Raw genomic sequence first — 72,089 nt, forward strand, 5'->3', positions numbered from 1 at the left:
AAGAGCCTGCTGGATCAGGCCAGTGGCCCATCTAGTCCAGCATCCTGTTCTCACAGTGGCCAACCAGGTGCCTGGGGGAAGCCCGCAAGCAGGACCCGAGTGCAAGAACACTCTCCTGAGACTTCCGGCAACTGGTTTTCAGAAGCATGCTGCCTCTGACTAGGGTGGCACAGCACAGCCATCACAGCTAGTAGCCATTGATAGCCCTGTCCTCCATGAATTTGTCTAATCTTCTTTTAAAGCCATCCAAGCTGGTGGCCATTACTGCATCTTGTGGGAGCAAATTCCATAGTTTAACTATGCGTTGAGTAAAGAAGTACTTCCTTTTGTCTGTCCTGAATCTTCCAACATTCAGCTTCTTTGAATGTCCACGAGTTCTAGTATTATGAGAGAGGGAGAAGAACTTTTCTCTATCCACTTTCTCAATGCCATGCATAATTTGATACACTTCTATCATGTCTCCTCTGACCCGCCTTTTCTCTAAACTAAAAAGCCCCAAATGCTGCAACCTTTCCTCGTAAGGGAGTCGCTCCATCCCCTTGATCATTCTGGTTGCCCTCTTCTGAACCTTTTCCAACTCTAGAATATCCTTTTTGAGATGAGGCGACCAGAACTGTACACAGTATTCCAAATGTGGCCGCACCATAGATTTATACAACGGCATGATGATATCGGCTGTTTTATTTTCAATACCTTTCCTAATTATCGCTAGCATGGAATTTGCCTTTTTCACAGCTGCCGCACACTGGGTTGACATTTTCATCGTGCTGTCCACTACAACCCCGAGGTCTCTCTCCTGGTCGGTCACCGCCAGTTCAGACCCCATGAGCGTATATGTGAAATTAAGATTTTTTGCTCCAATATGCATAATTTTACACTTGTTTATATTGAATTGCATTTGCCATTTTTCTGCCCATTCACTCAGTTTGGAGAGGTCTTTTTGGAGCTCTTCGCAATCCCTTTTTGTTTTAACAACCCTGAACAATTTAGTGTCATCAGCAAACTTGGCCACTTCACTGCTCACTCCTAATTCTAGGTCATTAATGAACAAGTTGAAAAGTACAGGTCCCAATACCGATCCTTGAGGGACTCCACTTTCTACAGCCCTCCATTGGGAGAACTGTCCATTTATTCCTACTCTCTGCTTTCTGCTTCTTAACCAATTCCTTATCCACAAGAGGACCTCTCCTCTTATTCCATGACTGCTAAGCTTCCTCAGAAGCCTTTGGTGAGGTACCTTGTCAAACGCTTTTTGAAAGTCTAAGTACACTATGTCCACTGGATCACCTCTATCTATATGCTTGTTGACACTCTCAAAGAATTCTAATAGGTTACTGAGACAGGACTTTCCCTTGCAGAAGCCATGCTGGCTCTGCTTCAGCAAGGCTTGTTCTTCTATGTGCTTAGTTAATCTAGCTTTAATCATACTTTCTACCAGTGTTCCAGGGACAGAAGTTAAGCTAACTGGCCTGTAATTTCCGGGATCCCCTCTGGATCCCTTTTTGAAGATTGGCGTTACATTTGCCACTTTCCAGTCCTCAGGCACGGAGGAGGACCCAAGGGACAAGTTACATATTTTAGTTAGCAGATCAGCAATTTCACATTTGAGTTCTTTGAGAACTCTCGGGTGGATGCCATCCGGGCCCGGTGATTTGTCAGTTTTTATATTGTCCATTAAGCCTAGAACTTCCTCTCTCGTTACCACTATTTGTCTCAGTTCCTCAGAATCCCTTCCTGCAAATGTTAGTTCAGGTTCAGGGATCTGCCCTATATCTTCCACTGTGAAGACAGATGCAAAGAATTCATTTAGCTTCTCTGCAATCTCCTTATCGTTCTTTAGTACACCTTTGACTCCCTTATCATCCAAGGGTCCAATCGTCTCCCTAGATGGTCTCCTGCTTTGAATGTATTTATAGAATTTTTTGTTGTTGGTTTTTATGTTCTTAGCAATGTGCTCCTCAAATTCTTTTTTAGCATCCCTTATTGTCTTCTTGCATTTCTTTTGCCAGAGTTTGTGTTCTTTTTTATTTTCTTCATTCGGACAAGACTTCCATTTTTTGAAGGAAGACTTTTTGCCTCTAAGAGCTTCCTTGACTTTGCTTGTTAACCATGCTGGCATCTTCTTGGCCCTGGCGGTACCTTTTCTGATCTGCGGTATGCACTCCAGTTGAGCTTCTAATATAGTGTTTTTAAACAACTTCCAAGCATTTTCGAGTGATGTGACCCTCTGGACTTTGTTTTTCAGCTTTCTTTTTACCAATCCCCTCATTTTTGTGAAGTTTCCTCTTTTGAAGTCAAATGTGACCGTGTTGGATTTTCTTGGCAATTGGCCAGTTACATGTATGTTTAATTTAATAGCACTGTGGTCACTGCTCCCAATCGGTTCAACAACACTTACATCTCGCACCAGGTCCCGGTCCCCACTGAGGATTAAGTCCAGGGTTGCCGTCCCTCTGGTCGGTTCCATGACCAACTGGTCTAGGGAATAGTCATTTAGAATATCTAGAAACTTTGCTTCTTTGTCATGACTGGAACACATATGCAGCCAGTCTATGTCCGGGTAGTTGAAGTCACCCATTACTACCACATTTCCTAGTTTGGATGCTTCCTCAAATTCATATCTCATCTCCAGGTCTCCCTGAGCATTTTGATCAGGGGGACGATAGATCGTTCCCAGTATTAAGTCCCTCCTGGGGCATGGTATCACCACCCACAACGATTCTGTGGAGGAGTCTGCCTCTTTTGGGGTTTCGAGCTTGCTGGATTCAATGCCTTCTTTCACGTATAGAGCGACTCCGCCACCAATACGTCCTTCCCTGTCCTTCCGATATAGTTTATATCCAGGGATAACCGTATCCCACTGGTTTTCTCCATTCCACCAGGTCTCCGTTATGCTCACTATATCAATGCTCTCCTCTAAGACCAAGCACTCCAGTTCTCCCATCTTGGTTCGCAGGCTCCTAGCATTAGCGTACAGGCACTTGTAAGCAGTGTCTCTCTTCAAGTGTCTTTGGCACTTGTGGTTAGGCCTGTGGTAATTTTGCTCTTCTGAATTTATATCCTGTGCCCCTGCTCTCACAATGCCTACTTCTAGGCCTACCCCTTTTAAAATTTCATCATTTCTTTGGTTTTTATCCCAGGGGGAGGTTTATTCCGAACCGGACCTTTCTCAGCTCCTGTCGGGTTTCCCCCCTCAGTCAGTTTAAAGCTGCTCTGCCACCTTTTTAATTTTAAGTGCCAGCAGTCTGGTTCCATTCTGGTTCAAGTGGAGCCCGTCCCTTTTGTACAGGCCCGGCTTGTCCCAAAATGTTCCCCAGTGCCTAACAAATCCAAACCCTTCCACCCGACACCATCGTCTCATCCACGCATTGAGACTGCAAAGCTGGGCCTGTCTGGCTGGTCCTGCGAGTGGAACCGGTAGCATTTCAGAGAAAGCCACCTTGGAGGTCCTGGCTTTCAGCATCCTACCTAGCAACCTAAATTTTGCTTCCAGGACCTCACGGCTGCATTTCCCCATGTCGTTGGTGCCAACGTGCACCACGACCACTGACTCCTTCCCAGCACTGTCTACCAAACTATCTAAATGATGGGCGATATCCGCAACCTTCGCACCAGGTAGGCAAAACACCTTGTGGTCTACACGCCCATCACACACCCCACTGTCTATGTTCCTAATGATCGAATCACCCACTACAAGGATCCCTCCACCCCCTGGAGATATATCCTCGGCACGAGAGGATAGCTGCTCATCCCCCAAGGAATGGGTCCCTTCTAAGGGATCGTTTCCCTCTTCCTCAGCTGGATGCTCTCCTTCCCCGAGACCATCGTTGTCCATGATAGCAGGAGAGCTATCATCGTTGGAGTGGGACACAGCTATAACGTCCCTGAAGGCCTCCTCCACACACCTCTCTGCCTCTCTCAGCTTTTCCAGGTCCACCACCTTGGCCTCAAGGAAATGAAGTCGTTCCCGGAGAGCCAGGAGCTCATTGCACCGAGAGCACACCCACGACTTCTGTCCAACAGGCAGATAGTCGTACATGCTGCAGGCGGTGCAAAACACTGGAAAGCCCCCACACCCCTGCTGGCTTCTTACCTGCATAGTTTTGTTTAAGGTTTATTATGTCAATGGGTTGGAGACTGCAGTTTAGTTGAGGTCAGGGAACAGACGGGCAGAGTGGGGGGCCCTGGCCTCCTCGCCCTGCTGCCGAACTCGCTCTGCTGCTTAACTCGCCTTGACGCTTCGTCAGCTGGGGCTCCCTCTAGCTCGTGGAGCAGAGCTCTGCACCGAAGGGGGCCCGCGGGAGCGATCATGTCAATGGCCCGGGTCATCTCCGTATTCCAGAGATCGACCATGGCCTCGACAGGAGCGCCAGTGCTATCAGCCGGAAAAACTCCCAGAGCGTTCTGGAAAACAACAGGATCCATAAGCCTCCGGGAGCGGACCAACTTAATAGGTCCCCCACCTCTGCAGAGGGAAAGGGCTGTCGTGAGTCTAAAGCTCAGCAAGCGGTGATCTGTCCTTGACAACGAAGTAGATGAAAAATACCCCACCCTCAGATCACCATCTGCATGACCGGTGGCGAAGATCAAATCAAGAGTATGTCCTGATACATGCGTCGGGCCAGAAGCAATTTGAGACAGCCCCATGGTTGTCATGGCAGCCATGAAGCCCTGAGCCGCTCCAGACAAGACAGCCTCGGCATGAATGTTGATATCCCCCAGTACCACAAGTCTGGGGGACCTCAACAATACCTCCGAGACTATCTCCGTCAGCTCAGCTAGGGAAGCCGTTGAGCAGCAAGGTGGTCGGTACACCAACAGTATTCCCAGTCTGTCTCCTTGGCCCAGCACAAGATGAAAACACTCCAAACCAGTCACCACCTGGACAGGGTGCTTGGTGAGAGAGAAAGAACTCCTATCGACCACAGCAACCCCACCTTCCCGGCCCTCAGATCTACCACAGTGCTGCACCGAATACCCAGGTGGGCACAGCTGGGAAAGAGCAACTCCTCCCTGCTCACCCACCCAGGTCTCGGTAATACACGCAAGATCAGCGTCCTTCTCCACAATCAAATCGTGGATAAGGGGGTTTTTATTAAGGGCCGACCTGGCATTTAAAAGCAGCACCTGGAGATCTGAGAGCTGACTGACTGCACAACCAGCAATCCTGCGGATATGAGGAGAACTGGAACAAGGCACAGACACAACTTGTCTGGGACGAGTTCCCCTTACCTGGCACGTTCTCCTCCCAACACCATACCTCCCATTACCCATCACTACGTTGATTGGGGCCCCCGAAAATCCCCTTGCAAAACCCAAGGTATGTTCTCCCAGGCACATCCTAAAATAAATCTAGCACAATAAAACACTTAAAAACAACACAGACACAAACAGACATACACATCCACTCAATCTCATTCACACCACCACAGACAGACAGTAAACAGACAATTTAAAATACAGCCGACAACGACGACAGCCAGCAGTTAAAAACCCTTTTCCATAACAAGCCTCATCTACAGGGAATATAGCAACAGTACTTTGGAAAAATCCGTCGCAGCGTTCTCCTGCCTCCGCTGCCAGCCGGGCCACGACGACAACCTGGCCTCCTCCTGCGGTGCTCTCACCATTGCCGGGCCAGGATGTCCCCAACACAGCCCCACACTCAACCGTTCCGTGCGGCACCCTCTCGTCGTCGCCACTCCATGCCAAGCCGTCCCGGACCGCGCCCAGAGCCCAGCCAGCCTCGCCAGCGCTCTCACCACCGATGGGCCGCCACAAGGCCCCTGGGCGTCCACCCGGGCCTCCGCGCCGCTCTCGACACCCCAGCCGCCTCGCTCCTCCAGCGCCGCTCCACATGGCGTCCCAGCCGAGTCTCTCTCCGCCTCCCGCACTGCTCCACACGATGTCCTCACGTCGTGAGCCCAGACCTTCTCCGCGATGCTCTCGCTATCACAGGGTCCGGCACACCACGACGCCCCAAGCTCCGCGTGCAACGCACCGAGCTCAGCCGGTTCGTCGGCGCTCTCACCGCCGATGGCAGGCTGGTGCTCCCGCAGCCTACGACCAGCAGGCCCAGCCGCCACGACAGTATTCCAACGGCCCGTGGCGGTGGGGGGGGTCGACAAGAACACACGGGTTGAGAGCAGCACCAGCCGCAACAACGGACGATGGCACAGTCCGCAGCGGCAGGCAGGCAAGGCAGACAGGCAGCGAAGGGCAAGAGTCCAACCACAATGGCCGAAAAGCGGGTTGACCACAACGGCGGCGACAACAGCCTCAGGTATGCAATATCCCGTAGTAACAAACAGGCAGGCAAGCAAATGGAATGATGGTATTCAATGATATTTGATGGTATTTGATGGTATTTGATGGTATTAAAGTATATTTTAAAGATAGAACACGGAGCTCCCTGTTACGCATCCGCCTCAATCGCCATCTTGTTTTAAAATGTAGGTGTCCATCCCATCATGTAGGATATAGATTCTGGAAACACTATTTTATCTTATAGGCACCATGGGAACTTTGAAGAGTAGCTAAACCAGTAGGTCACATCATTCACCTGAGAATGGACATTGTTCCATCATCATCACTCTGAGTCTTCATAACTCCCTCTAAAATAGAATCATGGGTTTATTGGGTTGGATCTGGCAGCTTCCCGAGTCCTCCAAAAAGTGAGAGGACTCTTTAGAATAGGGAGATTAACTGGAAAGGACCAAAAATCAGTCACTCACTTTCAGTGAGTGAAGCGCCCATTCCTTGAAGGTGCCCCTACTCAATTTTTGGCAATTCCCTCATTCTCCCTCAACCCCATACAGCACAAACCAGTCCATACAGAAGGTGCATTACTCAAGGGCAAAGTTCTTTCCAGATTTGGATACAATAACAACACAGATGGAGCAAAAAGTCACAGGTTGATTAACTACTAAGAAAGTATATGAATACAGAAAGCAAGGTCATCTCACTTTCCACTATCAGGGGACCCTCCAGAATGACAGCGACCAAACCTGTCTAGGAGCACACCATCTTAGATCTATGCCGAGTGCCACATGGGATGGTTTTGAAGGGTTTTTTATACTCTTAGATGCTAATGAGCTACACCTGCTATTTTGATTATTATGACCATGGAAAATAGCGAAGATCTGTAGATAACTAGTGATTCTGTCCACTTTCAAACAGCAGGTGCAGAGCATGAGATGAGCTTACCTTTGAAAGAGTCAAGTGGTCAACATCAAAGGGAGACACTCCCTAGTTGCTTACTTCTCCCAGCTCTCACACTGCTGTAGTAATAACATGGCTGATAAGACAGCTGCTATCCAACAGTTTCTCACGCTGAGTGCTGAGTTTGCAGCTTACAATGTAGCACTGTGAAGAGCTGCAGGAAAGCTAATTTAGCTCCTTAAGGAAGGCATTCTACTTGCTAGCTCTGGTTAACAATATAAGCCTCATATAAGCCTCCTCCTTGTTGAGGAAGTCCTACATTGCAAGAGTTCTTTTTTCTGTCTCTATGTAATGCCTTACACAAAGTTCCTTTTACAATTTTTTGGGGTATCCCCATATATGTAGCTGTTCTGTAAGTATAGCTGCCTGCTTGCAAAAATCTCTTACATTACTACAGTTTTTATGTAGCCTCAGCATCTGTGAGTGTAGTAAACTGTATTTCATATGTGAAGGATGAAAACTGTTGAATTTCAAAAAAGAATTAACATCTATCTTTTGTCTATACAAATTGGTGTAAAGGAGCCCATTGGACATGCTGACCTCTACATCCAAGAAATTTAATCTAAATTTATAATGGCTTATATCAAATTTGATGGTGTCATGTCTGGTACTGATGTCCAGAAGGAACTCTTTATGGTATCCTTTGGACCCTTCCTTACCAAAAATATATTGTCCAGGTGTATAACATGTTATATAAATCTATAGTCTTACTATAATATGTGAGTTTGTTCAGATTTGTCCATTAATAGATTGTCAAGTTCAGGAGCAAACCTGAATCCCATTGCCATTCCTGAAGTCTGCCAAAAAATGCTTCCTAAAATTGGGGGGAAAAAATCTTCTTGAGGGTCGCCTCAGCTAAAGAACACAGAAAAGATGTTGGGGGACCACTTTCTCTTACCCTGTTGTCCAATATATGTTCAATTACCTCAATGGTTTCCTGTTGAGGAATGTTACAGTGAATTCACATCCATGGTGATCAACCAGGAGTTTTCCGTATCCACATTCAGATTATCTCAAAAAATGCACAGTGTCCTTTATATAGGATTTTATAGAATCCATGAATGGTCTGAGAAATTAATCAACATATGTAGATAATGGTTCTAAAATGGATCCACAGCCAGAAATAATAGGTCTCCCTGGTGGAGGAAAAACATTTTTATGAATTTTTGGAAGAAGGGAAAATTCTTTGCTGTGATTCCAAAAAAAAAAAATCATGTGCTGGCTTATCAATGTACCCTTCAAAAAATCCTTCATCCACTATTCTTACTGTCTCTTTTTAAATCTGGATAGTAGGATCGTTATGGTATCTCATATAGTGATTCGTATTATTCAGTTGACGGAGGGCTTCTTTAATATAGTCAGTTTCATTCATTATCGCTAAAGTCCCACCTTTGTCAGCTGGTTTGAAAATCTTTATATTTCTTAAGGTTTGTCAGTGCCACACTTCCTTCTCTGGTCATATTATACCAAGTGCACACTTCTGATTGTTCTATCTTTTTGACCTCATTAGTAACTAAATCTTCAAAAGCCTGGATTTTTTGTGGGTGGATTGAACCAGAATTTCAGTCTGAATAGCACAGATCTATTATGGAATGGTCCATTTGTCCCTTTAAAAAATCTGCAATCTTGATTTTCCTAAATTCATGGAATTGAATGAATTGTGTCTAGGTGTAGGCACAAATGACAATCCTTTCTTTGTTACTCTCACTTCACACTCACTAATTTTTCTGTTGGATAAATTCACTACTAACTGGTCTTTAAAATCTTTTTCCTGTGCATTTGTCTGTTGCTGTGGTCCTAAAACTCTCTTCCTTTCATCATAACCTGTATGTCTGTTTGGTCCCCAAAAAAGCCTGTCAAAAGGCAGACAAAAGGGTTGGGCCCAATATAGAGTAAACCTTGAGCCACTCTACATAGTGTTTGCTGGCTGACCTGTGAGAGAATTTGGAAAAGGCCCTGTAAGTAGGAATGGTGAGTGCCCGCTGGTAAGATACTTGGAGATATCATCTCATATAAAATCTGGACAATTTTGAACCAGCTAATACCTATTTTTCAGATTAGGCAAACCATAGGATAAATCCAGATCCATCAAAGGATATACACATATTCTCAGGAGTAGATAGGGTAGTAGTATAAAAACAAGTTTAAAACAGATTTAGGATCCCCCCCCCAAGTTCTGGTGGGTTTATTGATTTGTTTATTATCTTTTTGTCTCTATAAGTCATTATAAGCTTTCTTACAACAGCAAACTGCATGTAGTGACAAAATTGAATCATATATTGTATGTTTATTGCCCACTATTCAGGGTAGAAATGTGTTTGGTCCAGTAAGTATTGTATGCTACATTTGGTTTGTCACAACATTGCTGGCTACATTAGTTGACGTTATGATATATTCCATATGCGGGTCATTAACATTGAGTTTTTAGACATTTTATTTTATTTATTTATATTGTTTGAGATTAAAGTTATTTATTTTATTAACTTTGGTATCAATATTTCTTATTTCTGGATTTGTTGTTTGTTATTATATGCCTTCAAGTCAATTATGATTTATGGCGACCCTATGAATCAGCGACCTCCAATAGCATCTATCATAGACCACCCTGTTCAGATCTTGTAGGTTCAGGTCTGTGGCTTCCTTTATGGAATCAATCCATCTCTTTTTGACCTTCCTCTTTTTCTACTCCCTTCTGTTTTTCCCAGCATTGTTGTCTTTTCTAGTGAGTCATGTCTTCTCAGTGTGTGTCCAAAGTATGATAACCTCATTTTCATCATTTTAGCTTCTAGTGATAGTTCTGGTTTAATTTGTTCTAACACCCAATTATTTGTCTTTTTCACAGTCCATGGTACCCGCAAAGTTCTTCTCCAACACCACATTTCAAATGAGTTGATTTTTCTCTTATCCACTTTTTTCACCGTCCAATTTTCACATCCATACATAGAGATGGGGAATACCATGGTCTGAATGACCCTGACTTTAGTGTTCAGTGATACACCTTTGCATTTGAGGACTATTTCTAGTTCTCTCATAGCTGCCCTCCCCAGTCCTAGCCATCTTCTGATTTCTCGATTATTGTCTCCCTTTTGGTTAATGACTATGCCAAGGTATTGATAATCCTTGACAAATTCAATGTCCTTGTTGTCAACTTTAAAGTTACATAAATCTTCTGTTGTCATTACTTTAATCATCTTGATTCACCTTCACTTTCACCAGCTTTTGTGCTTTCCTCTTTAACTTTCAACAGCATTAATTTCAAATCATTACTGATTTCTGCTAGCAGTATGGTATCATCTTCATATCTTAAATTATTGACATTTCTCCCTCCAATTTTCATACCTCCTTCATCTTGGTCCAATCCCACTTTCCATATGATATGTTCTGCATATAGAATAAACAAATAGGGTGATAAAATACACCCGTCCCACACCCCTTCTGATTGGGAACCAATTGGTTTCTATAGGTTGCATATCAGGACAATCAGAAGCTGTGGCACCCCCATTTATTTTATTTTATTTTTTTTCAATTAATTTTTATTCTAATTTTCAAAACCAAAATAATACAAAAAGAAAACAACACAAATCAATAACTAATACAATACAAAAAAAATACATATATATAAAAATATTGACTTCCGATTTGTCATAGTTCAGCTATAAATCTATAATATATAATAAACCTATTTCTTAATAGATTATAAAATCACCTTCCTCCAGCGGTTATCTTAGTTGGTTTCAAATCTCATTAACATCATATCATTTTAATATTCCACAAAAAGTCAAAGAGAAGTTTCCAATCCTTGAGATATATATCAATCAATTTTTTTTCTAAATAAACATGCCAATTAATCCAGCTCATCAAATCTACTAAATCCAGTAATTTCAAAACACTATAATTCAACTATAAATCTATAATATATAACAGACCTATCTCTTAATAGATTATAAAATCACCTTCCTCCAGCAGTTATCTTAGTTGGTTTCAAATCTCATTAACATCATATCATTTTAATCTTCCACAAAAAGTCAAAGAGAAGTTTCCAATCCTTGAGATATATGTCAATCAATTTTTTTTTCTAAATAAACATGTCAATTAATCCAACTCATCAAATCTACTGAGTCCAGTAGTTTCAAATCGCTCTTCTGCATTATCCATATTGGGTCCATCTTCCATCTTTACGCACCCAAAAATCTTGCTGTCATAGTCATATAATAAAAGTCTGATAGGAATTTCCTCCATCACAGATATTTTCTTACCATCAAATCCAAACGTAACACTGAAGTATTGTTTCAAAGCCGCATCTCTGCTCCTCTTTTCCACATGATACACTAGTACATTTCTTGAAGGTTTTTCCATTGACACAAAACAGGGATTAATTCTATTAACTTTCTCCATTTCAAGTTCCATGAAATCCTTCCAGTCCAGGAATTTTTTTGAACCGATAATATCTTTATCTCCAATCTCTTCAATTCTTTCAGAGACAGCGCTGTATTCCAAACTGTAATATTTATCTCCAGGATCCGTCACAACCAGGAAATCCAAATCTTTTTTCATGTCCATATTTAAGCCAATCTCCATAGATTGAACCTTGCCTTTAATTTCTCTTTCATCCTTTTTTTGTTTTCCAGATCTATCTTTATTCTCCTTTCTCATAGAATCCTGAGTTTCTTTCAGCTCCTGTCTCATTTCATGAAATTCAGTTCTCCACACTTGTCTATTATTTCTCAGTTCTTGTTTCATTGAGTTAATCCCATCCATTATTTTCTGAAGCATGTCTAGAAATAAAGTCCCTTCTTGTACATCCATGATCTTCTTAATTGCCATTCTTAAAACCAAAAGAACAAAACTCCTTCAATTTTCAATGTCCCAAGCAAAGAGCAGTTTATTTCTTTATCCAGTTACAAAGGAGTTAATCTTTCCAACCAACTAACGTCACACGCTAGACAGTCCTTATCTCTTAAATGTCCAGAAGTGCAAAAACAGCTTTTAGTTCACAGCGTTCAAATAACTAGTAGCAGAGAGAATGAGCAGATTCGTCAACAACAACAAAAAAAAGTAGATCAGAAAAAATAGTCCCTTATATATATTACACAAAAGTCTTGTAAATCAAAAAGATTTCTTATCTCTCCCAATCAGAAAGCTCTCGTCCGTTGTAATCTTTAAAACGCAATTTTCCATGTCAGCTTTTCGCAATAAAAAAAAAAGATAAGCTATTTATATTTTCTTCCCCCTTAGTTCCGTAAATAAAGAAGGAAAGTCTTACCTCATCTAGGTTATCTTAATTGCTGTTACTTTGACAAATCTCTTTAGCTATATAGATAAGAAAATGATAAATGTAGACAGGAGGTTTGCCTGCTAGTCCGTTAAAAAAAAACGGGTCACTTATCCAGCTGAGCTAGCATAAAATCCTCGCTCTGTCTGAACTGCTGGAAGACAGACAATTCTGACGAATTCCAGGCTCCAACAATCAAAACAAAACTATGTGGCAGATCTCACGCTTCTTCCTTATCCGGAAGAAATCATCCCCAGTCAGAAAAAACCCTTCTGACTGAATTTAAAACTGGATAAATTTCATCCAAGACGGGAGCCCGTCTCAGAGGCAGCACAGGCGGAGGGATCCTCCTGGGAAGTCGGCACCCCCATTTCTTTTAAAGCATTCCATAGTTTTTCATGATCTACACAATCAAAGGCTTTGCTGTAATCTGCAAAGCGCAGGGTGATTTCCTTCTGAAATTCCTTGGTTCGTTCCACTATCCAACATATGTTTTTGATATGATCTCTGGTACCTCTTCCTTTTCTAAATCCAGCTTGGACATCTGGCATTTCTCGCTCCATATATGGTAAGAGCCTTTGTTGTAGAATCTTGAGCATTACTTTACTTGCATGGGATATTAAGACAATAGTTTGATAATTACTGCATTTCCTGGGATCCCCTTTCTTTGGAATTGGGATATATATTGAACACTTCCAGTCTGTGGGTCATCGTTTTCTTTTCCATATTTGTTGACAATTTTTATCAAAATTTGGACAGATTCAGTCTCAGTAGGTTGTAGTAACTCTATTGGCATGCCATCTGTTCCTGGTGATTTGTTTCTTCCAAGTATTTTAAGAGCAGCTTTCACCTCACATTCTAATACTTCTGGTTCTTCATCATACGGTTCCTCCATGAATAAATCTGTCATCCTTGCATCTCTTTTATAGAGTTCTTCAGTGTATTGGTTCGATCTTCCTTGTATTTGATCTTGGTCAGTCAGTGTGCTCCCCTGTTGATTATTTAACATCCCTACACTTGGTTTAAATTTACCTTTAATTTATCTAATCTTTTGAAATAGGACTCTTTTTCTACCTTTTTTGTTGTCCTCTTCTATTTCTATACAATTATTGTAATAGTTCTCTATGTCCCTATGTACTAGTTGCTGTATTGTTGCATTTAGGATTCTAATCATGTTTCTATCTCCTTTTGCTTTTGCTTTCCTTCTCTCTTTAACCATTTTAAGAGTTTCTTGAGTCATCCATTGCGTTGTTTCTCTCTTTTTAACTAGAGGTGCTGTCTTTTTGCATTCTTCTCTGATCATGTCTCTGACTTCACTCCACAGTTCTTCTGGTTCACTGTCAACTAAGTTTAAAGCCTCAAATCTGTTCCTTATTTGATCTTGATATTCTTCTGAGATGTTATTTAAATTGTATTTTGGCATTATGATTGCTGATATCACCTGATCTGATTTTTGATATTACCAGTTCATGATCTGTACCACAGTCTGCTCCTGTTCTTGTTTTTGCAGAAAGTATGGAAATTCTCCATCTTCTGCTACCAATTATATAATTAATTTGATTCCTGTTTTGACCATTTGGTGATGTCCACATATACAGTCATTTTTCGGTTGCTCCTGCTGGGAGGAGGGGTGGGATATAAATTAAATAATAAATAAATAAATATATTTGCAAGAAACAAAGTATTAGCTTCACAGAATTCAATAAGTCTTTCTCCTACTTCATTTCTATCTCCTAAGACCCATTTTCCCACAATTCCTAGTTCTTTTCTGTTCCCTGCTTTTGCATTCCAGTCCCCCATGATTATCAGAACATCTTGTTTTGGTGTGTGATCAATTTCTTCCTGTACTTCTGCGTAAAATCTTTCCAATTCCTCTTCTTCTGCGTTGGCCACTGGAGCATAGACTTGGATGATGGTTATGGCTGTGTTAATAGGTTTCCTGTTAAATTTCATTGATATCAATCGCTCAGACCTTGCGTTGTAGCTCCTAATTGCTTTTGCTACATCACTACATTGCCTTTCTCTGAGTTTGGATGCATCTTAGTCTCATGTCTCAGCTTTGACCATTCTGCCTTGGGTGCCCCTGCTAAGAGTCTGGCCTCTTGGTTTAGACTTCTGACGGCATTGGTCTCAGCTTCTTCAACACTCTCAAACTGCCTCACCATGTTAAGGTGTGCATCCTAGAGGGGGATACCTGGATACCCAAACCCAATTCTGTTTTGCTATCTATTAACCAATTATATGCCTTCTGGCCCAGAAAGGATCTCCAGGCATGAAAGGAACAATTGTGGTGCACCAACTTAAACCTCCTCTAAGTACAATGATCTTCTGGATTTATGGCATGACAGAAGAGTCCCCTGATCCTTGGGAGAGACTTTTTAGGGGGCAGCAGGGGAGATAAGGGTGCAGGAAAGTCACCTTCCACCCACCCCCTTCTGCTGGCATATCTCTGGATCTAAGCCTTCATGTATTAATATTCACTTATTGTCAGCCACAAAAAGGGATTGTCATGCATAAAGGGCTATATATATATGAAACAAACTATCATCCCATTGGTCTAAATTAACTGACACTCTTTTTATATACATGACTGTTTTAACTGTATATGTTGTGAAATTGCCTAGACATAGGAAGTAATTCATAAAGGAAAAATAAAAATATTATGCCAATAATATGACTATGCTAACATAAAGATCTTTGTGACTTCTTTGGATGTTCCTTTTTTTCTGAACATGGAATTATACTTAGCAATGAGTAACAATGTACCATTGGGTCACTGTTTTAGAAAGCACTGCAGTAGACAACTTCCTAAAACCCAACTGACCTTTACATGCTATGTCACTACTGTTGTTAATGTAGCACAGTTTGCCCTGGAAAGCCTTACTAATTATTTCAAAGGAAGACACTGGGAATCAAGGTCTAGATATGGTAATGGAACTCAGCCAGAATTGCAAGATGCATTATTGATTATGCATGCACCCAGGATCTTCCAGTCTACATTTCAGGTATTTGTACTAAGTAACCTAACAACAGCTTTGCATCTCTGCCAAATCCATTTAAGCAGAAGCTGCTTATTCCAGCCATTAAAAATTTAGGTCATAGGGTTACCAAGATGAAATGTATTTATTTAGTGCAGCCCTTTAAGGCCTCTATTAAATATGGCATTCTCACAGTAACCCCTAGATTTAACTCATTTGATAAGATCAGATCAGGACATTCTTACAGGATGATGTTTTCCCCACATATCAGTATGCTAGATAATATGAACAAAAAGAATGGGATAGCAAAAGAAATAAAGTGCTATTAGCAGCTTTTGAGCTGGGAAAAATGCCAGATTAGAGGGCACTAATGTCAATGGTTTATAAAAGAAAGAGGCCGTTACATTCATGTAAGCTATCTGTAACTTAATTTTATTAGAATTTCTTCCACTCAAGCTAAAGGATTCTCTGGCTAGGAAAGTGATGGCACTAAAAAGAATCTCTGTAGCTATTAAAAAATATCAGCAAGCTCTAGTTGCACCAGTGTTGATCCATCAGATTTTGAAACTCTTCCAAGAAATGTCACTTGTTTGGGAAGAAAGGTATTTCTAAGAAGCATCTACCTCTGCCAGTGAGTGAATGATTCTGCTGAAAAGGCTTTTCCTGTAAGATGCCACTCCTCTTCCCAAACTGCTTAGATTAATCATCACTTTGACTTCCTCAACTGGGCTTTCTTCATTCTGCCTTCCTATTATTGCCAATTATCTTTGACCACAATGCATTTTACTCAAGACAATTCACCTATGACTTTATTCTGTAAGCTAGCATAACCTGTACACAGAGCTTGGAAGTAACTAGTTACAAGTAACGAATTACTTGAAATTCATTACATTTTTGAGTAACAAGTGGGTAATTCCTTTACATTTTGATTGTAATAGAACTAGGAGTAATTTTACTACTTTTGTGAAGTAATTGTAATGTTTCCAGAATTACTTTTGGGCATTACTTGGGGGGGAGCAGGGGAAGTCTTCTGCTCCTCTGATTTGTGGATGAAAATCATGTGCCTCAAACTGGGCTTCTGTGGAGTGCCTCTCTTTCCTCGGTGGATGGGTAGGAGGTGATGAGGGAGGAGGCACAGAGTGAGATGGGGTGGAGTGGAGAGAACAATTATTTTAAAAAATGGATAGTGGTGGTGAAGAATGGAGTGGAGGGGGAAAGGATCCGAAGGTCAAGAACATGGATAAAGGAGGAGAAGGAGGCAGCAGCAGAATGGAGATAAAGAACTGTGGAGGTGAAAGATGACAGTGTGTGTGTGTGAATGGTGTGTGTGTGTGTGTGAATGGTGTGTGTGTGTGTGTGAATGGTGTGTGAATGGTGTGTGTGTGTGTGAATGGTGTGTGTGAATGGTGTGTGTGAATGGTGTGTGTGAATGGTGTGTGTGAATGGTGTGTGTGAATGGTGTGTGTGTGTGTGTGTGTGAATGGTGTGTGTGTGGGGGGGTGTGGGGGTGTGTGGGGGTGTGTGGGGGTGTGTGGGGGTGTGTGGGGGTGTGTGAGAATGGTGTGGGGGTGTGGGGGTGTGTGAGAATGGTGTGTGGGGGGTGTGTGAGAATGGTGTGTGGGGGTGTGTGTGAGAATGGTGGGTGTGGGGGTGGGGGTGTGTGTGTGAGAATGGTGGGTGTGGGTGTGGGTGTGTGAGAATGGTGGGTGTGGGTGTGTGAAAATGGTGGGTGTGGGTGTGTGAGAATGGTGGGTGTGGGTGTGGGTGTGGGTGTGTGAGAATGGTGGGTGTGGGTGTGGGTGTGGGTGTGTGAGAATGGTGGGTGTGGGTGTGGGTGTGTGAGAATGGTGTGTGTGAGAATGGTGTGTGTGGGTGTGGGTGTGGGTGTGGGTGTGTGAGAATGGTGTGTGTGGGTGTGGGTGTGGGTGTGTGAGAATGGTGTGTGTGGGTGTGGGTGTGGGTGTGTGAGAATGGTGTGTGTGAGAATGGTGTGTGAGAATGGTGGGTGTGAGAATGGTGGGTGTGAGAATGGTGGGTGTGGGTGTGGGTGTGTGAGAATGGTGTGTGTGGGTGTGGGTGTGTGTGTGTGAGAATGGTGGGTGTGGGTGTGGGTGTGGGTGTGTGAGAATGGTGGGTGTGGGTGTGGGTGTGTGAGAATGGTGGGTGTGGGTGTGGGTGTGTGAGAATGGTGGGTGTGAGAATGGTGGGTGTGGGTGTGGGTGTGGGTGTGGGTGTGGGTGTGTGAGAATGGTGTGTGTGGGTGTGGGTGTGGGTGTGTGAGAATGGTGTGTGTGGGTGTGGGTGTGGGTGTGTGAGAATGGTGTGTGTGAGAATGGTGTGTGAGAATGGTGGGTGTGAGAATGGTGGGTGTGAGAATGGTGGGTGTGGGTGTGGGTGTGTGAGAATGGTGTGTGTGTGTGTGGGTGTGGGTGTGTGAGAATGGTGGGTGTGGGTGTGGGTGTGGGTGTGTGAGAATGGTGGGTGTGGGTGTGGGTGTGTGAGAATGGTGGGTGTGGGTGTGGGTGTGTGAGAATGGTGGGTGTGAGAATGGTGTGTGTGGGTGTGGGTGTGGGTGTGGGTGTGTGAGAATGGTGGGTGTGGGTGTGGGTGTGGGTGTGTGAGAATGGTGTGTGTGAGAATGGTGTGTGTGAGAATGGTGGGTGTGGGTGTGGGTGTGTGAGAATGGTGTGTGTGGGTGTGGGTGTGGGTGTGTGAGAATGGTGGGTGTGAGAATGGTGGGTGTGAGAATGGTGGGTGTGGGTGTGGGTGTGTGAGAATGGTGTGTGTGGGTGTGGGTGTGTGAGAATGGTGTGTGTGAGAATGGTGTGTGTGAGAATGGTGTGTGTGAGAATGCTGTGTGTGTGTGTGTGTGTGTGTGTGAGAATGGTATGTGTGTGTGTGTGTGGGTGGGTGGGTGTGAGAATGGTGGGTGTGGGTGTGGGTGTGGGTGTGGGTGTGGGTGTGTGAGAATGGTGTGTGTGAGAATGGTGTGTGAGAATGGTGGGTGTGAGAATGGTGGGTGTGAGAATGGTGGGTGTGGGTGTGGGTGTGTGAGAATGGTGTGTGTGGGTGTGGGGGTGTGTGGGGGTGTGTGGGGGTGTGTGGGGGTGTGTGGGGGTGTGTGAGAATGGTGTGGGGGTGTGGGGGTGTGTGAGAATGGTGTGTGGGGGGTGTGTGAGAATGGTGTGTGGGGGTGTGTGTGAGAATGGTGGGTGTGGGTGTGTGTGTGTGTGAATGGTGTGTGTGTGGGGGGGTGTGGGGGTGTGTGGGGGTGTGTGGGGGTGTGTGGGGGTGTGTGGGGGTGTGTGAGAATGGTGTGGGGGTGTGGGGGTGTGTGAGAATGGTGTGTGGGGGGTGTGTGAGAATGGTGTGTGGGGGTGTGTGTGAGAATGGTGGGTGTGGGGGTGGGGGTGTGTGTGTGAGAATGGTGGGTGTGGGTGTGGGTGTGTGAGAATGGTGGGTGTGGGTGTGTGAAAATGGTGGGTGTGGGTGTGTGAGAATGGTGGGTGTGGGTGTGGGTGTGGGTGTGTGAGAATGGTGGGTGTGGGTGTGGGTGTGGGTGTGTGAGAATGGTGGGTGTGGGTGTGGGTGTGTGAGAATGGTGTGTGTGAGAATGGTGTGTGTGGGTGTGGGTGTGGGTGTGGGTGTGTGAGAATGGTGTGTGTGGGTGTGGGTGTGGGTGTGTGAGAATGGTGTGTGTGGGTGTGGGTGTGGGTGTGTGAGAATGGTGTGTGTGAGAATGGTGTGTGAGAATGGTGGGTGTGAGAATGGTGGGTGTGAGAATGGTGGGTGTGGGTGTGGGTGTGTGAGAATGGTGTGTGTGGGTGTGGGTGTGTGTGTGTGAGAATGGTGGGTGTGGGTGTGGGTGTGGGTGTGTGAGAATGGTGGGTGTGGGTGTGGGTGTGTGAGAATGGTGGGTGTGGGTGTGGGTGTGTGAGAATGGTGGGTGTGAGAATGGTGGGTGTGGGTGTGGGTGTGGGTGTGGGTGTGGGTGTGTGAGAATGGTGTGTGTGGGTGTGGGTGTGGGTGTGTGAGAATGGTGTGTGTGGGTGTGGGTGTGGGTGTGTGAGAATGGTGTGTGTGAGAATGGTGTGTGAGAATGGTGGGTGTGAGAATGGTGGGTGTGAGAATGGTGGGTGTGGGTGTGGGTGTGTGAGAATGGTGTGTGTGTGTGTGGGTGTGGGTGTGTGAGAATGGTGGGTGTGGGTGTGGGTGTGGGTGTGTGAGAATGGTGGGTGTGGGTGTGGGTGTGTGAGAATGGTGGGTGTGGGTGTGGGTGTGTGAGAATGGTGGGTGTGAGAATGGTGTGTGTGGGTGTGGGTGTGGGTGTGGGTGTGTGAGAATGGTGGGTGTGGGTGTGGGTGTGGGTGTGTGAGAATGGTGTGTGTGAGAATGGTGTGTGTGAGAATGGTGGGTGTGGGTGTGGGTGTGTGAGAATGGTGTGTGTGGGTGTGGGTGTGGGTGTGTGAGAATGGTGGGTGTGAGAATGGTGGGTGTGAGAATGGTGGGTGTGGGTGTGGGTGTGTGAGAATGGTGTGTGTGGGTGTGGGTGTGTGAGAATGGTGTGTGTGAGAATGGTGTGTGTGAGAATGGTGTGTGTGAGAATGCTGTGTGTGTGTGTGTGTGTGTGTGTGAGAATGGTATGTGTGTGTGTGTGTGGGTGGGTGGGTGTGAGAATGGTGGGTGTGGGTGTGGGTGTGGGTGTGTGAGAATGGTGGGTGTGGGTGTGGGTGTGGGTGTGTGAGAATGGTGGGTGTGTGTGAGAATGGTGTGTGTGTGTGTGTGTGTGTGTGTGTGAGAATGGTGTGTGTGTGTGTGTGGGTGGGTGGGTGGGTGTGAGAGAGAGAATGGTGTGTGTGTGTGTGTGTGTGTGTGTGTGTGTGTGTGTGTGTGTGTGTGTGAGAATGGTGTGTGTGTGTGTGTGTGTGTGTGTGTGAGGTGGTTAAGTGAGAGAGGTTATGCTGGCTGGCTGAGTGGGGGGGTTGCACTTGGTTTGACGTGCAAAGATCTGAGTAGTGGCCTCAGCCTCCCTCCCCACCACCCTTACCAGCGGAGAGACCACCATTGCTATCTTATGAATAAAAATAATTATTCTACTACCTCTGTATGTGTTTGTTTATTTTTAATGTTGTTTTAGGCTGCTTAGATGTGCAGCAACCAAGGCCAGCACCTTGTAGGTGTTTTTTTCTAAGTAACTGAAATGTAGTTGTAGTGATTACTTTGAAGGAAAAGTAATCAGTTACTTTCAGAGCAATTGTAATTGTAACGGTAATTACTACTTTTTGGGCCATGTAACTGTAACTGTAATTTATTACTTTTTAAAAGTAATCTTCCAAGCTCTGCCTGTACAGCACAAACTCTTTCCTTGAGACTTGTTTCCACCAGCATTTATTCCCCAGCTAAGACATTCTAGGACAAGCTAATGATCAAAGTTTAATCAATATTAGCATTACTTTGTAGCACTGCTGCTTCTTGCTTGCTCATGAGTAGGAATGGGCAAATCTGGCACTTTTGGTTTCTTGCCCTTTCTCATTTTTCCAATCTTAAGGTCAGTTCACCACTTGATTTTTTTTAAAAAAATGAACAGTTGTCATGAAGTGCACATTTCTCTTAATATACACGTTTGTATGCATTTTTGCAAAACCATTTTCCCTAGTAATGCTATTTTCATAAATATATGCATTTTTATGGACACTTTACCCTAGTATATATGCATTTTGTACACATTATTTGGCTGGAGAACTGCACTGAAAAATGTGGAGAAGTGTGGATGTGTAAGGATGGCGATGTTTTGGTTCTCAGATTGTTTCAGAAAAGGTGAATTAGGTAGATTCACCTTCAAAAGTGAGCTGAATTGGATTTCTCCCACATCCCTGCTGTTGAGTCACATGATGGTCACAATTTGTAGTAATACCACTACTTCTAGCCTTTTATTCCTGCATTTTTCAGTCTCATTTTACTGACTGTGTTGTCCATGCACTATTAATTGTCATGTGAAGCAACAAACTACTGTTATAACTACAGCATGTTTCTGTGAGTCAGAGTGAATCTGCGGGAAGAAAGTTTTACCCTCCATTTTATTGTCAATGATTGGATGGTCATGCATTTGGGGGATAGGCAATGCTACCCTTTCCCCTAAAACTTCACTTTTCATTGTTTGTGATTTTACTCTGTTTTCCTCCTCCTTTTGTCGGGAGGGGGTTCCTTTTCAATACACCCTGTTATGCGCTGTTTTCTGTGGTAAGAAATCAGACACTGAAAATATTACCTGTGCTGCAGATTATGGAGAGTGGTGGGTGTTGATTAACGTGCAGCACTATTTTACCATACGTTAAGTACCCAATTGGTGGTAGATATGTGCACGTCCTTTTTCCAGTAGCAAAAACTGAGCAAAGGAACATTCTAGTACACCACAGTCCTCCCATCGAACCCAAAAAACACTCCCCTACTATTAAGCACAAGACAGAGATTTTGATTAAGAACCATACACTTTTAAATGTGTGTTTAATATAATAGGAACATGTAGGTGCATGTATGTTCACCTTTAAGAAAAAAGGGGAAAGTACACCAAATTTATATGCAAATGACTGCACAGTTGCACATAAGTTCACCTGAGTAAAAAAGTGACATTTCAAACATCACCCACTTGCTACACAGTTATAACTAATTACAATGATGTAGACCTTCCCAGTTCATAAATGTTGTAGGACCTCACTGGAAACTGTTGGAAAAGTTCCATAGCTGACCTGGTAAAGAATGAGCTCATAACTATTTATTTCTAGCAAACCCTGAGCTGATTGTTACTATTTTAGTGGAGCATCTGAATCACAAATGTAAATACATTCAATATGAAATATATTGGAGCATGAGTAAATCATATTCTTGCTTATGAATCTGGGCCATCATCTGCTGTAATGTTATTCTGCTTTTCATAAGTTGCCCAAGACCCATCTTGAATTTACTGTAATACGTATGCAAAACCAGCAGAGCAAGCAAGACAGGAATCAGCATCAAAACAGATACATGCATTCCAGTATATTTTTGTAGGCTGGCTGGGGGTAAGGGCAAGAAAAACCAGAAAGTAAAACAGGCTTCGGAAACAACAGACATGATGTAACGCTGAAATTATAAAGATTTGAAGTAAGCTGTCAATAAATGCATCACGCAACACATGTGTGGCAACTGCTGTGGTTGACTTTGCCTACATTAAGGCTCCATGTGAAAAGATGAAACTCCTTAAGTAGGAAAGGGAACTGAATGAATGGAAGCCAAAAAACCAGTTTGCCATTTAAGCTCAGGAAGTGCAGTAAACTACAGCTTACATAATGTATTAGCAATCACTGTGATACATTAGCAAAAATGCACAGTGAGTGACTCTATGTTTCTGGGGGTGAAAGAGAGATATTTGCTGCTAAACATGCTGCTTAAATTTTAAATGCTAGATGTTTATTTATTCAGAGTGTTGCCATGTCAGCACTAATTTGTGCCAGCATCATCTTTCAACAAAGAACAAGTCCCATCTTTTGAGTCTGCTCCACCACCAATAAGGTTTCATTTAATAGCTGTTTTAAAGAAAACAAAATTCATTGTTACTTTTTGATACTGATTTTTCCCCATTGACAATAATACAGCCTTACAACTACACATTAATGTTCATATGGAAATTAAATTATAAACTGAATCCTGGGAACATCTGGGAACATATCCCACAAAATTAACTGCTGATTTGTTTTTTTAATGGTGACCAAACAATAACCCAATGATCTCTCCCGCCATGTAGTCCCAAGCATTTGCAACCCAAAGCTCTTTCACTTAGGGTGCATCAGTTCAAGGCTCTTAGAGCCCTTTCTCCTAGAAGCTCAGAAATATTTTTCACATGAGTTTTCTGCAAATAGCAGCAATTGAGGATGCTTCAACAAAAAAGGTAAGTGGATCCCGTCCAAGGGAAGGATTTGATAGCAGTGGATTTTCTACATCCCTAAAAGTGTTGACTCCTTGCATTACATGCAGAAGCATGGAACAGGAACTACCTTTTGTACAAACCAAAATAATATGGCATGAGAGAACTGAGATAATGATATTGCTCCTGCTAAGAAGATTACACCTTCTGTGCAGATTACACCTTCTGTACATGTGGCATGGTAGTTGCTTATATATATATATGGGGAACCTGTGGTCCTCCAGATGTTGCTGGACTCCAATGTCCATCAGTCCCATCCAGCATGGCAAGAACAAATAAGCATATGGAATTGTAGTCCAACAAGGTCTGGAGGGCTACAAGTTCCCCATCTCTGGCATAGTGCTATCTGCATTGGGCTATTTTATTTTGAGGATCAGAGTCACACTCAATATATGATTGCTTAAGGAAACTATTTCCCAACACTCTCTCCATATACTATTTTATGAAGGAACTATATATGACATTGCACACAAATCATGTCCTAAGACCTCTACAGAGCACAGGCATGCTGCCTTCTCATTGTGCTTACAATCTCATGGCAATTTGGTGGAGCTATTTTTTAAAAAGTAGGCAAATAAAAGTCTGATATCAATTAACCTACATTGCCTTATATCTCACTCATTTTGAGTCAGTGAACAACTGTTCCAGCTGGGTATTCAGAACAAGAGTTCTCATCTTGTTTGGTCTAATAGTTGTTCCTAATATATGAAAAGAAATGGCCCCATAGGAGATGCTCACAAAAGTGAAATTAAAATAGCAGCTGGGTTCATTCTTTTGGCAAAGCATGCCATCCTACACAATTAGTATTATTTCTATATAATACCTCTGATGTAAATCCTGTTAAACTGACAATAATCCATGTAGAAAGGAAGAGCTTACAAAATCAACAGAATCCTTCAACTTGCAATATTGTTGTGATACCTTTAATATGACTGCCTTAAGGACCAAGTGGTAGTGGAAGTGGTAGTTGCTAGGGCCAAGGAAAATGGTAGTGCCTAAAAGGGGTAACCAATGTGGTGACCTCCACTTGTTGTTGGACTACAATTCCCATCATCTCTGATGTTTGACTATGCTGGCTAGGACTGATGGCAGTTGTAGTTCCCAACATCTGGAGGGCATCAGGTTATCTACCCTAGCCTACAAACTGTATCACTTGGTACATTAAACCAACTCCTCCCCTGCAAAAATATTCAGAACATTTCCAGCCACCATGGTAAACCATGATGGCACAAATGATCTCTTGGCCACCTCATCTAGAATGCCTTGCTCTGAGGAAGGAACCCCTTGGTCCTTCCTAAAGTGGATGAGGAAGAAGCAAAGAGATTTGCTGGGTAGGTGGGCAGCAGTGACAACAGCAGCAGAACTAGATAGACAGTGAGGCATAAAAACATAAGAAGAGCATGATGGATCAGGCCAGTGGTCCATCTAGTCCAGCATCCTGTTCTCACAATGGCCAACCAGGATCTGTGCATTCTCCCTTCCCGAGATTTCTGGCAACTGTTATTCAGAAGTATACTGCCTCAGATTGTGGAGGCAGAGCATAACCATAGAGGCAAGCAAGTGGGAGGCCAGGAGGGACACCAATTCGCCACTCTCCCACACCCATGACCCAAGGTAATTGTTCCAGCTTGCTTCCAACCCTTATGGACAGCAAGACCATGGACAGTCGCCAAAATTCTTCATATGGAGGAGAGACAATTCTCAAGATGTGACACATATAATTATCAAGATATTTAGAGTAACAGATGAGATGTGCCAGGCAGGTTTGTAAGTGTGTGGGTGTGGGTGCCTGTATACCCACAGAGAAGTCTCATGCACACAAATGTACAGTTTTATCTTAAATAGAGGAACAGATGCATACATGCAGGCAAGCACTATTATGCTGTCAGTTTTTAAGTGATACATATTGAATTAATTTAATAGACAATAGCGTGTCCTAATGTTTGAAGCCAACAGAAGTCTTCCCTGGCTCCCAAATGTTTGATAAAAAACTTTTTTGTGGTTAATTTCTAGCTCTTGGCTGCATTTCCTGCTAATTTCCAACATATGTCATATACAAAATATGTTAATTTTCAAAGCTCAAATCTGGCAGGAGGTGATTGTAAAGCTGGCATAGAGAAAGCTGGGACAAACAAAGAGAAGAGCTGAAAGTTGGCAGGATTCATTAACATACTGTCTCTTTTTCAACAATTTCCATATACAGGAATGATGATAGGAAGGTAAATGGCCTGTGATAAAATTTCAGTGCGGCAAACTAAAAGCTCCTTGAATTTATGCAGTTATAGCAATTTACTTTTACATTACAAAAACTTACAAGTAATCAAAAGCAAGGGAGGGAGGAAGAAATCCACTGAAATGTGTAACAACTAAATCTTGGCAGTGTATAGAGTTTTCCTTTTTAGTTGGAGTGGAACATAAGCAACATTTTAATTAGTTTTCCAGGCACTGGAGACTGTGGGCAGTTTCTCATGCTACAAAAGTACCCGAGTACAAAATCCATGTATATTGCATCAGGTGGGGAGGGCACAGACACATATAAATCACCCTTTCACCTTTACAAAGACTGGAAAGGGGAGCCAATGCCTCTCCTGATTGCAACATGTGTGATGCACTGTGTTCCCTCCCCACTGAAACTATTCCTAGACATGACAGCACCAAAATTCGGGGTGGGGGGCCTGATGCAAACTGACACCCACTAAAAAGCCTTAGTAAACACATTGCCAACTCATGGCTGGGGTTTTTTTTGCTCATATCTGCTTTTTACTCTTGTCACAAATGAAAGTGAGAAGTGTTTTTTTTAATGGGGAACTTATTATTGACACATACAACAACTGAAAACAATTGGAGACTGCTGTGTATTGTCAACAATTGTTTTGCAAGTTATACATAAGCGGAGAATGAGACAGAGGAACTCTGTTTTGAAGGTGTCCTAGAACAATCTTTCCCAACCTGATGCCCTCCAGATATTTTGGACTTTAACTCCCATCATTCACAGCCAGTGTGGCCAATGGTCAGTAACGATGGGAACTGTATTCCAACATTTGGAGGGCACCAGATTGGGGAAGGCTGCCCTAGAAGAACTTGGTCTTTGTTATGCCGAGGGGCAGTCAGTTGTCATCATTTTAAAACAATGTTCTGCATACAGAAAGGCCAAGGAAATTGTATTTCTGATCTTCCCAGGGGACAAATGTTGACCATACCAGTTACTGCTTCTTTTATAGAGGAAGGATTGAGGTGCCTATCTCATTTCTCATTACTGTAATAGCATCTTCTTTCTTTATGCCCCAATCCAGTATCATACATGCTTGATTTTATGTCCCTAACATTGTTAATGTCCTTAGGTGTCATGTTGTATCAACACCTTAATCCTATTGGACATGGGAATACCAGTTACCATAGGAACAAATGCATTTTCAATGAACGAGCAATGACAAACAACAAGTTTTACTGCCTACCATTATGGTTTCCTCCAAATACAGATTGGCAAGTTTTCTCTTGATTCATGATTTATACTTTAGCCTTGCCAAGCCAAACAAAATAAGCCAAAATAGCTCAGGGGGATGAATGTTGGATATACTTTGCTTTCCAAGGCACCACAATACATATTTTTTGGGAATGGCCCAAATTTGAAAGGGTTTTGGCAAAGGTTCTTGTATTGTACTTTGTGTGAATGGTGCTAGATGAGTTTGAAACAGCCCAACAATTAGGTTTAGTGGGAATTAATCCACAGAATGTGTTGGCAGTCATCAAAAATGTGGACCTAATTCCAATTTCTTTCTTTCTTTCTTTTTTGCATATGCAAGGAAAGTGCATTTTAAGAGGCTACACTCCTCATTCATCTAAGATGCTACAAATGCCAAATGTAGAGTTGCCAGACCACAGTTTCAAATATAATGGATACTGTGAGGCTGAAGGCTCTGATCAAGAGGGCCACACAATTTGCTGAGCGTATGCAGTGGAGTGTTCAAATCATCTCTGTCCAAAAGTAAGCCTGACAAGCCATCCCTGTAACTCTGGAGTTTGAGAAAGCAGCCTCCATTGAAACACAGGACAAGTGGAAGCTGGTTCATCTGGGCAAATGGGGCACTGACCTCTCAACCTCTGCTACCCTCAGTCAGCCCCCACCTGCCTGCCTTCTTAATTACAACTAGTCAGGGGGTGGCTCTGCCTGTCATTAGCTGTGTCTCCACCTCCTGTTAGTCTCCCTGCCTTCTATCCTACCAGTCCCAATGGGCATGACCCACCACTGATTAGAACCTGCAGTAGAATTTGGACACAAGGTGCTTTCATTACCTTGCACAGCATTATGATGTTCTGGAACAGTGACGTGTACTTGTGGTAATTCAAATAGCTAATTTCCAATGGAGTACCTAGTATCCACTGCTTGCTTAGAATGTCCTACAAATGATTTGACTAGATTTGACATTGATCTGATCCAGCAAGCTATTCTTTGGGAATCATTTAACACATATAATTGATGACTTATTTGTTAAGAGATACTGAGGAGCCACTCTTGCTTTGTGAATTAAAACATGTTGGTGGACAACAGGACTCCAGTTTAACAAAAAAAACCTTACCTTTTTATTTATTTATTTATATTTAATAAAAGGTATACACCACTTGAATGTAAAGACAGTTTACAAAAAACAGAGTTTTAGACCCACCCACCCCGTCCTGGAATAAAGGGCGCTTCCTTAAAAATAACCCAGTGTATTCTACGTTTATGCATTTTGATACCCAAGAACATCAATTACTCTATCACCTGCACATTATCTCCCCCCTTTTACATATGTTATTGAAAATTAATTTATGCAGCTTTACTGATCAAAGTCTTCAGGAGGACAACTAAAACGCTATAGCTATGTGTTGCTACAGAACCAAAAATCTATTCCACAGTATGTCTCATAGTTTGTTCCTTCCCAGCCTTTAGGAAAGTTCCATTTTTCAATGAATGTAAAGTTCTGGGATCTTCAGAACTGCTGCAGTTTGCATCATGTCTGCAAATAAACAGACCAAGAAATTACAGATTATTTTGTTTTGCCAGGGTATAACCACTACTTTGCCAAGCAGGTCAGATAACTGATAGCTAAATGTTGGATGAAGGCCTGCGAACACCTGCAGATGCTCAATCACTGTTTGCCCCCCTACCAGGAGGCTAATTGATTAAGATGAGAACAATTAGAATGAGAACTAAAATGGGCAGGCAAAATAAAAGCAAGCATTGTGCCTAGCCTCTTACTCGAATTACAAAATGCAACAACCAGTACATGCAGTCCTTGTGTTGGACATATTTTGTTTGTGAGAGGCGTCATTGAATAGCTGGCAGAGAAGTCATTGTCTTCATATTGTTTGCCTGTGAAGAAAAAAGATAATTGTGGGGATTATGAGGTCTCCAGTTGCAGTGAGGAGGAGAGGGCCCAACCTCCTGACTTTTTCTACAGCTCCCTTAGCTACTAATGTGTGGCGTGGGAGGGTGTGATGTTCCCTGTCCATGATCTAGAGCAGGTCAGCTAATACCACCTCTTTTGCAGGTGTAACATTATGTAATTATATGTATTTTTCTAAGGAAAGCTCTTTTTAGGTGACTTATATAACAGGAATTTAAAATTACTGCTTTAATAATAATAAAATGAAAAACAGAATAAAAATAAGCAAATTGAAAATGCAGTGTAATACAGTACAAGGTCTGCAAGACAGCCACCACAATGTTGATATTGGGAATGGGACTGAACTCAAAGTGAGTTGAGGATTCCAAGAGATGTTTGCTTCTTCTCCATTATGCCCAGGGATAGCGAAGAAATTCCGTCAGTGCATAGTTTAATGTATACCTACCAAATTCACACTTACCAAGCCAATACATAAACTGAAATGAGCTGTCCTTTGAAATTCTACAATTTTTGAGATGTCATTCTCCAGCCAAAAATGTACCCCAAAATACATATATTGGGAGGAGGTACACACAAAAATGCATATATTTTTGAAAATAATGTCAAAAATGCATTGGAAAGGCACTACATTGGCTGTAATTAATTAATTAATTAATTAAAACTAGAAGTGTCACTGTTTGTCTATGTTTCATCATTACATAATGGTTGGAAATTATAAGCCTCTCCTCTCAGGCCAATTATTTGATTGTCTGTCTGTCTGTCTGTCTATCTATCTATCTATCTATCATCTATCTATCTATCATCTATCATCTATCATCTATCATCTATCATCTATCTATCTATCTATCTATCGTTACACACCACCCCAATTTCCATGCAGTGCAAGACTTCCAGGGATTACAGCGCTTACACAGGGTTTGGTTTCCTTGGAAAGAACGTCAGCTGAGACTGTGGTGTCTTACAGGATATATGGTTTTTATTTACACAGAGCATCCGGTGGAGGGGTTCTCAGCATTAACAGTCCATCAGATCTTGTTCCCCATCGCCCACAACTTTGAGGGTTCAGATACAGAGAACAGGCCTCTCTATGTGTCTTTCCAGATTTACCCCAAGACCAGACTAAAAAACCACAAGCCTCTCCTTGGCTTCAGGATAGTGATGGAAAGATCTGTCATTTTTTGTTCTCTCGGTTTCTCATTTTTCCAGTCTTAAATTCAGTTTATGCAACAATTTGCATTTTTTTTAAAAAAAAATCCTCATGAAAATTATCCAGCATTTTACTGTGAATTTCCCCTAATAAACACACTTTTGTAGGCAGTTTTGACTTATGTACATATTTCTGCAAGCCATTTCTCATCATATAATGCATTTTTTCATGTTATTTTCACTCATCTATTCATTTTTATGCACACTTTCCCCTAATATATGCATTGTGTAAACATTGGTTGGTTGGCAAACTGCATCGCAAAATTCAAATAAGTGCAAATTTCAAAGGATGGCTGTGTTTGGTTTCTTGTGCTGTTTCATAAATTGTGGGTTTGATAGATTGTTTGAAATGTGAATTGAATCAAAATTCTTGCCCATCTCTACTCCAGGAGGGGAGGAGGCTCTTTCCTAAAAGAGTTCCAATAGCCACAGGATCTCTCTTGGCCACATTTCTTTGGCTATGCAGATTGACCATTCAGTAAGCCCATTAACTCACAGGCTGGTTTGGCTAAACTATTAGATTAACAAAGGAAACCAGTCTGACTAGTGGAGCAGGTTTCTTCCTTTGGAGATTGTTTTTCTTACATGCACACAACCATAAACTAGAAGGGTCCCACAGATATCACCCAAACTCACCCCCACAATCCTATAACAATATATATCAATCACATGATACTAAAAACATCTCTATGTAATAGAATGAAACCTAATGAAGCATATTAAAAGAATACCTAAAATAATCAAATACACACAATAAAGCCCAAATTGAGTAACAATATCAATAAAGCTGCCCAGAAGAATAAACATGTTTTTTTTTACTCACTGGCTAGCCAATAAATATGAAATTAGGCTAAGTGTGTTTGACAGCTAAATACAGCTATGCAGCCTGCTGTTGACTCAGTTGAAGTATGCTTGTTCCTCTGAAGCCATAAAACAGAATTGGTGCATCATGTTCTTCATACATAACTTTAATTCAGAATGTCTAAAGTGATAATGGTCAATGGGTGGCTGAAACTATACCCAACAATTTGTTTCCAGTTGTATTTTGCCTGCTGGAGTTTATAGTTGTTTGGCTCCTAAAATACATTGCAGATGATTACAAGGACAAAACCACTGGGAGATGTTTTAAAATCAATATTTACACTATTCTGAGCATTCAGATCCATCCATAGCTAGGATTTTTTTTTTCCATTTTGAAATGTTTTTGATAGATTAGTATGCACATAGAGCTTCCATAGAGCTTTGGACAGGGTTCTTAGAATCTACATCAATAATAGGTTTTTCTCCACCAAACAATGATTTTTGCTGTTGCCAAGTAGTAGGGATCCAGTAATGCCTGTAGCTTGGTAGCTAACTTTCATGCATACACAGAGTGCTGCTCAAATGTAGAGTTGTGCATGCATGGGGTCAAAAAAGTTACGCTACTCCCAACAACCCATGACTGATGGTACACGTTTGCTATTTATACACAAAGATGTAGTGGAGCAGGCATGGACAGAGACGAAGATAGGCACTTTTAACTAAAAAGCTATGTATGTATTTTTGCTGTCAGCTTCTAAAACAATGGACAGGGGTCCTTCTGGAACTGTGGAACAGACCTGATAACTTTGCTTCTCCATGTCCCACTGTCTCCTTTGCACAATTAGTTGAGGCTAAGGAATGGATGGGAAAATATGTTGTGGGCAATGATGATTCTTCTGAACTTCTCAGCTGTATCAGGGGATTCTGGTACAAGCTTTCTTCCTCCCTTGAGATGTCGTTACTGACCATCAGCAGGAGTTCTGATGACTAAATCACCAATATAGTGGCGTAGAGTAGTATTCAACTATATTTTTGTGCTAGAGCAAAGATTAGCACTAGTGCAAAAGGATCTCTCCATTCTCCTCCCCCATGTGTGTCCCTCACCATCCCCAAATCTGTTCTGGAGGGGTCGAGCAATCCCCAAACATATTTGGAAGGCGGGGGAAGAGACGGGGAGATTTTCAAGGCACGTACATTTCCCCATATAAGTCTACCTGGACCCTGCATTCATCATCTGAGGTCCTTCTTAGTGTGCCCCATCCAAGAGAGTTATGGAGGGTGGCAACAGAAGTTTGGACCTCTTCAGTGGTATCTTCCTAGCTATGGAATGCTTTCCCTAGAGAGGTCCACCTGGCACCATCTCTATCAATCTTTAGGCACCAGGTGAACACATTTTATTCACCAAGGCATTTTGCTCCTAATTGGTGCTCATCTTTTAGTTGGGTGGGGTATTTGCCCTTTCTTATGTTATTGTTGGATGAGCACTTTTAGTTAATAATGTGTTTGGTTGCAGTTTTTTTAAAAATTTCTGATGTATTTTAAATTTTATATGAGATGCTTTTAAAAATTGTAAGTTGCTTTGAGACAACCCTTTTTGCAGTAAGCGACAAATAAATAACTACAACTTTCACAGCAAACTGGAAGAGCAATCTAAACTAGAGGAAGCCAGTGTAATTTATGCTGACCTAAATTAAACCAGAGTAAATTACCCCATTTCAAACTCCTTTCAGGAGTGGGGCTAAGTGAGTCTGGCAGAGCAAAAACAAGCTGCTAAAATAGAGTTTAACTTACAACCTTTTTGCCAGTGTAATTTCTGCTGGGTTGCTAGGTCATGCGACTGAGCTGAAAGGAATTTGGAATAGGGTTAAGTCTCCCCTGCCCCCAGTCCATCCCCACCACACACCCAGAATGCCCTTTTGAGGTTTACCCTGGCCCCAGCTGAGCCAGGATGGGAGGCTTACACTGGTGTTACCTCTGGCTGAGCCAGCGTGGGGGACCAGCTAAGCCTAGGCTCAGACAGAGCTTTGCTGACTCCAAATCCCCCTCATCTTGTAGAATCTTGGCTTTAGATTGCTCCCTAAAATACTCCAGCCTACACTTTGGGGATCCCTGGAATAATCAGACTAAACTTACTGCTTCAGTAGATAACTTATTTATTTCAGGGATTGTTCTCATAAATGTGAGTGTTTCATGTGAGTGGAGTTTCTGTCTACTGAATATATGACACATTACTAATAAAATATGGAAAGGCTATATGTATACTTTTGGCTCACTGCTGCAATGCACTGCTGAAAATATAATAACCATAGCATGATTTACTGTCCATGGAAAGTATGACATTTATTTAAGTCTAGAACTTTATGCACAGTTGACTTTCACAGAGGCTTTTGATGCCTCTGCCAAGATGATAAAAACAACGCTCTTAAGGTCCAATGGTTGTACGGCTAAGCGGTTACTGTACCCATAAGTCTCACTTTTCCTGTTAACCAGTGTCACATTGCTGACAGTGTGAATACAACTTCTCATTGATTACTACAGGTAGGGTTTCTTCCAAAAGGCTTGCGTCCATCAGCTCCTCATCAGGAGTTCAAGATGTTCTGCAAATTCCTAGAGGATTACTTGTTGGAAGACATTATATTAGTAGAAGCATATGGCTAAATGGTTAGGAAAGCACTATCTTACCAAGAGTGGCATGAGAGTTAGCCTGTTGGGAGCTAGGAGTGAGTGGCAGGAACTGGTGTGATTTTTGTTGGAATTTATTAATAACCAGCAGCAGCCAGCAGCGTGGGGGGCTGCATTGCTCTTCCAGCTTCCTAGCACTGTGGGTTGCTGCCACTTACTGAGAAGGGGAGGAGTGGGGGCAGGGAGCCCAGCATGTGGCAACAGAGCCAGCAATGCTCCTGCCACCATGTGCTGCACCATAATGAGTTTCCTGTGTCTCACCTCTTCCCCTGTGCTTCTTGGTAAATGGCAGCCAGGAGAGCAAACCTACCCAGCCCCACCAGCCGCTATTGTTTATACATGATGCAGCTATATACTTTCTCTAGACAGCACTGTTAAAGGCAAGATTCCAGAGTTAGTGGACTTCGCTTACATTCTTGTTTTGTAACAGGTGCCTGCTAAGTAGGCTGAAAATAAGCTATTTTGGCTTAAAAAGTAAATCGGAAAGAAAGAAAGAAAGAAAGAAAGAAAGAAAGAAAGAAAGAAAGAAAGAAAGAAAGAAAGAAAGAAAGAAAGAAAGAAAGAAAGAAAGAAAGAAAGAAAGAAAGAAAGAAGGAAGGAAGGAAGGAAGGAAGGAAGGAAGGAAGGAAGGGTTATTGTATTGAAACAATTCTAGGAAATCTTACATAAGTTTGCTGACATTAAATTAGTTCAATCCTAAAAATATATTAATATGAGACAGATCTGGGTAAATGCCGAGATTTACATTTTCAAGCAATGGAGATCAACCACTGCTTCTTTGTCCCAGAATCCTAGTTGTAATCAACTGCATGCAGTACCTGGCAGAGTGTGATTCAGTCTACAGTTAGTTCATCTTAAAACATAGTTTAAATAGGAACATAGGAAGCTGTCTCGAACCAATGGTGGCTGGTGCCCACTAGACCTGGTAGGGCTGCGTGGAGGTCACAGGGACATGCCAATGGCAGTCACAGGGGTGTGGCCACGTTGTTCTGTGTCGAGCCCCAGCTCTCTCAGGAGGATCAAGGAGGGGGGCTGGATGCAGTAATCTAATTTGGAGGTTACCAGAGCATGGACAACTGAAGCCAGGTTATCTCTGTCCAGATAGGGACGTAATTGGGCCACCAACCAAAGTTGGTAGAAGGCACTCCGTGCCACCGAGGCTACCTGAGCCTCAAGTGACAGAGATGGTTCTAGGAGAACCCCCAAGCTATGAATCTGTTCCTTCAGGGGGAGTGCAACCCCATGGAGAACAGGTTGGACATCCACCATCTGGTCAGAAGAACCACCCACTAGCAGCATCTCAGTCTTGTCTGGATTGAGCCTCAGTTGATTAGCCCTCATCCCGTCCATTGTCACAGCCAGGCACCGGTTCAGCACATTGACAGCCTCACCTGAAGAAGATGAAAAGGAGAAACAGAGCTGCGTGTCATCAGCATACTGATGGCAACGCACTCCAAAGCTCCGGATGACCACACCCAATGGTTTCATGTAGATGTTGAACAGCATGGGAGACAGAACTGACCCCTGCGGAACCCCATACTGGAGAGTCCAGGGTGCCGAGCAATGTTCCCCAAGCACCCCTTCTGGAGCCAACCTGCCAAGTAAGAGTGGAACCACCGCAATGCAGTACCTCCCACTCCCAACTCAGCTAGTCTCCCCAGAAGGATACCATGGTTGATGATATCGAAAGCCGCTAAGAGATCAAGGAGAATCAACAGAGTCACATAGTGTGCCTATGAAACGTATTGCCTTCAATGTTACTTTAATAAAACAGGAATTGATTTCATCCTCCTCTCCGTCTCGTGTCTTGCTCTGGGCAGGACATTCTGGTTTTCTCCCTGTCCTCCTCCCTTGCAAAGCTACTATGGACACTTAAACATTACAATTTTGCAAATAGTTAGCGCCTACCTAAACTGAAAAGTGTCTTATTTTAGTTCAGAAGGGGTCCCTGCTGTCATAGTTGCTTCTCTGCTGCGAAAAACATTATGTGGCACCACCTATTCTAGTTATCTCCCTGTCTTCCTCCTTTGTAAAGAAGCAGTGGACATTTAAACATTGCACGAGAGTTGCTGTATACTATAGCCAGCATGGATTTTTCGCATTCCCCAATGTTAAATGGAAAACACCCTCCATGCCATTCTGCTGCTTCCCATAAGGTCATTTCAAAGGCCTGTCTAGTCCAACATCCTATTTTCACAGTAGCCAAACACACAGAGAGAGCATCTTTTAAACCTAAAGAAAAACAGGAATACAAAACCCCCATACTTCTTTCAAACCTAGAGAGACACAATCTACAAGTTCTAACAATACACAATTGTTGAAAGTTGCAAAACACACAGAAGCCACCACCATTTCTCTTCCCAATTCTCCTCACCTATTGACAAAATAAATGCAGATGATTAAGTTAAAAATAGATATTATAGAAAGATACACACTCTGTCCACTGTTGTTCTCTCTTAACAAATATTATTAATAATAAAAACAAGCTGCTCAAAGTAGCAAGCACACTAGTATTACTGAGTCTCTAGTTTTCATCCAGAGATTCCAGTTTTGGGGGGTCCTCCCTGGGTCTGTGGGCGAGTTATCTCAATCTCCAGGTTTCTGGATGGCTGGGGGGCATGACAATGGCCCTAAATCTCCCTTCCCCAGGGAGATTTAGGCCCGTTATTGCACCCCTCCAGCTTCAGAATGGGCTGCATCCCATCAAGGGGTGAGGAGGAGGAAGTTCCTCCTCTCCTACCCCCAATGGGATGTAGCTAGCTCCAGGGCCCGCCCCATGACATTGGTAGGATGTCGCTATTGCCCACCCCTAAAATCTCAGGGTTGGGATGCTTCTGATTTGGCAACTCTAGTCTTCTGGCTAGCCTTCAAAGCTGCCCCAGTAGGCCTATATTGAGATCGCTGGATATTCATAACAGATGGAGTAAGAGTCTTCCCAGACTTGGCTGGAAAGCTGGCAACCCCACTACTCAACTTTCACATGGGCTTTCTGCCTAGAGACACATGGGAGTTTGCCATAGCTATACTTTTGGATTAGGATTCGCTGAATGCTGCAGAGACTTGATTGGCCAGAGGACAGTAGATTGGCCGAAATGCTTTCAGAGCTTCTCTTGCATTCAAATAGAAGTATAAATGTGTGTGGTAAAGAGTGTGTAGCTTTGAGATGGGGGGGTGGCAAAAAATGCTTGACATTCTTGGTGGGAGGGCTGTGCCCCAGTAGCCCACCTTCCACTGCCTTATATGGAGTCAGACCATTCGTCCGTCTAGCTCACTATTATCCATACCGACTGGCAGGAGCTCTCCAGCCTTTCAGGCAGGGGTGTCTTCCAGCCCTACCCAGAGATACTGAGAACTGAACCTGGGGTCTTCTGCATGCAAAGCAGATGTTCTACCACTTGAGGCATGGCCCTTCAGACATCATGGCTACAACATCCAGCATAATTTTGTCTAACCTGATGCCTGCAGCACCTAGCAGAGACCTAATTGCAATACCCAGCACCCCTTATATGCCTGCTTGACTGCTTAGTTCTGCAGAAGAAGCACTTTCACAAGTGCAACATCATGTTTGTTCCACACTCACAAGAAATCAGTCCTTTAGTGTGGCAGCACCCACTCTCTGGATCTCCCTGTCCATTAATAATAGGCAGGGTGCCTTCACTACATTGTTTCAGCAAGCGTACCCAGGCATGTGATTTTAGCATGAATTTTAGCATGAGATTTCAGTAAATACAATTGGTTTTAAATTACTTATTTTATATTACATCTTCATTTTGTTTTTATGTAACTTGTTTTTAATGCTTGCTTTTTTCATATTTTGAAATGAGTATTTTAAATGGCCTTCTGTAAACCATTTAGAGGTCTTTCCTTTGAGTAAGCTCTATACACATGTTGTTAAAGAAATAATAAAATAAATCTTAAAACTTAAATCAGACTTGATGGCTACAACTTGCAGCCTAATGTTGTACTGTTTGGTTATCTAGCCTGAGAAAATCCTCTGAAGAGCTCAAAAGCTTGTTTGCTATTTGGTGAAAGTTTGATTGGCTCTAATAAAGTTATTGCCCTGCTGTGGATTTTGGAAGGGTTAGTTATCTCCCTGTCTTCCTCCTTTGTAAAGAAGCAGTGGGCACTTAAACATTGCAGTTTTATTATACAGCCACGAGAGTGGCTGTATACTATAGCCAACATGAATTTTTCGCATTCCGCAATATTATTTTTTTTTCTCCTTATGGGCCCACACAGCTACCTTTGCTTTTAATATAAAATACCACCATTAAATATTAAATCTCATTGGATATCAAATAGGGAATAGCTATTCCCTGTTGCTTTTTCCTCCGTATCTGATAACTAGTTGCCTCTGCATATCAAGGTTCCATATTTACCTATCATTGCTAATTGTTGTTAGGGATGGGCAAGAAATTTGATTCGGTCTGCATCTGAAACTGAATTTATCACATTAATACTTTCCAAAGCAATATGAGAACTGAAACACAGGTATTCTTCAACATTTAATTTTTCAAATTTATTCAAGTTATCCAAATTTTGCAATGCACTTTGCCAACCAAACAATGTTTACAAAAATGCATATGTGCATAAAAATAAATGTATGAGGAAAATAGCATGCAAAATGCATTATATGATGAAGCTGCTTGCAAAAATATGTGAAATAGTCAAAACTGCATACAAAAATGTGTTTATTATGAGAAATGCACACTAACATGCTGGAGAATTTTCATGAGGATTTTTTTAAATTGCTGCAGAAATGTAGAGACCCAAATCTAAGATTGGAAAAATGAGAAACTGAGAGGACTGAAATTGACAGATCTTTCTATCCCTAATTGATATTGGTATAAAAAGAACTGGAGATGACGTTAACCTGTTACACTGCAAGCCTAACCATGTCTACTCAGAAGTAAGCCCTATGAATTCAATTGGGCTTACTCCCAGGTAAGTGGGGTTAGGATTGCAGCCTTAATAAGAAAATCTTTCTTTCTTTCTTTCTTTCTTTCTTTCTTTCTTTCTTTCTTTCTTTCTTTCTTTCTTTCTTTCTTTTTAAAAAGCTTCTGACTGGATAATAGCCATCAGGGTGGGGGACATCAGGCCAGTCAAATCAGCTGATGAGTGGAGGGAGCAATCCTGCGCAATGCCTGTTTGCAAGGGAAAGCTGCTTGCAAAACACCACCCCACACCGCACAGGATCACTCCCTTGGCTCAACAGCTGTTGAACAGAGGCCCCATTCCTGTACAGTGTTGCTTTGCAAGCAGCTTTCCTTCAAGAAGGTCGGTTGCAAACTAGCACCTGCGGGGGTGTAGTTGTGCAGGGTCTCAGAGGGTCTTAGACCCTTTACTTTTTTGGGAGCGGGGTCCCAGCAGGGTCCCTATGTCTCCAGCATCCTACAAGTCAATCAGCAGGAAAGGGAGTGTGTTAGCCACTAAGAGTCTTCTAACATGCTTCTTTCCTGCTGATTGGAGCCAATCTGAGTGAAAGGAGGCAAGTCAGCCACTGAGAAGAGTCTTCTCAGTGCTAACCCCTTCCTTTTTCATGCTTCTTGGTTCTTAAGCATTAACAAGGATCTCATTCTCAACCCCACAGCAAAAAAAGCGGGGAGGGAACATGGCTGTGATCAAGATCCCTGTGAAGGGACCCTGCACTTCTGGATTTGCCACTACACTACTGAGCACCTGCACCCCCACAGGGTTGCTGCCTCTGCTCATCAGCTGATGAGTGGAAGCAGTGATCCTGTGGGGTGCAGCTGCCTCTCCTTCCTTCCTGAGGACTGCCCCTGACAGCCGCAGGTCGCTCTGGGTCATCCAGTCTGCCCCATAGCGATCCATAGGTGTCTGAACCTGACTACACCAAGGCCCAAAAACATCCAAATGGGCCCAATATAGCTTGGGACTCAACCAAATCTGATGTACAGTCCTATTGGATAAACCAACTGTGAATAGACATAGCTATAAAATTTGATACAATCGTATATAATTAAGAGAAAACAAAGATCTGAAAGCATAGCTGTTTCACCAAAAGCACAGCCAACATCTGGAATAAATTAAACCAAGCTATCATTGCAAATTGTATAAATGAATGAAATAGACAGGTAGACATTTTTATGGAGAGTTAAGAGATTGAAGGAAACAGTGACAAAGTGGGAGTATTGAATTAAGAACCAGTTGAAAGGCACAATGTCTGATAACAAGTCGTTTCCTGTGCAGGAATTCTTATCTTTATTTGTCTGTTAAACTCCCAAAGTACTGAATGATTTGCAGGGAAAGTGAGTAAATTGAAACCAAAACTCAGGATGTACAAACAGTTACAAAGATTTTAATGAAGAGTTAGAGGGGTGATAGCTATTGTTGGTGACATGAGATTTCCCACTATGGGGAGAACTTTATTTTATTTATTTAACAAAATGTATACAGTGTTTCAATGCATAGACCTCTGAGTGGTTTACAAAACACATTAAACTTAATCAGTAAAACAGTTTAAAATAAGTAATTAAAACATAATTAAAACAGTTAAAACAACTACTGACTAAAAAAATTAAAACAGATTAACATCTATGTGTCTGGATAGGCACGCCTAAACAAAAACGTTTTAAGCAGGTGCTGAAAGGAATACAGCAAAGATGCCTGCCTGATGTCAATAGGCAGGGAGTTCAAAAGAATAGATGCTTCTTACAAGTGCAGAATGAGTATTATGTGGCACCTGTAACAGTGCCTGTTCTGCAGAGTGAAGTGCTCAAGTAGGCACATATAGGGTAAGGCTCGTAAGTAAACTTGTTCCAAACTGTTAAGGGCTTTATATACCAGTAGTAACACCTTGAACTTGACCCAGTAACAAATTGGCAGTCAGTGCAGATCTTTGAGTGTTATATTCTCACAGGGTCTCACTCAAATCAGCAATCTGGCTACAGCATTCTACATGAATAGCTGTTTCCAGGGCAAGGGCAAGGGAAACCCCACATAGAGTGCATTGTAGTAATCCAGTCTTGAAGTCACCAATGCCTGAACTACTGTGGCCAAGCTTTCGCAGTCCAGAAATGGTTGTAGTTGTCTCACCAAGTGCAGCAGATAAAAAACATTTCTAGCCATTGAGACTACCTGGGCCTCCAGTGACAGAGCTAGATCCAGAAGCACTCTCAGAGTCCCTCTTTACCTGCTCCTTCAGGGGGAGTGCAACCCTGTCCAGGGCAGGCATTTGAACAATTTCTCAGACACAGGAACCACTCACCCATAGTGCCTCATCTTGCCAGGATTCAAGCTCAGCTTATTTTCCTTCATCCATCCCACCATTGTATCCAGGCATCAGTCCAGGGCCTGCACAGCCTCTGCTGATTCAGGTGTTATGCAGTAGTAGAACTGAGTGTCATCAGCATACTGATGACACCTTGCTCCGAAACTCCTAATGATTACTAATGACCAATATATTGTATTTGCATTTCCTCTTTTTGGTAATGTGTAAGTGGCCACCCTATTCTTTTGAGAAGTACATCAGGTCTGTTCAGTTGAGTCCTACTTCATTACATTCCAATATATTCTAATGGGGAGGAGCTATCGTATGTTTCTGAGGCTCCTCTAGAAAATGGCTGTCCCTATTTGGCTTATACTTTCCCTTTAGAGGAGATATTGGAAGTGTCTTTTTTTAAAGCATGTTTTTATATACTTTCCATGTTTCATGTTCTACTCCATCACTTTGGTCTCTTCCAGATAATTCTCTTTGAAGCCCTTTTAAGCTGCTCTTTGAAAGTATTGTGGAGGAGCTTATGTTATATGCTGTTCTTGTTCCTAGCTTTAGTGTGTATGGTAGCACTCTTCCATCCATGCATTCAAAGTTGGTGTGCATTCAGCAAAAGGCCTGGTTCAGGCCATGATCAGTTTATTGTTGTGTGTGTGAGACTGTTCCCCATCCCCTCTACTTTTCTTGTGTGGCCATGGGCCAGACATCAAAATAATCCACTTCTGTTTTCAGCTAACCTCTTTGACATTTTGCCCAACCCAGAAACTGTAGTTAGCTTTAACTACAGCTTACTTGAACGAGAAAGGACTGAAAACTTGGAGCTGTCAAACCAAAATTAAAACTAACAATAATTTGTCCTAGTCTGAATGAAACAAAAAGCTCCAGTTAGATGAAAATGAAAGTGGATACTTACAATCTTTTCCTTACAGACAAACCACAGAAGAGGGAGGAGCATGTCAGCCCAAGGCTCATTCATTAACCACTAAACCATGCTTTAATGACATTTTTAAACACAGGCAAAATGTCAGACAGACATCTCTAACACACATGCATGTAAATTTATTTATTTATTATTTGATTTATATCCCACCCTTCCTCCCAGCAGGAGCCCAGGGCGGCAAACAAAAGCACTAAAAACTCTTTAAAACATCATAAAAACAGACTTTAAAATACATTAAAACAAAACATCTTTAAAAACATTTTTTTAAGTTTTCAAAAAGGATAAAAACATATTGTTAAAAGAAAAAGGTTTCAAAACATATTAAAAAGCAATTCCAACACAGACGCAGACTAGGATAATGTCTCAACTTAAAAGGCTTGTTGAAAGAGGAAATTCTTCAATAGGCGCCTAAAAGATAACAGAGATGGACCCTGTCTAATATTTAAGGGGATAGAGTTCCACAGGATAGGTGTCACTACGCTAAAGGTCCGTTGCCTATGTTGTGCGGAATGGATCTCCTGATAAGATGGTATCTGCAGGAGGCCCTCACCTGCAGTGATCGACTGGGTATATAAAGGATAAGATGGTCTTTCAGGTATCCTGGTCCTAAGCTGCATGGGCTTTGTACACCAAGACTAGAACCTTGATCTTGGCCCAGTAGCAAATGGCAGCCAATGCAATTCTTTCAGCAGCAGAGTGACATGTTGCCAATACCCTGCCCCAGTGAGCAGTCTCACCGCTGCATTTTGCACCAGCTGCAACTTCCAGACGAACCTCAAGGGCAGCCCAATGTAGAGTGCATTATGGTAATTGAGCCTAGAGGTTACCAGTGCATGGACAACAGTGCTCAGTCTATCCCAGTCCAGAAACGGCCGCAGCTGTCTTACCAGCCAAAGCTGGTAAAAGGCACTCCTAGCCACGGAGGTCACCTGGGCCTATAGCTACAAAGATGGATCCAGGAGCACTCCAAGGCTACGGACTTGCTCTTTCAGAGGGAGTACGACCCCATCCAAAGCAAGCAACTGACCAATTATCTGAACTCGGAAACCACCAACCCATAGCACCTCCATCTTGCTAGGATTGAGACTCAGTTTATTGGCCCTCTTCCAGCCCACCATTGAGGCCAGGCAGTGGTCCAGGGCTTGCACGGCCTCTGCCAATTCAGATGTTACCGAGAAATAGAGCTGGGTATTGTCAGCATACTGTTGACACCTTGCCCCAAATCTCCTGATGACCACTCCCAAGGGCTTAATATAGATGTTAAACAGCATGGGGGACAAGATGCTACCCTGCGGCACCCCACAGCAAAACTGACAATGCTATTCTCTGAAAACGACCTTGGAGATAGGATCGGAACTACTGTAAAACAGTGCCTCCAGTACCCATCTCATGAAGTCGGCCCAGAAAGATACCATGGTCAATGGTATCAAAAGCCTCTGAGAGATCAAGTAAGAGTAACAGGGTCATACTCCCCCTGTCCTTTTCCCAATAAAGGTCATCCATCAGGGCAACCAAGGCCGATTCAGTCCCATAACCAGGCCTGAACCCAGACTGGGATGGGTCAAGATAACCTGTTTCATCCAAGAGTACCTGCAATTGCTGTGCCACAACCCTCTCAATCCCTAAAAAGGGGGTATTTGCAACTGGTTGCTAATTGTCGCAGACCAGTGAGTCCAGGGTGGGCTTTTTCAGGAGCAATCGGGTCACCACCTCTTTCAGTGGGGCTGGAACCACTCCCTCCCACAATGATGCATTGATCACACCCTCAGCAAGTTTTAATAAGCCAAGAAAGGCAAGGGTCGAGAGGACATGTTGCTGGCCGCATCATCGCAAGCACCTTGTCTACATCATCAGGCTGCATCAACTGAAACTGTTGCCAAGAAGTTGCAATAGACACCTCATTGGGGACTACAGTAGATGTGGATGGGGCATCAAGACTGCTATGGAGGTATGCAATTTTACCCTCAAGGTGCCTTGCAAACAATTCACAGTGGGCTTCCAAAGGGTGAAATACTCCATTTCCTGGAGTTGATGTCAACAGACTCCTGGCAATACTGACAAGCTCCATTGGATGGCTACTTGAGGATGCGATGGAGGCGGAGAAGTGGGCCTTCTTCGCTGCCCTCACTGCCACACAGTAGGCATGGTTATGATGTTTTACTCGTGCCTGATCAGCCTCACAGAACGTCTTTCGCCACTTGTGCTCTAGCCATCGTCCAGCCTGTTTCATTGCCCTTAGCTCACTGGTGTACCAAGGTGCAAGCCGGGCTCCACAGTGCTGGAGAGGGTGCTCGAGAGCAAGCGTGTCGAGAGCCCAACGCGCCTCACTGTTCCACAGCGTGACAAGGGCTTCAACAGGGTCACCTGCTCTATCTACGTTGGGCTGCCCTTGAAGATAGTTCGGAAACTACAGTTAGTCCAGAATGCAGCGGCCAGATTGTTGACGCGTACCAGAAGGTCCGCTCACATAAACCCTGTTTTGGCCCGTCTGCACTGGCTTCCTATTTGTTTCTGGGCTAAATTCAAAGTGCTGGTTTTGACCTATAAAGCCTTACACGGCATGGGACCGCAATACCTGGTGGAGCGCCTCTCCCAATATGAAACTACCCGGACACTGCGCTCAACATCTAAGGCCCTCCTCTGAGTACCATCCCATCAAGAAGCTCGGAGGATGGTGACTAGAAATAGGGCCTTTTCGGTTGTGGCTCCTGAACTGTGGAATGGTCTCCCCGATGAGGTGCGCCTGGCGCCGACACTGCTATCTTTTCGGTGCCAGATGAAAACCTTTTTATACTCCCAGGCATTTTAAAGTGTATTTTTACAGTATTTTATTACTATGTTCTATTCTGGATGTTGTTTGGTTCTCGTATTGTTTGTGTGTTTTTGTTTTTTTGAGTTATTATATTTATTGTATTTATATATTGTGCCTGCTTTTACCTTTTATGTACACCGCCCAGAGAGCCTTCGGGCTTAGGGCGGTATATAAATTAAATTAAATTAAAATAAATAAATAAATACTGGGAACTCCCCCAGGGCATTCAGGAATCCAGTGGATTCCATTAGTCTCCGGGGGCAGACCATCTTAATCTGTCCACCACCCCTGCAGGGAAGGATCAGAGCCATAAGTCTAAACTTTACTAGGAAGTGGTCTTCGTAGTGTGCATCCATTAATATTAATGAAGCATACAGTGCACAACCTGCCATTTATGAGGTTCATTTTGAAATATTGATAATTATATATAGCTTTATGAAAGATTATATACAGCAGTGTAAAATAGTGCAGAAGAGCTGAGTTAGTGATGAGTGCACTGGTGTGAAATGTTATCCATGATAGATCATTTTATTATCATTATTATGATAATGATTTATCATATTTATATACCACTTTTCCTCAAGGGAGTTCAAAGTGACATATATGGTTTTCTCTGTCTCTTCCTCACAATTGTAAGGAAGGTTTCACTAAGAGCAGAAATACCCTCACTGTTCTGTCAATTCCAGTGCATCTCCACCTCTCTTTTTTGAAAACGGGCACACGACACTAGTCAAACCACATCCCTTTTTACTCTAAAACCTGGTGGGATCAGCTCCAAACAGATTTCACAACTGATTGGCAGATCAACTCATTGCATCTCCAGGTGTGGCCAATGGAACACTTTGCTGTAGGTGACTAGTGTGCTCACAGCCTAAGAACCGAATGTCATCCAGTGAGCTGCATGGGGATTTGAATCCTGGTCTCCCAGGTCCTTGGGATATGTACCCCAACTGAAGAGCAGGTTCAGCAGTGGTGAAGGCAGTAGGAAATTCTTATTCCAGTAATGATGATAAAGTTTTTCAGTACTAATATCTGGTCCCAGTTTGCTTAGGGCAGGCACATTTGATTAATCTTTGATTCACTTCATTGAAAAATGTGATCAAAATTCCAAATGAAAAAGCTAGCATTTTAAGAGAAAACTTGGTGCCAAAGTCATTTTTTTTATAAATGGTTTGTTTATTGTTAGGAAAAACACAACTCTTAAAAGATGTTCAATCAGTTATACATGTTTTGTGAATACTTTTATGGAACTCTTTTCAGAGAAGTATCAAAATAAAAGCCTTGTTGCCTTTGCAAGATACTTAACAGGTTTTGCTGGTAAACAAAATATTTTGAAGGAATGTCTGCTATTTCAGTATCCCTCTACAACACTGTAAAGTACAAGAAATTAATGGAATAAATGCAAACATGCATGTTGAGAATCTTCTGTAACTTCAAACTCTTGAATTTTCCATTGGGGTTTGGGAGTACAACAGTGGTATTGTAGAGGTTTGAAAATGGAACCACTTAAGTGTTCTCTGTATTGTTGTTGTGGCCTGGAATTTCTACATTTCTCAACTCCAGATGTTGCGGGGATGTGCTGAAACCAGTATAAAATCTGTTTGGGATTAGTAGGGCTTGCATGATATATTTGAATATTATCTGACTGAAAGCTGCTGAGTTTGAATGAGTAGTGTGGACAGTATGAGGAGTCAAGGTGTAGTTCTGCCTTTCCCAACCTTTGGGTCCCCAGATGTTGCTGTCCTTCAGTTTCTGTCATTCCTGACCATTGCCCATGCTGGCTGGGGCTGATGGGGGTTGTAATCCAGCAACATCTGGTGGGACCTAAAGGTTGGGAAAGGCTGGTATAGTTCACAAGGGACCTAAATACAAGATGATTGTTTGGGCCAGAATATTTATATGACCACATCTGTGGTCATCATTAAAGTTGGATGTTATAACCAGGAATATCCAGGAGCATGAGTGTAATGGTCTTCCGCTGGGACACAAGAATAGTATGTGTCCGCTACTCCCTCCTCTTGAACCCATTTTTGGGGACTGCTGCTTCCTCTGGCTATGTGTTATAGCTCTCTTGTTAGTTACACATTCAAGAGGCAGCTGGACAGCCATCTGTTGGGAATGCTTTGATTTGGATTCCTGCATTGAGCAGGGGGTTGGACTTGATGGCCTTATAGACCCCTTCCAACTGTACTATTCTTTGATTCTATGAAGCTGACAGTGATGTGACTGAAAGGGTTAGTGCAGAGATGGGGAAGCTGTGGCTCTCCAAGTGCTAAATGGACAACTCCCATCAACCTCATAATTGGCCATGTTGGCTGGGGCCGATGGGAGTTGGAGTCCATCAATATCGGGAGGGCCACAGATTTTGCATCCCTGAGCAAATCACATGGACCAGCAATTGGTCTCCTCCCCAGTCATTTCCATGGTAATTTGATGTTTTGAGTCCCTGCTATCTGAATTGAACAACTGATAACTGTAGACTGTAGGATAAGCAGTCCTTCCCACGTTGAACAGTTAAGGAGGCAGCATGCTTCTGAATACCAGTTGCTGGAAACCACAGGACAGTAGAGTGCTGTTGCACTGAGGTCTGGTTGTGGGCTTCCCATAAGCATCTGTTTGGCCACTGTGAGAAGAGGATGCTGGACTAGATGGGCCACTGGCCTGAACCAGCAGGCACTTCTTGGGTTCTTAGGTAAGGGACAGAGCAAGTGACATCCTTCTATCTGTGTAATAATTGGAGGAGAACTGATAAGAGCCATGCCACAGCATCATCTATAGCAATCCACAATCTATAGGAGAGGGAGAGAGATGGGATTCTCCATCCATTCTGCTGAAAAAATCTGGAACTTTTGCTTCCTCAGCTTGAAATCTGGTCATTACAAAAACTCACAAAGAAATAGTGCCTGGGTTTCCTTTTTTCCTTCTCCCTCCTGAACTCTTTTCCTTTTAGAGGGCAGTCTGAGGGCAAGAACTATCTTATTACTGACAGATATGAGTCACTCTAAAGCCTTTCTGGGCTGATGATTGGAATAAAAAATACTTTAAATAAACAAACATACATATTGGGGATTGGAGCTTTTCCACACTGGCAGAGTTATGTAAGGATGTTTCAACTGACCTTGTTGTAATTTTGCATACTGTATACCGCTTTGCTATATTTTTAAGAAAGTGCAGTCTATAAATATTTCAGTAAAATAAATAATTCATAAAAGTGGGATAAGAAGCACAAAATGTTAGGCCACCCCTTAAAGTGGGGATTTGGTGAAGTTGCATTTTTGTTTGCTTGCTTGCTTGCTTAAAGCCAGTGAGATATGGAAATGGAAGTTGGGTAGTTAATATGTTATACTGACAGTACTATGAGCAATGTCATCAGGTCTTAAAAATAAAAAGTAATTGTTTTGGCTTTGTAGAGCATTTTCTTTTTCTGAGGCCAAAGGCCACATCTTTGTTACATGATCCATAATCCACTTGTGCCATGCTGGTCCATATATCAGGAATAGTCTCCTATCAAACCATCTTTCCTCATTTAACAACAACTTACACACTAGTGCTTTTGCAAAGCCTTTGCTGGGCTGTCCCTTCATTGTGCCATCTATTGTCAGTTTATCCTCCATTAGCCTTCACTTTTATTCAGTTCCTCTTGCTTAGACTGTCAATCAATCAATCATCATTTATTACGGTCAATGATCAGCACTATAAAATGTAAAAACAGTAAAACAATAAAACATATCAGTATTACAGAGGAGGAAACAAGGGCAGCAGCCTGAGATAATATGGTACTAATAGTGTTGAATTAAGGCATCCATGGCCCACCCAAGATTAACTATTATTATTAATTGCCATCATCACTCTCCTGCAGGTAACAGCTGAAGCACAAAATCTTGCCACTTTGGCTGTCACCTGTTGGTTCCTATCAGAGAGTAAATATTCTAAATAAAATGTGTCAGACTTTCCTGGGATTTTTTGGAGAATTGGATTAATAAGATTGAATCGGGAGTCTCGATAAAATGAACAATGCAACAATACATGTGCAACAGTTTCCACACTTCCCGTATCACAGGGGCAAAAACACTCCTGTACTGGCACCTTGCTAAATCTACCTTCTATGCTTAGACTGTAAATACTGTGGACTTCATTTCATATATATTTGCTACATATGCATCTCATCAAGAAGCTCAAAACAGGTTTTGAAGTGTAAGGCAGATATATGTGGATGGCAGAGATACAGTCTTGCCCAAGACTACTTTTTCAGGCCTACTTCTACACCCAATACTCTAGCCCAGGGCTAGCCAACACAGTGCCCTCCATTAGCCATGCTGGTTCGGGCCAATGGGAGTTGTAGCCCAACAATATCTGGAGGGCATCATGTTGGCTAGCACTGTTCTAGCCATTACTCCACACTGTCTGGGGACTACATAAATGTTAAAACAGTAACAGTAAACAAGAAAGGTTTATCAAATTGGGACAAAAAGAAATGTTTATCCATAGATAGATAAATGCAAATTTGCTGACAGTAGGGCAAGATTGCTTTATATTCTCACTGTTGAAACAGATTCTAGTCCACAGCAGTCCACTGCTGGTCGACAAATTCTCAATTGTATGACCTGATTTTGGCTCATTTATTCATTCATTGTTGACAGCTTCTGTATGTCAGATGCTTAGAAAAGTTGGAATGCAGAAAAGATGAAAGACTGTATTGTAATTAATTAAGCATATTAAGTAGTTTTTTGTGTGCAAGATGAAACTCTAGATGGAGCAGTTCCCTTTATTTAAATATGCTTTGCTCAGAAGATACGATTTCCCTGAGTTAGCGCCTGTTAGACAGATGACTGGCAGAAACATAATATCATTCTGTTGAAATATTCAACTATGGGTTAGATTAAAAAGCTGGTTAAGAAAGAATGAATGGATAGAGAGACCTACAGATGTGCAAAATTTCCAAATTTAATCTTTGAAAATATCCTGGCTATAGATGTATTCTGGGAACTGGCTACAGTATAAGATTGTAAAGTCATAATTCTCATTTAACTGTCTGTAACTGGATCAACTGACACAGATATGCTATAGGTTCTAATGATACAGACACATTATGATAAGTTTGCAAAACACTTTGAGAATACAGTCACTCATATCCTTCTGACTTTGGCTGGCATCCTAATCCCACTTACCTAGGAGTAAACCTCATTAAATTCAATGGATCTGAGTAGATGTGGTTAGGATTATAGACTTAGATGTAGCTATAATTAGGATAGTTAAGTCACTGAATCTATCCAGAGCACTGGCTAGTCTAGTTTTGTGGAATTAATTTCAGTTGGTGCAGCCTAAAGATGGACACAAGATTCTTAGAAAGGCATGGCATATCACATTTGTGTACTCAGAATTCCTTAAGCAACTTGATACCTTTATGACTTTAAGGAGCCACAGACACATATAACTCAGTGCCACAATCTAACACAGAGATAAGCATATTTAAGCCCCCGGATTGTTAATAGATTGATTGAAGTGCACTTGGGCACACCATGTCCTGGTTGTTGGAGCATTGTGGATTTTGCAGTGAGGCAGGGACAATGCCATAAGAGAAAGTCAGAGTACTGGACCCTGACCCATGGGTTAATTTGGAGGTAACGTCTGAAGTAGTCAGCACATCATTCAACCTGTAGTGAAGTTTTCAACCCTGTTTTCCACATAACTATTAGACAGTTCTTCCTGCCACCAGGACAAATGTGTGAGAGGCCTCTTTTTATGGGAGTTGCTTTGGCTTGTTCTCTTGTCCCTTGTGGCCTTGGCCTTCTGTTCTATCCCTACTAGGTCACTCTCTGAGTTTCTTTGTTGCTAGTGGACAGTGGTGTGTCAATTTTGGCAGAAGCTGGCATTCAGAGGCATACTGAGTGGAGATAGAACATATCCATCGTGGCTAGTAGCCATTTGATAGCCTTAACTTCCATGAATTTGTTTAACCTCTTTTAAAAGTAAGTGGCCATGATGAATCTTGTGGGAACATGTTCCATAATTTTGTGGGAACATTTTCCATAATTTAACTATCTACTGTGTGAAAAAGTTAAACTGGTTGGATGGCAGACCTGGCCATTTCCCCTAAAGCCTTTTCCAGTTGTATGGAGAGATGGGATTGGTTATCCTGGGCCTGCAAAATGTAACATCAAAAGTGATCCAGAATTAGGGTGAGCTTTCTTTTTCCTTTTTTTTTTTTTTGCAAGGGGGAGGGGAAGAGATGTCATCATAGCCAATCTCATTTTCAATTGTTTTACATTAGGGGTAGTCATCATGGTGCCTGTTGGATGTTATAGACTCCAACGCCAATCATTGCTGGCCATTAGCTATGCTAAGTGGGGCTGATGGGGAACAGAGTCTCCAACATCCACAGGGCAGCACATTAGCTACCCCTGTTCTATATTCTCATGATTTCTTTCAAGAGGAACTGGCCCCTAGGCTGCTAAGAAACCTCTGCATATGAAGATGGACTATGTCTATACCCATCAGCTTTGCTAGGCCAGAGGTAATGAGCTGATGCAATCCAATGTCTTTCAATAGGCTTCCTTAATCCTGATTTTTGTTTTGTTTACTCTGTCTAGACACACAAATTTCACTTGCCACATGAGCATTTTATTGGCTGGTTTTTCACGTTGTTAAATAGTGTACACATGGTGAACAAACTCACATGTCTGAGAAGAAAATAACAAAATAACATTTTTCTAAAAAAATAATCTCAGTGCTGCTGTGACTAATTTAATCTTGACAGAAGTAATTTGCTCTGGGTTCTGAATGGCTTTTATTCCCTTTTCTGGAGCTTTGTGCAAGTTTTACATGCAGCTTGTAGTTTCCTCAAGGAGTTGGGAGTGAAGAGAACTTGCTTAGAGGTATTGAATTTTACAGAGTTATGTCACATCTAATTGAATTCTCAGAATAACAATTTCATTTAGAGCAGACAAGAATTATTTAGATATGGGGTCTCTTCCTATAAAATATAGCCACTCCGGTTGCACCATTGGTTCAAGCATCTCCTTCCAATGCACTAAATTTAAAATGGCAGCAGGAACAGTTGACGGGTGGTATCAGGAGCTGCAGTGTTCTAAATCATTATTTGCAGATGCTGGCTGCCATCTCATCTTTTCAATGAATCTCTCACCAAATCTTTCAAGGCCCAGAATCTCCTTTGAAAAAAGTGTGGGGCTCCTGAGGCAATATTACAGTAGAAACTAAATCTGGATGTTTGTCTGAGTGAGAAAGACATATTTCAAAGCAACGGGTGAAACAAATGAGAAACAAGTCATGTTTTTCAGCCCTAGAGAAATTGGACTCTCTAGCAAAGAATTACATGAACTTCTGAGCTCTAATCCATAGGTTAAAACCTCTGAGCCGTGACCTGGCTCCCATCTGGTACCCATGTAGTCTCCAATTCTATGTTCACTGCTAGATTCAGGAGTCATAACAAGTAGACTATGCTCAGGGTCAGAGTTACACCTGAACAGATGTGAGCTGGTGCCTTTATTTTAACCTGCTTACCAGGTGGACCCCATGGAAGGTATGGAGCAGGGCCTCTATGATGTGTCCCTTACCCAAAGGTATGGAACAGTCCCATATATGAAACAGACTGCACAGAGGGGAAAATGGCTGATGGCAAGCATCTTCAGCAGAAAGAGTTGCTTGGTGTCAGTGGCTTCTGGAAACTCTGGGTTGTATCCAGTACCTTTTCTTTTCTTTTTGAAAAACAAGGTGCCAGTTCTCATGCTTTGATAAAAGTGCTGTGGGTGTCAGTACAAAATGGTCGCTATGGGCAGCAGCAGCAGCAGCAGCAGCAGCAGCAGCAGAGAAGAAGAAGAAGAAGAAGAAGAAGGTACTCTGTACTGATGAGTACTGCCACACACAAAAAAGTCCTGGCTGTATCCAACTAAGTCAGGTGTGGGGAACCTCTGGCCCTTCAGATGTTGCTGGACTACAACTCCTATCATCCTTGGCCATTGCCCATGCTTGCTGGGGCTGACAGAAGTTGTAGTTCAGCAACATCTGGAGAGCCAAAGTTTCCCCACACTTGAACTAGGTTATACTCAGAATAGACCTACTGAAATATAATGGCTCTAAGTTAGTCATGTCCATCAATTTCAATGAATCTACCCTGAGTATGACTAAAATAGGGCACAACCATAGGAGCTGCACTGTAAGGAGGTGTTACTGCAAAGAATATAAAAAGCTGCTAAGTCAGGCTCTTTATCTCCCTATTCCAGTGATGTCTACTCTGACTAGAAATGGTTTTCCAGCCTCTCATGGAGGGGTCTTTCTCACTGCCTACCACTTGATCTTTTTAAATGGAACTGGCAGAGCTTAAACCTGGGGCCCTCTGCATACTAAGCATGGGTTTTTCCAATGTGCTAAGATGGAGCATCAGAATGTAGTAGGTCAGGTGCCTTTGGAAATCTTTCTGTGTGGAATCTATAAGGTAGACTGTTTTAGCAATGAGCACTAGCATAGAAGTATTTTTCATTTACTTTCCACTAAATGAAGTATCAGAATTGATTTTCACTAAAAGGAATACAAGTGAAATCATACTTTTTCTGGAAAACAATTCACTTATGAATATTTTGATCTCTTTTAATTTTCTTTCTTTTCAAATGTAGGTTTTTGTGGCCATGTTGGAGAAATATCAAGGCTTATTCCAGGTCTGAAGTTATCCCCAACAAAGTGCCATCCAGTAGGACTCATCCACAGCAAGCTTAGCAATGGCACCAAAGGGGCAACAATTACACTGTTGCAAACTGTGCTGAGCATCATTTTGCTACAGGGCATTGTGGGAATGTAAAATGGTGGCTTCCTAACTGCCTGCAGCTGGCATTCAGTACGTTTGGTGGGAAACATTCAGAAATTGGTGGAAAACACCAATTTCAATCTAAAAGCAAATTTATACAATGAAACCAGTAGGGGATGGCATGGTGGGACGGTTTTGCTCATTTGACCTCTGGTCAGTTGCACTGTTGCTGCTTACTAGAAGGCAGAGGGGCAGGGATAAGGCAGTGGCAATGTCAGTGGAATTGCACTGCACCAACCTCACTGCCAACTGGCACATTCACCCTACCTCCAGGTAAGCAGCAACAACAAAACCAATCAGAGATCAGGTGAGTAGCAACGCCACACCATGCCAACTGCTACTGCATAAAACCTTGTCAACATAAAAAGGTCTTAAAGAGATCAAAGTGGCAGGCAAGAGGGGCTCAGGTCTTCACCAGGAAGTGTTCCAGAGTTGTGGTGCCATCACTGAGAAGTTTTGTCTGTTATGTTTACAACCTACGATAATGACACAGAATGTGGGGCCTCTGAGACCGATTTTTAAAAGACTGGGCAAGTCTTCATGGGGGCAGACAGTACTTAGGTAGCCATGCCCTAAATAATTTAGGGATTTAAAGACCAAAGGTAGCATTTTGAATTGCGCCTGGAAGCAGGCCACCAATGAAGTTGATGTAAGACCAGAATTATATTGTCCAATCAACAGGCACCAGGGAAAAGTCTAGCTACCAAATTTTGGAGCAGCTGAAGTTTCCAAGCAGTTTTTAAAGGAAGAACTATGTAGATAACATTGCAGTAGTCCAGTCTGGAAGTAATTAAATCATGGATGATTGAATGTGCATCCTTGCCCATTTTGTCAGGTGGCAAGTTCAGCCCAATACAATACTTGTGTACATCATTCTCTAGCTGGGGCCCATAAATTTAAAATATACATGACTATCATAAAATGCAAAGTTCTCTCACACTTATATCATAGTCATTTTTAAAATTTGAATTTCTGCTACTAATTTCTAGCTTCATGTTCATAAACAAAATGAAATGGGTAACTTAACTAAAAACTTGAGGAATTATTATCTCATTCACCATTAAGCCAGGAAAATATTGAATCATTTGGCCTTGGCTGTGTTTAACCATTGCTCATTTGTCATTCTTTAATACAGCAATCCGAGTACATGCTAAAGACTTTCATCGAGAAGTACAGGAAGGAAATTACAGAAGGATTATACAATTCATACAATACTAGACAGTTGTTTCAAGCATTAGGAAACACAATCTTTGCCACAGGAAAACTGAGGTGTGCATCTGTGGCTAATTGTCTTTTCCTCCCACACACTCTCTTAACATACCACCTGAACAATTTTTAGCCAGCTTTATTTTTGTTTAGCTGCCTGGGGAATTTGTATATTTGTACCTCAATAGCATCTAGTGTTGTGTATGGGCAACATGCTGTTTTAAAATTGAGTGCATTTAATGGAATTAATATAAACAAATTAACAGCGGCGGCTGCTGTTCTGAGTGAAATTGCATCTTTTACTTCAAATGACTACATTGCTTTAGTTGGCAAATAGGAGGCGGGCTATCATGGAAATCAGCCTTTCCCAACCTGATCCTCTCGAGATACTTTGGAATGCTCCCATTTGCCTAGCCGGGATGGCCAGAAATCCAAGATGGTGGGAGTTGTAGTCCAACAACATCTGGAGAGCACCAGGATGCGGAAGGCTGATGGAAATGAATGCAAATGTTATATTTCTTGTAAATGCAGAGAATTGCCTTATCTTGCTCAGTAAGGATGGCCAAGAAGCGAGCGAGCGAGATTTAAATTAAACATTAAAAAGAGTCTCCTCCTGCTTATGGATCCACAGCTACTTCATGTGTGCAGCAGGCGTTGGCTGTTTCTTGCTGTTTGACAAGTGTTTTTGAGAAACACTTGGGGTTGTTTCAAAAACGTCTTGTGAGGCAGAGCTAGTGCCGACATAATGCTGGCTCCCTCTTAACTGTAGTTAAGAGATCTGGAGTGTGCTGTGTGAGTCAATTCCCTCCTCCTGCCTTAACTTAGAAGAGATACGTGAGCACTGACCTTAACAGTAGTCAATGCTAAACAGGTTTTCTCATCCTACAATGTGTTGTATATGAGGCTGCCTTTGAAAACTGTCCAAAAATTCAGTTACTTCAGAATATGGCTGCAAGGCTGCTAACTGGGACTGAGTGATATAAGGTTATCTCACCAGTGGTTCACTATCTTCACTGTTTCCAGTCCATTTGAGGTTTTAATCTCTAAGGCCCTTGATAAATTGGGACCAGGATACCCAAAAGACTGGCTCTCTCCATAAGTACTGACCAGAATTTGAGATCTTCTGAGATGCACAGCAGCCTTGTGAAATACTATGGAATTTGCTACCAGATGATGTGGTGATAGCCACCAATTTAGATGGCTTTGAAAGACAGATTAGAAAATTCCATGGACAGTGAGACTATCGATGGCAACGAGGCATGATGGCAATGGGCTACCTCCATGTTCACAGGTGGTGTGCCTCTGGGTGCAGGTCACTGGACATCAACAGTGGAAGACTATTACCCTTATGTCTGGCTTGTGGGCTTCCCATAGGCATCTGGTTGACTTTCTATGGGAAACAGGATGCTGGACTAAATACCTCTTTGGTCTTTTGGACTTTTCTTACCATCTCTGTAGGTCCGTATCCAAGGGTTCCAAGTACTGACTGAGGTGCAGTAAGTGGTGAAGCTTTTCAGTTGTGGTGGCTTGGCTGTGGGACGTCTTCCCAAAGGAGGCTCACCTGGCACCTACTTTGATGTCATTCTGGTGCCAGGTAAAGATTAATTAATTTTAATCTGCCTTAACTTTAAACTGTTTATGTTCTCTCTGACCCCTTAATGCTGTATTTATACTTCTGTGGTTGTTTTTATTATTTGTCATTTATGAATACTATAACTGACTAAATGCATAAAAATCAGCACTGACTGCAGCTATGGTTCATGCCACTATACCTCTTCACCATAGCTAAGATGGAAGGTAAGAACTGTTCCCAATGTCTTAAGCATAGTGCAAGGGCTTTGCTTTTAAGGAAAAGCAAAAACGACTGCACAGGTCCTTCCATATTAGAGCGGGCAGGTGGCAAAGACATCAGGCTTATTCAATAGAGGACATTTCCACAAGTGTGGCTTGCATGAGAGAAAAGCAACCAGCCTTTAGGTCAAAATAGACATGATGTTAATTGTACAAATGCAATTTATGTCCACGGTTTTGTTATGTAAACAGCAGCCATACAGCAGCCTTAGAACTGTGGAGGTGGGGGCAGAAACTTTTACTTTGTCTCTGTCTGCTGTGGCCTTGACAAAAATCACAGCTCAGAAGCTGCTATTTGCATTTCAAGGGAAGCTCCCATTGGAACCAATGGAAGCTTACTTTGAAATGCACAGAGATATTTGTCATAGAATCATAGAATAGTAGAGTTGGAAGGGGCCTATAAGGCCATCAAGTCCAACCCCCTGCTCAATGCAGGAATCCAAATCAAAGCATTCCCGACAGATGGCTGTCCAGCTGCCTCTTGAATGCCTCCAGTGTCGGAGAGCCCACTACCTCTCTAGGTAATTGGTTCCATTGTCGTATGGCTCTAACAGTTAGGAAGTTTTTCCTGATGTCCAGTCGAAGATTGTCGAGATTATGGCAGGGAAGGAAAGACTTGAACAACTCCTCCCCACTGCTTACAGTTCTGAGGCATGCTAGTTGCATCTAATTTGGCCTTAATTCAGTCTACTACCAGGCAGAGCTTGGAAAAGTTACTTTTTAAAACTACAACTCCCATCAGTCCCAGCCAGTATGGCCACTGGATTCGGCTGATGGGAGTTGTAGTTCAAAAAAGTAACTTTTCCAAGCTCTGCTACCGGGCATTCAACCCAACAACTCAGATAACTGAAAAGAGCAAGAAGCAGGAAAGGGCAGGGATATAGTCAGGCTGAGTACGTAAGCAGAATCTAGGAGCAGAAGAGCAGCACACTCATTTTTCCCAGAGCAATGAGATCCAATTATAACTCCATAGTAGCTATCTTGCCTCTCTCTCCTCCCCATACTTTAGACCACACTTAGTCAACCTAGTGCCCTTCAGATATATGGGACTACAACTCCCATCAACCCCAGCCATCTGCAGGGCCTTGGGTTCCCCAGTCCCGCTGTACCCTTTATGCTTGTTCCCCCTAGAAAGCTGGAAACTTCTACTGGAACACTGAGCTTTCACTAAGAATTTGTGTAGTGATAGGGGCACTTTTAGAGATAGAGTTCTGTGGGTGAAAAAGGCAAGGGTACACTCATATTTCGAGTATACCTTAAGGTATTTCAGTTTCTAGCCTTTTTCAAACTCACTAGAGCCTCATTTTGCATATTCAGTGAACACATGGAAGGAAGGAGGGGTTTAGGATCATGTCCATGATCCCTGTTCCTTACTTCAATACATCCGGCTGAACCTGTGAAGAGAGCCTACATGTGTATAGATTGTGTGTGTGTAGGCTCTTTTGTCCATTTGGAAGTTATGCAAAAGGCACATTTCCCAATCATGCATTCAAGCACATTTCCCAATCATGCTTTATATTTCAAATCTTTGACTGCACATGGAGGTCAAGGGCAGGAAAAGTGCTCAATATCCCACTCTATGCATACTGTGTAGTATTGCCTTGTGGAGAGGACTTTTGTCAAAATAACATGGATTTTAGGCATACCTATTTCTTGTCATGGATTCCTCTTTGACATGAAATTAGTACTTAAAATAGTGCAGTCAGTTTCCGACACCCATCCAAGAATCTATTATGCCAAACAGGTTTTCTGATGAGGACTGAGATAAAAATTTAGTGGGTCTGTATTCCTGATGAATTTGCATGTGTTCAAAAAACAGCAACAAGTTTTTCTTTTCTTATCTTTAAAATGGAAAGAATACGTGGTGCAGAGAGTCACTGGGAAAGTCTTTGGCTCTAAGTTGTTCTGCCTCTTCTCTGTGGAAACACATGTCTCTGCCTGCTGTTCATCAGTCTTGATTTTGATGGGGTGATTTTTAGTCAGCTGTCTCTATCACTTTGGCACAGACAAAAATCCCTTAAAAAATGTTACACTTCATCAAAGTGTATCATGAGACTTCACGGTCATTATCTCAATGGTCGCTCTGATGTGCTACAATTGGCAGAGAGACAGACGGTAGGGGGTGTATTAGAAGAAAGCCTGTGTTTCATGTGGAAAGCTGGCAAGCCTCTCTGAGCTTCTGTCAACAACTCAGCGGTCTGATCCGATGCACTGAGTGCTGATTATGCTCTTGTTTCTGTAGGAAGTAAACAAGAAAATGAATTCCATACCACAACACAGCCTCTTTGTATCTTCAAAATGGTGTGACTGGAATAGAGCCAACCTCATTGAAAGTTTGGCCATTTTTGTCATCAGTGCCCTGGTACTGATGGAAGCTTTGATTACTGCTTGGATCCCGCAATAAGACTTTTCAGGGACAGCCACTCAGCAAATAAAGGCATTGATTGGTTGTTGGGTCAATTTAGCCATCAGGGTGCAGAGCAATGTCCTTATAAAAGACTAATGGATTAGCTACACAGCCACTACCACTGTAGGCCTTATTTCTCAAGTAACTTCATGACTGCTTTCCAGCTTGGCAGGAACTCACTTCCTCTAAAGCTAGCTTCAGAGCATTCTTGCTATCAATAGTGCAGTTCAAAGGATTAGACACAAAGAGCTTTACAATTTAATGAAAACAGCTGTTGAAACAAAAAATTATTTCAAACAATAGATTGCATGGAAAAAAACTATTAATGATGCAAAGTTATGCAGAAAAAGTAGAATTAATGTTCTGTTCATAACTGCTTGAAAAAACAGATAGAAAGTCGGGCATTTTTAGTCTGTTGATTTAAATGTGTCATTAACTTGTGGTGTTTATAATAATATTGGCCATTTTGTTATGTTTTGTTAATGTTTAATCAGCTAATCATTTTAAGCTCTTGAGTTCTTCTTGGCACAGTTGCACTACGAGTAAGTAAAACTACAGTTTAATGAGCTGATGTTTCACATGTAGAAAATGTTGAATTCTGAAGTGTGTTATGATAGCTTAAGATGAATGATGATGTTGGAAACGTAAAAGGCAATATTAATGTTTGGATGATTAATTGCAAATGAACCTCGTTTGTCATCTCCTGCCTCCCTTGCTACCATATCTGTAGGGTATGGTAGAAAGAGTTCTTCTTCAGGAATGTCTTGCTCTCTAGTTGCTTCACCAAGCAAATTCAAATACTCTTCAAGGGGGATCCAAAATCTGCAATCAGAATATATATATATATATATATATATATATATATATATATATATATATATATATATATATATATATATATATATATATTCCATTTCCAGTGTTCAACAAGAAGGAATGGAGGGAACGTGATGGAAGATGGGAATAGTTAATAGTGTAGGGGGCAAGAAGACTATTAATTGTGGCTACTGAAGTTTGCAAGAGCAGCTCTGCTCTGCTCTGCTCCACCTCTGGCTTGTGAGCCTTCAGCAGACAATGCATACGTTTTTCTCAGGAAATGTAATACTTTAAAAACACAAGCAAACTTTATATATCCTTAAAATGAATGAAACCATGGATCATAGCTCAGTGGAAGTGCACATGCTTTACATTTAGGCGACGTACATACCATACATTTAAAGCACCTAACTTCCCCCCAAGAATCCTGATAACTGTAGTTTAACCTTCACAGAGCTATCATTCCTAGCACCTTTAACAAACTATAGTTCACAGGATATTTTTTGTGGGGGGGGATGTGCATTAAATCTGTGGTGTGTATGCAACCACAGATGTTCCCAAAATCATCCCTAGCATCTCCAGTTTTGTTTTGTTTTTAAGTATTATGTAGCAGGTGCTGTGAAAGACCTCTGCTAGGGAGTGGCTACCAGAGAGTAGACAATACTGACCTAGTTTGTCAAAAAGTCTGACCTGTTATAATGTAGCTTCCCATCTACCTTATAACTGAGTCCCACTGAGCCAAGTTAGTCACAATTAACTTGGGCTGAATGGGGCCAGTATTTTCAGTTCAATTCCTGATGCTTCACAGTGAAGTTGAAGAAAATGTACTCTTCAAAATCATTGGCCTGCAATTCTCCTGCTCTGCAGTGTATGCCAGGCAGTACCTGTGTCTTTTAAAGCCTGCTGTGTAGCTAGCTCATAGCTGATCTGTGGACTGCAGCAAGAGCCATTCCTTGTACCGTATGGAAATCTAGCTGCCACCACTTGACACCCTAACCCTGCCCTTGATCTCTCTTTCTTCCCCCACAGAAGACTTAATTCTCTGCTGCCTTGCTCTTCTTCTCCCTGCCTATCAACCACAAGAAAAATAGCTGCTTCCCTATTTGCAATTTTTTAAAATCCTTGACTAGCAGCTCTGGGAATTGTCTTATGATCTTTTGAATATAGTATGTTCCACATCTTGCTTTCTCTCAGCATCTTGAGCCACCATACCAAGAAGTCCCATTAAGAATGTTATTAACTTTGCTGATATAAGCTCCCTCTCTCTGTAACTACTGTTTATTTCAGATTGCTAGCTAATTGGCATGCTCTAACACCCTTGTTAAGCCAACCAGAATATATTGCTTTAGAATGCCTTGGGAATTTAACTAATTTCATGCTAGAACTTAATAAGTAGGATCCGCCACTCTCTTTCATATCACCAGAAATCCATTAGGTGACTAACTCCTTGCAGTGAGTGGATGAAAGCTTTATTAGTCATAGGGTTTCTGCTCCAAACATGCCACCAGAATTTAGCATGGGATCGGCACTGAAATGCAATTTACTTTCCAACTGAATAAAACTTGCAGCAATGCTTTCAGAGGGTAAAATGGGGCTATAATTGTATTTAAATTTGTGTTTCTGTCTATGAATTTAATTTCATGACAGACCAAACATAGTGAGGTAGGCCATTTGGAATAAAGGCAGCTACTTCAATTAATAAATCATAGTTTCTGAAACCTTGTTGCTTTTTTCATATGTAAATCATCCACTTGGTATGCATATTTTAAGTGACCAGTTCCATTGCCCTTACTGAATGGATGGATTCTTGTGTAGGGTTCTGCATATATTTGTCTAGTAAGTAATTCAAGATTGGTTTTACCCAGTTTTTGTACAACTGAGGGAAAGGTTTTATGCTCAACCACCTTTTTCAAGAAATCTTTGAACAGGGTACAGCATACAGAAGGACAGTTCAAGGTGCTGAGTTTGATACATGAATCCTGAAATGGCTTAGGCTTTCTGGATGTAACATATCCCACACATGAGTTGAGTTTGACCAGTTTCCCCCCTGCACTTTATGCCATCACCAAATGACAAGAACTTAGCAAAACTGGGCTTCCAAATGCCATCACCATTTTAGCAAGTTAGATTTTTCTTCCAGTTTGACTAAATTAGGGTGGCTGCAGAATATGACACATGTTGGCTGTAGTCACACGATCAAATTCTGCAGAAAAACTAATTTGGAGGAGCAAAGGCCATTATTAGGGAGTAAGGATTTAATCCAAAATATGTAGGATATTAATAAATTGAGACTGAAAGGTGGAGGAGCAGGAAATATTTAGTGGGAGTGCCCCCCCTTGTTGCCATTCCTGTCAATTGGAATCCCACTAGTTGGTGAATGCAAAAGTAATCAAGTACTTGGGAAAAGAAACTTGGTTGTCTGAATGTTCCCCAAAGATCCCCTTTAAACTGAAGTGCCATACAAACTAAATATTACAAAACAGCCTCAACATTTGGAAAGCAATTATTCTACCTATCCAGATGTGGGCTTTTTCCAATCAGGTTTCCTTCCCCCTCCTCCTCTAATAGTCTCCATTCTATGGTTCTACTCGTAGATATCATGCTGGCAGAGTGCTCACATCTCTTCATTATTAATTCATCTCATGGAACTTAATTGGACAAGGCTAGAGTGAATTTGACAAACATCACAGCAGCAGAAAAAGCAATCACTCTTTCAAGATGAAAATTTGTTTGATGTCTTACTGTGTAACTCATTTACTCTCCTTGGGAATCACATGACCAGAATGTTAATCAGCCATTGATTGGCTTCTCTCCTTGGACAGTCACATGACCAGAATATTAATAGTTTGGTACTTGGTAGCGGCACTGTTAGGCAACCTTGTGATTGGCTGCCAGGTTAAGATAGGGAGATAAGTGGGTGCTTGATGAGCACTTGACAGAACTTCACAGAAAATTAAGGCCCTAAAATAGCATGAGAAAGTCTTGTCAAATCAAGCATGATTATCATTGAATGCTTAAGGAATTCATCATCTGCATGAAATTGATACACTTCAGCACCAGCATGCCTCACAGTCAGCAGGGACTCATCAGACTTTTATTTATGTGTGTTCACCAAATCACATTAATTCTGAGAGCTAAAACATGCTAAGGATGAAGGTTATTTTCTGTTCAATCTAATTTATCTATGACAATAATCATCACTAATAATATGTCAAATTAGATTGCAGTCATTTTATGCATGCATGCTGATTTGGAAAATAGCGTTAAAGCATTCCACAGTAATTAACTGTCGGCAAAGGTATGCAAGGCCTGAGGTAATCAGCATATCGGGACGGAAAATTAAGTTTTATAGAATGGATTTATAGATACATATCCGTATTTAATTCTGAATATAAATTATATTCTGTTAAGGCAAATGGAATTTTTATAATACTATTAAGGCCAATCATTTTTATTCAGGCACTTGCATTGCTAATTCATTTGGGGCCAAATTCCACTTTGAATCTTAGGGAATTTTCCCAGTAACACTAAGGAGACTAGTAATATTTGGCCTTTTCTCATTATTTCCCATTTTTATTATTAGTGTTGTACTTACCTATAGGATTTGGTTTCAAAGTTCCTCTTTAAAATGATATTATGTGGATGTAGGAATTTACTTGTACAGACTTTGTGAACTGCCATTTTGGTTGTAACTGCATCCAGTGTTATGATCTATAATCCAGCAAGAGACAAATGCCCAATATATTATGTTAGCTCTCTTGATTAATGTACAAGTCTAAATAAGAAGAACCTCTTGAAATTCATAGCACCAATTTCTAAATAAAGATGGTTAAATTGGGTTTATTTGTCCTTCCTCTCCCTCCCCCCACCCACACGGAAGTGTAAAGGGAAGACTGAAATTTTGTGCACATTACCCTACTCAGAACTGTTTTTCCTTAAGGCAATCATTTAAGCAAAAGCTGCTTCTTGATAGGAGTTTTTTTCTCTTTTTTCTCACAGTAGGTATTTTAAAGCTCTGATTGCTTTAATAGTAGTTTTACAGTCTCTTGACTTGTGAAGTATTACTGTATTAGGAAATGCTTGGTTCTAAACTGGCTGCTCAATAATGAGGTTTTAAAGGGAGTCATTTATTCTTCTGTTTATGCTGATACAGTTACAGGAATTTAAGGGTTTTTAAAAAAAAGGAATGGAAAAGTGCTATGCATGAAGAATTACATTTTTTTTAAAAAATGGGAGGGAAAAAATCTGTTTTGTATTTTTCTTATCCTAATCTCCTGTGATCCTGGTACTGCTGCTGCTGCTCCCCCCCCTTTATTGATTAAACGAATCTCTTCAAAAGGCCGGTTCCCAGGCTCTTTGATCTAATCCGATCTGATCTTATCCAACCACTTCGGCAGGACATTGGGGAATTAACAATAAGCAGCTTTGCCACAAGTGTTTAATAACTCAACACAATCTCCTTAGGGCTCCGAGCTGCTCATGTTCTCATCCAGTCAACAGCTCCTGGTGTAACAGATTGGACATCCCTCTGAACCTGAGGAATTTTCATGCACTGTGAAACTAATCGCTTCAAGTTCCTTCATAAATCACACAAAGCAGATTTCAGCATCTTAACAAATTGAAAGAGAGAGAGAGAGAGAGAGAGAATTCATCCATGGAGCTAAAGATTAGGAAAGAGTTGGGGTAGGTGCAGTGGTGCAGGGGAGAGGGCACTGTATAATCTACATTCTATCATCTTATTTAATGTGTTTCTCATCTGCTTAACTTCCACAAGCACACAATAATCCAGGCGCAGGCAGGCTAAACCTTAACGACCCCGCAAATCCACATTGACCTTGTTTTTTCTCCCTTCCCTGTGTCATAGAAACCATGTGGTTTCCACAAACGTTCTCTTGTTGTTCCTCTGGTGATAATTAAGGCCTGCTGAAAGCACACAGATTCTCACCACCACTGCTACCACCAAAAATATGTGTAGCAATGCAAGGCACTATAACATCCTATAATGTGAATCAAGAAGTAAATAGGAAGCTGCCTTATGCCAGGTCAGACTGTTTGTCCATCTAGCTCAGTATTGCATGCTTTTGTCAATCTGGCAGCAGCTCTCTATGGTCCCAAGCAAATGTCTTTCCCATTACCTGCTATCTGATACACTTTTTAACTAGAGATGCCAGGGACCGAACCTGGAACTTCTGCATGCAAAGCATGTACTCCACTAGTGAGAACAGTTTCTCCCCTACATCAATGATTCCCCCTGGCATATTCACCTTTGCTTTAAAAGGGTGCCTAAATGATGGACTCAAACCATTCCAAGTATATTTTTCTTAGGAGTAGTCATCTGGATTGTCTATTATCTGTATAGATACAAGGCGATAAAACATACATCTTTAATTGATTACATGAGTACTCATGCAGTAAACTAAGCGCTCTCCCTTACCAAGCTCTGTCTCTCCCCGAAATGTGTGGGTTGGTGGCTTTTTTTTTGACAGTACTCACCAGTACAGTATACTCTCACCTCTTTTTTTTGCAGCCCATGGCAGCCATTTTGTGCTGGCACCCATGACACTGGCACCCAAGGTATGAGCACCGGCAACTATTTGTTTTATTTTATTTTGACCCGAAAAAGTGTGCGGTCTCTCGGGTGGGTGTGTATTTCAGAATACAAAATTCTGAATTTCAGAATAGAAAAAAGGCTGAAAATTAAAACTCAAAAAAATGATGGGACAGCATTCTAATCAAATATACCAATGGGTTTGTCAAATTAACATATTACCACAGCAACTTACTGCCAACCTAAAATAGGATTTGCTCAGTCACATAAGCATCTATATCACATAGTAGATAGCTTAGCTTTTCTAAAGCAGAATTCCACTGTCAAGAGGGCTAAGATAACCCCAGGAAATTTAGAGTGTGGTTCAGGATGTAAAGAACAGAATGGCATATAGTGTGGAACATCTTCCAATCCTGAAGCTCCACAAATACAAATGTGCTGTGCCAGTGGGATTTGACTATATCTGCCATCAATCATGGCAGTTGGCATGGTTTGTTAGAAGTAAATAACCACGAAGGCTTGCTTATTTATTTAATTAATATATTTAATATACCATTTAATACCAAAACAGTCTCCAAGGAGTCTACAAAAATTATATTTTTGCAACTGAGAAACTACAGTTCAGTATAATACAAAACTACAATACAGTGCAATATAAAGCAATAAAATCTCCCCCAAAGCAAAGACATAGCACCATATTTTGAAAACATCTTAAGAGTCAGGAGACCTACCTTCTTCACTCTCTCCTGTGCCAAGACATACCCCAACTCACAGTATGTAATACTCACCCCACTTAAGGCTTGAGCAAGTAACACTCAATCCATTTAAACATTGAGCATTTAATAGCAGCCAGGTAAGAAGTTCTGTCATGACCATTTTTACATTTCCTGTACCATCTGGGAAAAAATGAATTTAAAGTGATTTGCCTATCAAACAGGATGTTTTTACCAGGAATCCATTCTCGAACTTTACTACCAGCTTGGGGAGGAATCTGAAGGTCTGCTAGAATAGCGTCAGAGTTATGTTATCTGTATGATTTTTTAATAGAACATTGCTCCTAGAACAATAGACAGTATACAAAAATGTTGCCACGCTAATAGTGGTTTTCTGATATAACAGTAATGTAAGTTGAGAGGTTAATGCCATTGTGCACAGTTTCTCCTCTCAAGCCCTTTGTAGGGGTTCAAAGAACACATGCCAGAATAAAGGGTAGAGAGTCATGGCCACACATCCACAAGCCTTGTTCCCAACATCCCTTCCTCTGCATCACTGTTCAACCTTGGGTCCCTAGTTGTTGTTGGACTGCAACTCCCAGCATCCCCAAGCAGCATGGTCAATTGTCAGGGATGATGGGAGCTGTAGTCCATCAACATCTGGGAACCCAAGGCTGAAGAACAGTGCTCTACATTGAGAAGAAAGGGCTGAATGGAGGCTCATGTGCATTCAGCTGCTCATGCATAAATCCTCCCTGCATCAGGAACCCTGGCTTCATAGGATTCCCATTCTAAGCATGGTCAGTCAATTGAGCAAAGAATATTCCTATAGACCTTCAGCCTCAACACATGAAGGTTAGGTGGATCCAGAGAAGCCAGGGGCATTGGGAACAATCTGGCACATGTGGTCACACACCCTCTCTACACTTTATGCCCACACATACCCTTTAAACATCTGAATACAGCTTTAGTTGCTCAACATTCTATGTCATTTAGTTATGATGGGGACTTTGGAGGGGGGAACGTTTCTCCTTGGGCTCTTTTTCTCTTCATATTTTTTGTACTTGTGGATAGTTTGAGGTGACCCCAAGCCTGCTCTCTCATGTATATGGATGTTGTAGTTCTGATTACATAAGTGTGAGCACAGACTGAGGTTGGTATTAGTGTATACATGTTTCTGGGAACATAGTGGAGGTCTCAAATGTGCGTATCATTTTTCATAGCTTTGGGAATGTTTGGAGGTCCATAGGACCCCCCCCCCAGTCTATCTATTTGAACTAATAGAGTGCTATTCATTGTCACAATATATACTAATGAATAAACATCTTCTTGACTTCAGACAGTACAAAACATGCTGTTGATTTTCTTCAGAGGAAAACACATTTGAGAGATTATGTTTTTGGCTCTTGCCCATGCATTAGAAAGACACTTTGTTTTTCTTTTGCTTTTTAACAAGCTTTTAAATGAAACCCCCTAACTAGGAAAATGTTCACAAAAAAATAAACTGCATCCTGTTTTTGTATATATTTAAGATCTAGACAATCTAAACCAATAAAATGAAATCTTGTTTCATAGAATCTGCAAACTATGTGACCACTAACCCATTCCCAAAAGAAAACTGTGCCAGTTAAAATATGTCATGATTAGTTTGCTCAGTACTATCTCAAAACCATGAAGGCATTAATTCATGAACAGCTTTCCTTGTGCCAGGTTTTGAACAGATTCATGTACTTAAATATGGCGAAATACTGTCATTAACCTCTTTCAGATGTTCTTTGAATGCATGGAGTGGGATCATGTGTGCTGTTCCAACTCCTGACCTCCACAAATTCATTTGATAGTTGGACAAGAGTCTGTTCATATGCAACTATGTGCATGTAAGACTCTCCATATGTATGCACTTAGGTTCTGTTTATGCTTTGAAATGAATGTGTGAAGGTTGTGAATGGGGGTTGAGTGTGCAGTCGCTCTCTTCATTCCTAGTAGTGCTGTCAGGGGGAGACATTGGGGCAGAAATCCAGGCAGTATGAGCAGGAGGGCTTCCTAAAGCAATGTGATAGCTCACTACACTGTGAAGAAAGTGAAATACTACACACTGCCATCTAAAGCAGGGATGAAAACTTCAGGCCAAATGCAGCTGTTCAGGCTTCACTGTCTGGCCTTTTCCAGGCCATGCTTCCTCCCCAGGCTACACCTCCAAGCTGGCCTTGTGCCTTGTTTAGATACGTCCAAAGGTAAAAACCTTTGTTTTTGTTTTTTCATGACATCAATGAGAATGCCATATGTTTCATATAAAAAAATTAATTCAATATTTTCCCCTCAATAACAACAGTTATATCTTAAAATGTTGGGCTAACTGATGTTTGCCATTACTTGAATTATAGGAAGATCACTGGGGGCCTGCCCTTCTGTGATAGCCCAGGTCAGCCAATGGGGCTTGTGGATTACTTTAAGAAGCCCCTTTCTTTTCCTCTTGTAATAATTTGAGCACTGATGTTTGCACACTAGTCAACTAATAGAAAGAATCTGTAGATATCCAAGAGATTCAAACAACTGGCAAATAAACACACTTCAATTTTTTAAAAGCAATTTGTGAAGTAATAGAAATTGGAACGCTGACTGCCGTAATAATTCCTCAGATTGAAAGTTACAATTCCCGTCATCCCAACCAATAGTCATGCTGGCTGGGACTCCAACAATATCTACAGAGCCACAGGTAGGGATCAGAGCGAAATTCAGTATTAATGTGATTTGCACTTCCTGAAACAATTTGTTATTATGTGCCTTCAAGTCGATTACGACTTATGGCGACCCTATGAATCAGCGACCTCCAAGAGCATCTGTCATGAACCACCCTGCTCAAATCTTGTAAGTTCTGTGGCTTCCTTTATGGAATCAATCCATCTCTTGTTTGGCCTTCCTCTTTTTCTACTCCCTGCTGTTTTCCCCAGCATTATTGTCTTTTCTAGTGAATCATGTCTTCTCATTATGCATCCAAAGTATGATAACCTCAGTTTCATCATTTTAGCTTCTAATGACAGTTGTGGTTTAATTTGTTCTAACACCCAATTATTTGTCTTTTTCGCAGTCCATGGTATGCGCAAAGCTCTTCTCCAGCACCACATTTCAAATGAGTTGATTTTTCTCTTATCCGCCTTTTTAACTGTCCATCTTTCACATCCATATATAGAGATTGGGAATACCATGGTCTGAATGATCCTGACTTTGGTGTTCAGTGATACATCTTTGCATTTGAGGACCTTTTCTAGTTCTCTCACAGCTGCCCTCCCCAGTCCTAGCCTTCTTTTGATTTCTTGACAATTGTCTCCATTTTGGTTAATGACTGTGCCGAGGTATTGATAATCCTTGATAAGTTCAATGTCCTCATTGTCAACTGTACAGGTACATAAATCTTCTGTTGTCATTACTGTAGTCTTCTTGATGTAGTCCTGCTTTTGTGCTTTCCTCTTTAACTTTCATCAGCATTTGTTTTAAATCATTACTGGTTTCTGCTAAGAGTATGGTATTGTCTGCATATCTTAATGTTTCTCCCTCCAATTTTCACACCTCCTTCATCTTGGTCCAATCCTGCTTTCTGTATGATATGTTCTGTGTACAGATTAAACTAATAGGGTAATAAAATACACCCCTGTCTCACACCCTTTCTGAAGGGGAACCAATCGGTTTCTCCATATTCTGTCCTTACAGTAGCCTCTTGTCCAGAGTATAGGTTGCGCATCAGGACAATCAGATGCTGTGGCACCCCCATTTCTTTTAAAGCATTCCTTAGTTTTTCATGATCTACACAGTCAAAGGCTTTGCTGTAGTCTATAAAGCACAGGGTGATTTTCTTCTGAAATTCCTTGCTCCATTCCATTATCCAACGTATGTTTGTGATATGATCTTTGGTGCCTCTTCCCTGTCTAAATCCATCTTGGACATCTGGCATTTCTCGCTCCATATATGGTAAGAGCCTTTGTTGTAGAATCTTGAGAATTACTTTACTTGCATGGGATATTAAGGCAATAGTTCGGTAATTACTGCATTCTCTGGGATCCCCTTTCTTTGGAAGTGGGATATATATTGAACGCTTCCAGTCTGTGGGCCATTGTTTAGTTTTCCATATTTCTTGACAAATACATGAACCAAAACACATCTATCCTTCAACATTCTCACTTTTCTGAATTTTGTGATGCTGTTCTCCAGCAGAATAATGCATACAAATATGTGATATTAATATAAAGTATGCATATAAAATGCATATTAATAACATACAAAAATGCATTATAGTATGTTTAAGATGCTTTTTAAAATGTTATGTTTTTAACTTTTTTTAAAAAAAAAGATGTCTTTAGTGCTTTATCACTTGTTTGCTGCCCTGGGCAGGATATAAACTTAATAATAAATCAATAACAGTCAGGAACTTTATGTGCCAAACTCTGCATATTCAGAAAAAATCACAGTAAAATGCTGATGAATTTTCATGAGAAGTTTCTTTAAAAATAAAAATAAAATTCCCAAAATGATGTAGATTTATGGAGAAGTGAATTTAGAAAATGAGAGAAACTGTAATTGACAGATTTGTCCATCCCTAGCCATAGGCTCTTCAACCCTGGACCAGAAGGGAAAAAAACTAAAAAAGAATTAAGAGTGTCTAGGCACCAGTTCTGTGCAAAATCCTCTATGGCAATTGTTACAAGATAAACATGCACTGAGGCAACATGCTTGAGTGTCTGAGTAGTACAATAAGTGGAACAGCAAGGTGGTGGTGAGAGGGGTTGCCCCGTGAAGAAAGTGATATGCTGAAACAAGTTGAGCAATTGCATTTTTCAATAGACTTCTCCACTTTGCCTCTGTTTTCTTTGGCTTCTAGTTTCATTGGTACCTTTTTCTTTTCTTTTTTTTCTGTTCACAAATGTAGGGAAGAACACATGCAGAATAACTGGGGAAGTAATGGACAATCTGATCATCACAGTTATTTCCTAGGTCAAAGGCACACAACATGTTTAGAGTTCCCAATAAATCACAATGAAAGGAAAGAGATGGGGAAGAAGGCAGTGAAAGATAAACCAGACAAGGGCAGGACAGGGTGAAAAGCAAAGGTTTGTTGGGGAAGGATGTAAGTCTGGAAGAAAAGATGGGAGTATGTCTTAGGAGGACAACATTAAGGGGGATAAAAGATCATTCCTGGTAACTTTTTACATCTGGGTTCTAGTACACACAAGGCCAAATGCTAGATAGGATGCCATAAATCTTCTGGCTTCAGATAAGATTTCTGCAGTTCTAAATAAAAGAAGACCCTTTTTTCTGTAGTGTCATAAAAGTGGTAAATTCAAAACTACAGAGGCCACTTTCACCTGTAAATTGTTGGGGGGATTCATAAAATTGTAGGGGAACACAACGTAATTTTCATTTAATACTCTAGGATCACCTGGGTATATCAAACTGAGGTCCCATTATTTATTTGCATATGATCACAACTAACAAAAAAGAATGGAAATGATACTGTAGAGAATTTATGGCAAATTATTTTCATGGCAGAGTTAGACATAAAGGTAAACTTTCTGAATCTTACCCCATTTAACAATTTGTTTAATCTTGCTTCTGGAATAACTTCACAGCACTGCCCTAACACTTGTTCTGTGATAATATACTGTTGCGCGTCTCCCCCAATCTCCGAGCGGTGAGATTTCGGGGGTCCCTGCGCTTCTCCAGGGTTTGGTTTCCTTTGGGGAAGAAGGTCAGCAGAGACTGTGGTGTCTTTATGAAATATGGTTTATTTATTTACACACATTCCAACCTGAGCTTAAGGATGGAGGAGGTTCAATGCATCAGCAGTCCAATATCCATCTTTTCTATCTGGGTTGCAGGAGGCACCTCAAAGGCCATGGTGCAGAGAGCTAGTCCCTCTCTGCCCTGCCTTCCAGTTCCCAGCAATTCTCTAGTCACACACAAACTAAACACAACTTCTGCTAGCTGCTAGGAGTGCAGGGGGGGGCTCTCCTGAAGAGTTTCAATGACAAAAGGGTCTCCCTGGCCCATCCATCATTGCTAGGCAATTGATCGGCCCATTATCTTACCTGGCCAATATATTTGGTTAACAAAAGACTCATTTGACCAGCAGAGAGTTCCTCATTCCAAGGCACAGGATTCCAAATCAGAGGCTGGAAAGGTGACCCACAGGAATCATCCATCCCAACCCTCATGCTCATAACAATAAGTATATTCCCCTCACAA

This window comes from Rhineura floridana, chromosome 1 (assembly GCF_030035675.1).
Source record: "Rhineura floridana isolate rRhiFlo1 chromosome 1, rRhiFlo1.hap2, whole genome shotgun sequence".
Classification (NCBI taxonomy): Eukaryota; Metazoa; Chordata; class Lepidosauria; order Squamata; family Rhineuridae; genus Rhineura; species Rhineura floridana.